Genomic DNA, 72,089 nt, shown 5'->3' on the forward strand with positions numbered 1-72,089 from the left:
AAGTAACATTTAATTGGTCTTTTCTTGTCTTAATCCTTCTTATGATTCACTTATTCCACTGCACGTGTAGTGTGCTCTCTCTCATCTTTGGACTATGGATCATTTCTCTTTTACCATGAGTAGCAAGTGACCTCCCTCAGCCTACGCTGTCTAACTCTGCCCTCCTCCTAGAAGCTTGACCCTTCTCCCAGCTGCTTCTGACCAAAAGGAATCTCTATTAAGATGGATAAAACTTCCAGTTTTTCCCAGTTCACCATAAGATCACACACAATAGTTTGCAGACTTTAGGGCTCAGACCAACAAATGATAGAGTTGTCCTTAAAAGTAGTTTACTTATATGTTCAAGGATAGGCTGTGAAGGGGCAAGAGCTCTATCAAGCCACAACCATTTTTTGTAGACCTTTCTCTCAGGGACCAAGAGGCTTTAGCACTCTGAAGTCTTAAGAGTAGCATCACATGGGGAGAAGTGAAAATCAAACCGTTCTGTTTCTTGTTTTCATACTTAGAACAGTTCTTCTGATTTAGGACTAAGTTAGGGATGATTGAAGAAGCTGCAAGTTGATGGGGAAGGCAGGACTATATCGTATTGATCTAGCAATTATTCACAGCAAGGAAAAGAAACAAAAAGCTGAAGATTACTCTCAAGAAATACAAACATCATTCTTTTTCCCTCTAAAAACAAGCAACAAAATCAAAGTTCTACATCTTAATTTCCCAGCATACATCTGTCCTGAAAGTATCTCTTGAGCCAAAATGATCCCTCCTAATACTCAGGAAAGCCTATCTATAGGCTACAGGATTTCTGGTTTATAAACAAACAGATTCTCCTAAAACAAGAGACTTTGGAGACAGCTTGCAGAGCTTGGAAGGTTTTTCTTTAATGTTTAAAATGAAAAGTGCCATTTACCGAAATGAGACACCTTCAAGGAGAGTGACAGGATTCTGATTTGATGCAGGGAAGGGGGAGGCTTGGGATTACCATTAGGATAAGACAAGAGTCTCCTCCATTGGGGGTTCTGTCACATGTCATCCTGGGAAGCAGGATCTGCAGAAAAAAAAAAAATTTAAGTTGTTAAAATGACCAAAATATATAGTAAAAAAAACAAAAACAAAACAAAGAAACAAACAAAAATAAATAAAACCCATTGTGAATATGAAGGCCCAAAGCTCTTTTGGGAAGCTGAGATGGGGAATCTCAGTTTTACCAAATCCCCAATATGAAGCTCAGTGCCTCATCTCTGGGCTCTGCTTTGTTTCCTGAGACACCAACAAAACATGGAAATGTGAGTAGGCAAATGGTCAGGGTAGAAAAAGAATGCCTCTGAGCCACATTGCAGCCTAGAAGCATGGTGTAGTATATAGATAGTCAGCCAGGAAGGTCTGCATTCACAACCCACTTCTGAAACCTACTGGCTGTGCGATTCTGGCCAATCACTTAACTGGTCAGTGACCCAAACCATACTCTCAGCCTAAAGTATGTGCAGATGGATGGAACTTCCTACTAATCCAGGCTTGAAGATGGAGATGACCTTTACCTGGAGGATCTCAGTGTCTTGGATTGGTCCCAGGAACCAAGGGAAGCCCTTTGGGTCAATCACAGGTCAACTATTGTATAAGAAGGAGGCTTGCAGGTTTGCATGTTGTACTTGTAGTCTGGAGATGTGGACTTGAATCTCAGTTCTAGACCTTCTGGCTAGATGGTTAGGGACAAGCTCCACAAACTCCTGAGTCTCAGTTTTCTCATATGTAAGATGGATATAATATTTTGCTTTTCAACTTCACAGGGTTGTTGGAAGAATGCCTTCTGAAAGTTTCAAGAGACTATGGGAAAGGTGTTTTTAATGTGCCCAAATGACTGTTTCCTCTATTCCTCTCTTTTCTTTTCTGACAGCCAACTTTGTTGGCTGGGTTCCTGTCATCCAACAAGATGTAGATGTGCAGGAACAAGTGAATGGTTTCATCATTGCTTGAGGGTAATAGGAGCAGCAAACTTCATACAGATAAGCTCTAAGGCAATGGCAGGTTTCTCTGCTTTGCACAGTTTGGAAACAATGTACTTCCTGGCCTAGGGTTTATTCCTCTGGATATCATTTTCCTTTGAGTTCTCTCTAAGGTCTCTTTGGGGTTTAAAGGGTTAAGTCAAGATCTCTTCTGCATTCAGACAGAACAAGATAAAAATCAGTGCCTTGACTGCCCCTGATTCACGTCACTAATTATTTTTATCCTAGTTTTCACTTCCACAATAAATCTGAATAAATACTTCTCTAAGGAAGCGATTCAAATTATTTTTTAGTAAAATTTAGAAAGACAAATTTTGCTGCGGAAGTTAGTTAAACACACAAAACAATCAAGAGCTTATTTAAAAAGTTGTGGTTATTTGTAAATACCCCTAAATGTTGAAATGGCCCATGTTTACTGTTGTTAGTGTAGTTTTTGAAACCTGCCTTAATCCTCTGTGAGGAAGTTACAGGATCCTTCATGCTTGAAGGTTGGGATTCTGGTTGTGGGTGGAAATCATGAAAAATACTGCAATTTTGCATAACCCAAACCTCAAGTCAAATACAACTCTGGTGGTCAGGGCTGAGTTTCTCTTCAAGTTGTCAGGTGCAAAGTGAAACTCAGAAGCATTCGCTTCAAATCCCACAGAAAGGAAACATGATTTTCATAAAGTCAGTTACTATATGCGGCTGCCTTAGAAATGTGAAAGAAGGAAAAATCTTCTATAGCCCCATCAGATTGGAAAGAGAAGTCCATGGAAAGAATCACAGTAAAGAGGGATGGGCTACCTCTGTGAATATGGGAAAGCCAAATCTTTGGGTCTCAATATTCTCATCTTTGAAATTGAGAAATAAGGTTTATACTATATAATATAGGTTTATACTATATACCCACTAATTTTATAGACCTAGTTAGTATAAATTTATACTACTATTGTCTGGATCAAAAAGAATAGTTCATGTAAAGTGCATTGTAAATTTAAATATACTTAAGTAATAATAAGGTCAAAAAAAAAAGGGGGGGGGGGCTGGGGAGACAACCAGGACTTATGAGCTTTGAAAACTGTGAGAATTGGTTGGCAAACCATATCCCATTAAAGGAGATTCCGAGTTCAAAGTACCTTATGTTAATTAATTATTGTGATTAAAAAAAGAGAAAAAGCATATTCTATAAATCTGTCTAGGAGCAAGATGAAAACATTCATTCCGAAGCATTTCTTTTAAATAACATAACTTTGAGGCTTTATTGGCAAAGTTATGATATGCTAATTTGGACTAGAAGTGACAATGACCAGATTTCCATATTTGTGTTGGCCTAAAAAAAGCCACTTGAATTTAGTGACTATTCAAAACTTTATCAACAATTTGAATTTATAGGGTTTGTGAAACTGGGTCAGAATTCTAATGAAAAATGGCTAAAAATGGCCTTAGAAACCATTTGGTCCAACTCATTTTCTAAATCAGCAAACTGTGGCCTGGGATGTTAATTCACTTTTCACTGTCATACTGGAAAGAAGCTTCAGAGATTTGAACCCCAGGCCTCTCACTCCAGGCTCTGTCTGTATTCAGCTTCTAATCAGGGCTGGATTCTGAAATGTCAATGGGCATGAGTTTAGCATTCAGCTCTCCAGATGCAGAAATAATAAGGGAACACACTAATAATTACCTTGGGCCACCTCCCTTTATATTGTTCCAAATTCAAAGAAACAGAACAGGGACAGTGAGTTCTAGGAAGTGACTTGGATTTCTGTAATGATTGGTCTTAATTCAAGGTTTTTTTTTGTTTTTTTTCTCCTAACCATTAAAAAATAAAAAAACTCAAACTAATCTCAAATCATCAACATAATGCACATCTTGTTTGTTTATCTCAGCATGTGATTTGATAATGATCTTGATTAAGTGGTAGAGAATCCTGTCTTGGGTGTGGTCAATGAGGCATTCTGTAAATCTAGATCTATACTTTGGAAGCAAAGTTCCCTTCAATAACAGTTTCCTTGGGAAGCTATCTCTGTATGTGTATGTGAATTTGGATTTGTGTGCATGGATAGATGTAGGAATGTATTTTTGAGTCTATATGTACGTATGACAGTATGAATATGTGTATATAATGGTATAAATAAGTATAATGGTGTAAATAATGGTATAAATGTATTGATTTATGTGTACATGACTCTCTATGTGTATATATATGTGGGGAATGGTAGGGCTTCTTTAAAGCTTCCTTAAAGCTCAGAAATTCTCTTGCTCTTGTGGTTGGGTATTTATTATGAATCAAGTCATAGGATCATTTCCTATCAGTTTATGTATGTTCACCATACAGAAATGCATGCAAATATTTACTGGTTAATTTTACATCAATTTTTAGATTTAGAAAATTAAATCTCAATATTTGGCATTATTTATTATTTTACTAGAATGAGCCTGAAATGAAAAAAACAACAACAGGCAAAAGTGCTGATCTCATCAGGCGTCCATTGGTGGTGATTGTGATAGAGAGAAGGACAGAAAGGAAGACCGATGGAGAACTTTACGCTCCCAAGAACACACCTCTTAGGAGTTGTTCAAGGTCTGAGCCCATGTAAAGGGAGAGCTATACTCTCTGGGCTAATGAGATCTTACCACCTTGGAGTAAGGAGATGTTGTATCTAGACTCCTGTTCCCCCGAGGAATATTGTCAGGGGTAAAAATCACTAAGAGAGGCAACCAAAATGACCAAGAACCCAAAAAGGTCTAGGGGCTGCAGTTCATTTTCCTTGAGGGAAACAAGGTGCAGGATGTCCAAAAAAATTACTGCCTGAGAAACGGGGAGGGATCCCTGCCTCTTAGGCTACCTGCATTAGACTTTCACATTATTTCTTTCTCAATAAATGTTTCTGATCTTTGGACAATTGAAAATACATTTGCGAAGTACCTGTCCCATGCATAACACTGCCCTAAATCATATGTTCCCAGTGCAAACCATACCAGAAAATGCAGACACTCAAGGAATCTTTATTGCATAATGCTGCCCCTGACTGAAACTGTGCTCTCTTGCCAGTAGAAATATTGGTGTGTCAAAGAGAAGGCTAGTTAGCTATAAAGAATCAAGCGGGTTAAAATGGTGGGAGAGTGGTTGAGGCCTGAGGTCAGGAAGAACTTTTGACCAAGCTGTCCCCCTGGAGAAATGAGCTGTCTCTACTTTCTCTAAAGCTAATGGGTTTTTCAAGATCATTTGGATGACCTTTTGTTGGATGTTATGTCAGAAGGTTTTTCAGAGGTGTGAGTTGGGCCAGATGCAACTGGGCTTCCTTAAAGCTCAGAAATTCTCTTACTCCTGTAGTTGGGTATTTATTATGAATCAAGTCATAGGATCATTTTCTATTAGTTTATGTATGTTCACCATACAGAAATGCATGCAAATATTTACTGGTTGATGTTACATCAATTTTTAGATTTAGAAAATTAAATCTCAATATTTGGCATTATTTATTATTTTACTAGAATGAGCCTGAAATGAAAAAACAACAACAACAATAATTACGTATGTCAGAAAAAATCAGTGTCCAATATTGAACACATTGAGTTCATCTGAATTGCTTCCAAGCACCATATGCATCATTCCTCAATGAAACTGTACTTACCTAGGGATCCTACTAGCCCCTGGTGTTTGCAAGACGGTTACTTCCAATACGATCGATGGGGACTCCAAATCGCCTTTTTGGAAGGTCCACTGTTTTTCTGGAAGATATAGGCATTAAAAAGGTGAGTTTAGAAGGGAAATGCAGAGAGCTACCCAGTGAAAGTGGAATCAAAAAATCCAAGATTGAATGCTGGAAGGACTCTCTCTGGGCCATCTTTCCTTGAGGGATTGGACTCACTGAGTGAGGTCCAAAGGGTTAAATTACTTGCCCTCGGGTATACAGGTAGAGTAGTTTTTGTCTTTGAGCCTCTTTGGACACCTTCATTTCCCCAATAACTAATAATTACAGCCTGCGGTCCTTCAGAAATCTGAATGGCTACTAGTCAGGTTGAAAGGGAGCTTGGGAAGACCAGCAGCATTTTGCTGGTTCATTTCAGTAGCTATTTAGTAACGCCAAATTCTCAAAAGTCAATCTAAATCAAAGTGATCCCATACTTTGCTTCCAGAAAGGGAAAGTTCCAATGTTCCCCAAAGGAGAACGTCCATGAGCACCCATAAGAAAGATAGAAAGGAAAGAGAGAGGAAAAGCCAAGGGAGGAGGGGAGCAGGCTTGGTTCTACTCTTCCTCAAGCTCTAGGTGGTTGAAATGTATTGCCCAGAACCAAAGAGCTGACCTAAGACTTAGAAGCAGTGTAAGTCAAGCATGCATCTGATGCAGAATTCCCCTTTATGATTCACCAAAGGTAGGTCATGCAACTTTTGCAAGAGCACTTTCAGTTCTAGAGAACTAATGACTCTTTAAGTTGCATAAACCATTTCCCACTCTTCCCTGGTTCTAGCATCTAGGAAAGTTAGAAGCTTCTTTGTCTTATTAAGTTTCTATGCATCTCACTAAAAGGTCTTCCAATCAATCTTTCTGTCATAGTACCATCTCCCAACATTTCAATATGGTTCCTAACGATTTCTTAAATCTAGTCTTCTCTCAGGTCTGTTTTTTATAAATGTTTCTTCTCTTCTTCTACATTTCCCTTCTTCTTTCCTCTCTTCTTTCTCCCAATATGAAACAACAAGGGGCCTGGTTGAATAAGACTTGGTTGGATTCTGATTGGTTGAGGATTTCAGTCTTTCAATCTACTTATGCCAATATTACTTAGACACAAGTCTAAGTATATGGGATAACATAAAGGGAATGGTGTTCAGCATAAGCTAACTGTCTGTAGCGACATGGGCAGACTTGACTTGTGGGCAGCTTTTGAGGTCTGATAATCAAACTCTCTCCTCTTTCTATTTTTGTGGATGTGTGACACTCTTATGGAATAGGTTGCCTTGACCATCTGTTCAACCTTTACTCCCGCTCTATGTTTTTGACCACCTGTATTAAGTTTTTGATGCATTTCTTATTTGTCTCTCACATAGAGACAGTATGGAAAATCAGAAAAGATGCTGTCTCTGGGGTCAAGTTATGTGGGTTCAAATTTTACCTCTGATGCTTACTACCAATGTGGCCTCCAACAAGTCACTTATATAACCATTCAGGTACTCAGCTTCTTCCTCTATAAAATAGGATGAGGGCTGGACTAGGTTGCCTCTGAAACTCCTTCTGGCTCTTGATATGTGATTCTAGTTGCACTTGCAGTTTTTAATTTTGTTATGATTTGAAGTATCATGTGAAATATGTGAGCCTTTGCCTCCAAAGGTTTTAACTAGTCATTAAATTTTCTTCTGTCCTGTCAAGTTCTTCCAAGAATATGGGGCTATTGGAAGGGAAAGGGATCATGTATGAAGACCCGATCGAAATATGTGAAAACCCTTTGAAACATAAACAGAAGGGACTAGATATCTATGACCTGGACGTGGTAGGCTGTGCTGAATGACTCTCACAGAACTAAACAAGCATGGCTTGGAGCACCATCCCAAATATATGCTGATAGACATACATGGAGACATATACATACACCACCTAACTTCCCTAGATATTGAAAAGTATATGGTAGTGCAGTGCCCTGAGAGTAGCATCAGAGTCAGGAAAACCTGGGGTGACAAACTGTCCCTAGGCACAAACTATTCTGTGAGGAAGGCTAGATTGCTGAACCTGGTTCCCGGCACTCTCTTAGACTTTAAGATACAGAGCTGGTCTGATTTGCCGGGGGAGGAATTTACCTCATTGGGAATTTCTTGTACCAACAAAATCATAGACCCAAACCCGAAATAAAATAAAAATAATTGAAAGATTGTAATGACAAATATAGATTACGAACAAGGGCTTTGAAAAGAGTCTCTAGAAAATGAGAGATGATGAGTTTTTAGTTTTTGCTGAAACAGTCGTGAAGGCATCTGGGAAAATGGGCTCTGGAGGCTTACTTGCTCTGGCTCTTACATGCTGTGACTGCTCAGAAGTCAAAGGGTTCTGCCTATTTTCATCTGGATATTTTCCTAGAATGAAATGTTTTTGGAAAGTTCCCTGTGACTTTGCTCTGTCCTTCTTCCTCTTTTCCTCTCCTCTCCCATCCTGCCTTCGCCTACACCATGGACCTTTTGAGAAAAAAAAAAAAAAAAAAAAACTAAAACAAAAACAAAAAACAGCAGCAATAACAATAGCAGCTCAGGCTTCAGTCTGAGACTTTATCCCAAGCTTAGGGAAGAGAAAAACTTCTCGCTGGCTGTTAGTCCCTCTTGTGACAAAGTAATGGTATGACAAGCCTTCCATGAAGTTGAAACACAACACTGAGGCTCAGCTTTCAAGTATTCCTCAAAAAGAGGATAGAGAGAAATCACCAGGAAAATCAAGAGTAAACATCTGACTTTGGCATCAACTCAGTTTTGACGACTTGAAATTTCTCTCCCAAATATGGCCTTGCCTGGCCCTCACCCAGGAGGCTGCCTTGACTTCTCTCTTAGCTGGAATATTTATTCAGCTGTTCAAGCTTCTAGGAATTCGATTGTCTAAACCCAGAATCTCATCGTAAGAAGGGACTTTGGAGGATGCCTAGCCCAGAAAGGAACCTTAAACAGAATTCCCTAGATAACAACAAAGGGGATCCAGACTTTTTGCAGACCTCCAGGGACAAAGCCTCCCCAAACAGCCTCACTTAATTCTAGCCAGCTAAGGGTTTATCCCAACAGGAGGTTGAAATTGACTTGGTTGCTGTTTCTCTTCCTCTTCTCCCCTCCTTTCACTTCCCCCATTGCTTCTGATTCTATTCCTGGGATCCAAGCAGGACAAGGCCAATTACTCTGTTACATAAAAGGCTTCAAGTATTAACACCTCATTTTATTGGAATTGGCAGATTTTTTTTCTTTCTCTTTCATTCATTCATTTTTTTTTCTTTTTTCTTCCTTCCTCCCTTTCTTCTTTCTTCCTTCTTTTTCTTTCTTTCTTTTCTTTCCTTTCTTTTCTCTTTTTCTTTCCTTTTTATCTTTGTTCTTTCTTTTCCTTTCCTTTCTATCTTTGTTCTTTCCTTTCTTTCCTTTTCTTTCTTCTTTCCCTCCTTCCTTTTTTCCTCTCTCCCTTCCTCTCTTATTTCCTTTCTTTTTTTTTTTTTTCAAATTGAAAATTTGTGGCATTCCTGTATTAGGCAAGTCTACTGGTGCCATTTTTTTCCCAATAGCACCTGTTCATTTTATGTCTCTGTGTCAAATTTTGGCAAATTCTCACAATATTTCAATTTTTTCATTGTTATATTTTTATGATGATCTGTGATCAGTGATCTTGAATATTATTATTTTAATTGGTTTTGGGTGCCACAAACTATACCCATATAAGATGCTGAAATCAATCTATCAATGCAGTGTATATTCTGACTTCTCTGCCAATGATCTTTCTCCCTTTTATCATGCTTCCTTATTCTGAGGCACAATGATATTAGAATAAGGTTAGTCAATAACCCTTAGAAGTGTTCAAGTGAAAGGCACAGTTAATCCATGTGAAAAACTCCATTATTGTCTTAGTATAAGAAATGACCACATTCACTCTGATCTTCAGGAACTGCCATTCTGTTCAGTCAGTAGCAATCAGCATGGAGGCAAGAACCACCACCAGCAAAAAGATTACAATTCGCTCAAGGCTCAGATGATATTTAACCTTTTTTTTTTTTTTTTTTAGCAATAAAATATTAAAAAAAATAAAGTATATACATTAATTCTTTTTAGACATAATACTATCCTCCTTTAGTAGATGACAATCTAGTATCAAATCATTTTTTAATGCCTTGGGAAAGCAAGAAATTTATGTGACTTGTTTTATTGTGACATTTACTTTATTGCGATATTTCATTGTGGGGATCTGGAACCAAACCTATAATATCTCCAATACTTAAATATCTGTCTATACTTAAAGATCCTTATCAATCCCTCACTTCTGCTCCAGCATTCTGTTTTCTAGGCTAAATGTGTCCAGCTAATTCAATCATACTTCCTATGTATAATATGGCATATACCTGAGACACCTCAATATGTTACTTTCTGGCTTATCCAAATCCTTCATAAACTTTTATCTAGATTAAAAGCCATATTATAGTTGGGCTCTGAATCGGACAGTGAACAGGAATGACATTTGTCTCTATGATTCCTCCCTTAGCACAATTTAGATTGTAGCTAATTTTTTTTTTCATCTTGTATCCAACTCATCTTATATTTGGGTAAAGGTCCACCAAAGACCTGACATCTTTTTTCAGTCAAATGGCTACCTTTCCAGGCCAACATTTGTTATTAATGACAACCTTTATAGGTTTTCATGTCTGCAAGAAATCCTAGACCATTTTCCAGAAGTCTGCTATTAGAATTTCTTTTGAAATTTATGATTTTGCAAATATGAGAAACTTAGACTTGAAGGAAGCTCTTGGAATTTCCCAAGTGAATGAAATCTTCCTCAAGACTGGAGGCAGGCCTTCCCCACAAGCTTTCTGTATCTATTCCCCTAATGCTCCTTTGGACCATGTCTATGCTAACTGGAGAAAAGACTCCTAATTCACCACCAGGAGTCACTCTATGATACAAAATGGCTTCAGGATTTAAACAGCAGACAGTTTAGTTGCAAGCTTTTTCCTGTATATGTGGCAAAGTTTATTATATCTTTGGCTCAGCCCAGATTATCAGCTACTCATTATAGCATAGACAACTGGAACTGGACTATGAATGCTCTTTGTATTTTGAAAATCATAACACTGCAATTGAGCATGGTGGATCACAAGAATATTTTCTTTAAGAGAACAGATGCAGACCTACAAGGGACCTTAGAGGCTTGCCAGCCCAAGTCCCCTCATTCTAACTGTGAGCTCAATGAGGCCCAGAGACATTAACTGCTTTGTCCAAGATCCCAGGGAAAGTAAACAGCTGAGTGAGATTTGAATCAAGGACCTTTGACTCCAGAGCCAGTGCTTTAAGATGACTATGAAAAAGCTATTACAATACTTGTTGTGTATCTAATTTATATTTTAATATATTTAACATCTACTGGTCATCCTGACATCCGGGGGAGGGGGTGGGGGGAAGGAGGGGGAAAACTGGAACAAGAGGTTTGGCAATTATCAACGTTGTAAAGTTACCCAAACATATAACCTATAAATAAAAGGCTATTAAAATAATAAAAGAAAATAAAAGAAAAAAAAAGGAAAAAGCTATTATAAGCCATAAACATCTTTTTTTGGAAACCCTTAAAATATCGTCATAACCTTATAAAATAACTGAAAAAAATCATGCTTCCTGAGGATTGGAATGGAATGGTATCTTTTTAGATCCTTAAATGCCTTTCTTCATCAAAGGACAACAGAGTGACTCTGGGTTCTAGGATGCAGCTTTGCCTCATGGTGGGGGAAAGTTTAGCTAAGGGAAAGACAAGGTAGAGATTGACGAGCCCATTTCTCCATGTGTCATGTCAGGAGGGTTTTTTTTTTCCCATGCCATTTAACATTGCTATAAGTGATCTCAAGGGGAACTGTTTCAAAACTTTCATGGGTCAAATGTATTTTGTGTTACTTCAGAAAACAGAACCTGGAACAAGAGGTGGATGTTATAGAAAAGCAGATTTAGTCCAAATGTCAGGAGAAATAACTGATTCCTAACAACTGGAGCTGTCCAAAGTGAAATGGACTCTCTTAGGAGATAGTGGGTTTCTCTATCTTGAAATTATTAAAACAGTTGTTGGTAGCTACCAGGCGGAGATGGTGTGGTGGAGATTCTGGTTCAGGGGTGTGTGTGTGAAGACTAGATGGCTTTGAGCACCTTTCTTTTTCTAATATTGGATGAATCTAGGATTCTGTGAATGTCCTGTTTGGTTTAATCACAAAAATTAAGCAAAACAGCAAAAACAACATAGGTAGAAGCTGTACAGATACATCTCCAATTCTATCATCATTGCTACTATACTTGGAACTCTAACACCAAATTTATCTGTGTCACTTATTACCTTTAAAAATTTAGATCTTTGAGCCTTGTTTACAAAATTAAGAGGGTAGACTACTGCGATCCAGCCTTCCTCTCAATTTTTGATTTATGAGCCTATGATCTCAAGAAAGGTGTCCTGGTTTGGACATGGAGAGCTACTTCAGTGATCCTAGTGTTAGAGATTTGGAGGCTATATATAGGACACTAGACTTTCATTCTAAGGATAACAATCAGGTGGGGGTAGAGGAACATAGATTAGACTCAAAGGAAGTTCTTGGAAATTCCCAAGTGAATGAAATCTTCCTCAAGACTGGAGGCAGGGAAGCTTTCTGTATCCCTTCCCCTAATGCTCCTTTGAACAATATCTTTGCTAACTGGAGAAAAGACTCCTGGTTCACCACCAGGAGTCACTCTATGATACAAAACCTTTGGAAAGCCTCTTCCCTCATCAGCTCTTAGTCTCTGTATCTATAAGATGAGGGAATTTGAATAGCTGACCTTTAAAGTCACTTCTCTTTCTAGGTCTAAGGTCCTAAGATCTAAAGCTATAAAATTCTGAATAATATGAACTCAATACAACTATACATCAAATAACAGCATTTCAGAGGGAAGATAAATCACCCTAAAAACTCTTCAATCCAATTAATATTATTAAGCACCCAGCACAGACTGGTACTGAGCTAAGGTGCTGAGGTTATACAGAAAAGCAAACAATGAATGAATGAAATATCTGTGAAAACAAGTTTTAAATAGGCAAAAATAAGTTGTACTTTTCAGAGACAGAAGTAACTATATGGAATTCATTTACCCTTAAAAGTAATGTGTAAATCATATTTTTCAGGATGACATATTGCTAGTAAATAGAAAGCCAGGATAATGAGAGTTGCCTCAATAACCTTAAAGCAGGCATTCTTTTTTTGGGCTCTATGGATCCCCAAGAAATCTGGCGATAGATTTCAGAAGTTTTGTGAATTTAAATGGAGGAAAATCTTCCTCCCTCTCTCTCCTTCTTTCCCTCTTGCTCTTGTGTCTCTCTTTCTTTTCCCTCCCTCCCTCTTTTTCCTCTTCTCTCTCTCTCTCTCTCTCTCTCTCTCTCTCTCTCTCTCTCTCTTTCTCTGTCTCTCTTTCTCTCTTTCTCTGTCTCTCTCTCTCTCTTTTTCTGCATACACATATATATATATACATACAAATACATATGCATATATAATCTTCAATAGTTTTCAGTTTCCTTTTTAATTATATTGATTTTATTTTATTCACTTAAAAATAAATGGGTTCACAAAATACTGGGGCATAGAGGGCACTCATGGGCTAAGAATTCCTTTAGTCAAGCTTGGCTTTGAGAGAGGGAGAATCTCTTCACTCTGTTTTCAACAGCAAGACATTGAGCTAGCTGGAACTTTGTTCTGATCTTTATCAATTCCATCTAAGGGATATTTAGTTATCTGTAAGATGTACAGGAAAACTGTATCCCCGTAATCTGTCGGACACTAGCAGATGAGTTTATTAATGGGAAGGGCTTAAGGGAGATAATGCTTTGGAAAAGGACAGGCTAACATGCAGTCACTCCTGAAGGCAGTTTTGTGAGAAAATGCTATTGAGTTTCTAAGTCTTTTGGATTTGAATTGTGTAATGATTTCCTGTCGGTAGATGTGTTCAAAGGGGAAAGAGGCAAAAGGTGAAGCAAGTTTTATGCACTTAAAAATAGCTTCAGAGCAAGGTTTGGTTTAAGGGTTCAAGCAGGGCATCCTTCCATGGGATACAGAGAAGAGAAGGTGACCTCATGCATTTAAGTCCAGAAGAAGAGACAACAGAGAGAAGCTAGAACATGGGAAAGATTTACTGTTTATGTGCATGTACATGGTTACTTGTGTGTGTATGTTTGTCTGCCTATTTGAGTCTGTGTACTTATGTGTGTATGTATGTTTATGCTGTCACATGTACGTGGATGTGCAAGCTTGCATCTGTGTGCTTATGTGTACATGTGTGTTTGTGTCTGCATGTGGGTTTTCCTTATGAGATCTCAGCTTGATATCCTTGACCCCCCCTTTTTTTTTTTTTACCCTGGCAAGGTTTCTTGTCCAGATGTCCATTCATTCTCCAATTTTGCATCTCTTTGGGACCTAAACCATCATCCTTCTAAGACTGTTTTGAAATAATATTGCTTGAATATTAAACAGATGTTAAAGGTTACCTAGAGACCATTGCAAAGATTTAAGAGATGAGTGTTGTCTGTAGGATTTAAATATAGAGAGATCTCAAATATTGACTTCTTCCCAATGAATATCAGGAAAGTGGAGGATGATATATATATATATATATATATATATTTATCGCATAGGATAAGATGAGGATGATCCATGATCAACAGTGATGGATGGAGAAGTCATATCAGAAAGATGTCGGCTTCTTTAATGGAGTGTTTTATACAGATATATTTATAAATAAGTGTGTGTGTGTGTGTGTGTGTGCGTGCGTGCCTGTGTGAATTCTAGGTAAACATAGAGAAATACAGCAAAATGAATAGATTAAAGATAGTAGACAGATGGAGGGGTGGATGGATCTTTATGTGGATAATTACATAAGTAGAAAGAATAGATAAGATAAATTACTGAGATTGGAGTCTGGAGAGCTTGGGTTCAAATCTTCTCTCTGATATATTGTAGCTGTGTGACCTCAGGCAAGTAAGTTACGGATCAATAAGTCACTGAATCTCCATGTGCTTCATGGGATTCCTTAAATTTTAGATCCTAAAACATGGTTGCAATCTGTATAGAGAAACAGAGTTCCCAAATTAAGAGTTTACTGTGGTTAAAACCGTTCATTTCCATATGTATTATTGTATTCTATGATTGTTACAACATAATAATTATTATGTTACAAGAACATTGTTAAATTATAGCAGTAGGAGAATGTCTGATGAATCTCTTCTGAAAAAGTTTGAGGAGGATATGGATGGAGTTGGACGGGCTGGATAGACATGGGTGAGCTGAGATGAAGAAGAGTAGAGAGCACTTGAACATAGGAATCCCTGGACCCAATTTCATACTTGCTTACTCTGTGATTCTTACCAAGTTATTAATCTTCTTGTGTCTCAGTGTCCTCATTTGTAAAATGACTCGTGGACTGGATGGCCCGTAAGGTCCTGCCATCTCTGAATCAATGATGTTCTGCTTTTCTGCAGTACTGGGAAGTGTAGACACATGGGTGAGTCCACAGTGCCAGTGGAATTCTAGCCTTGCATTTCCATATTAAAACCCTTGGTATTTTTAAGAACGGACAAATGGAGCCTTTGGCAAAGCTTCAAAAAGATTATATATGTAATGGAGAGTCCATTATTTTCTGATCATTTTTTACAAATATTACTATTTAATTGTTTGACTGTAAACATAATATGAAGGATGATTGGGGTGAAGAAGGGAGTGTAATGGAGAGTCCATTATTTCTTTTTATTCTAACAAACATTGCTATTTTAATTGTTTAACTGTAAACATAGTATAAAGCATGATTAGAGTGAAGAAGGGAGTGTAATGGAGAGTCCATTTTTTTATTACAAATATTGCTATTTTAATTGTTTAACTATAAACATACTATGGAGGATGTTGGAGTCGAAGGGGGATTCTTTGTGCTATAAATGAGCAACTGTGACTCTGGCTATTTAAATACCCAATCATTCCACTTATTTATGGAGCTTCATTCCCCCAGGAATAGAAAGGAACTTGAAAGTTTCTGAAATGTTATACTAAACTAATACATAAATAATATTTCGATCTGTTACAATTTTAGTTTGTCTTTTGTTGGGATAAAAGGATGCAGGAAATGTTTATTTTTTCCCCTTTAAGAAAGTTCTAGCCTTTAATACATGACTATGTGTAAATTTCCATGGAAAGAAATCTCAGAAATATAATATTTTCCATGAATAAACAGAATTGTTCCTTCCTTTCATTAAACTCAGAAACAGGTGGAAAAAATAATCTTGTTTGAGATACATCTTCCTCACCTCTGTCTTTGCTGTCCAGACCTTTGAACTTTGGCCACAATGAGAATATTTTACACTTGGAAAACAGTTTTTTTTTTCAGAAAGACCCCACAATGGATAAAAGAATGTGAATTCCAACTGTTATCAAATGAATTAAGTTGAAGTTGCCTTAACTGAAGGGAACTGGAATGACTGTGAACATGTCTGCTCACTCCAACTTCAACCAATTTTTTATCACATGAATTTTCCATGTTAACTCATTTCTCCTAAGTATTGGGGGACAAAAAGGGGCTCACGTTCTGTAATTGGTGAGCTATGTTGGAAATGCTGAGAAGTGAAATATGCTGGAGAAATTACAGGGATTTCCAATTCATTTCAACTCCACAATGACTGATCCAGCCTTAGCCAGTGCTAAGCTGTCAACACACATGAAAGATACCAAGACAAATCAGTCCCTGCTCTAAAGCAACGTCCTTCTTAATATATGCTGATTGGTTGATTCTAGGAAGGAGAATCAAGGAGTAAATAAATGAAAAATATGCATGCAAAAGAAATGCAAGCTACAATTACTTTTGGGGATGGGGCACTTGGGAACTATTGCACAGATTCTGAAAGTCCTCTTGGGGGGAGACTTGAGCTCAGCAATGATTTGGGGGAGAAAGGGAGAACTACATGGAACAATGCATAATGAAACAGAAGGGAGAAAGGTTGTGAATCCTAAGTCTGGATCTTAGTTCTGTAACTTGGGTTGAAGTTCTGGAGCTTTAATTTCCTTGTCTTGAAAATATAGATAATAAGGGCAGCTAGGTGGCACAGGGAATAGAGCACCAGCCCTGAAGTCAGGAGGATTTGAGTTCAAATCTAGCCTCAAACACTTAATACTTTCTAGCTGTGTGACCCTAGACAAGTCATTTAACCCCAATGACCTCAGCAAAAACAAACAAACAAACAAATAAATAAAATGTAGATGATAAGTTCAGCTTGGAGCAGCCAGAGGGTACCATAATGTACAGAGAGCTGGCTCAGAGACCAATTTATTAAGTTAGAATCCAACCTCAGACACTTCCTAGCTGAATGACTCTGGCCACGTCACCCAACCCTATTTGTCTAACTTTTCCTTATCTGTGCAATGAGCTGACAAAGGAAATGGCAAACACTGTAGTATCTTTGCCAAGAGAACCCCTAATAGGGCCATCATGTCAGACACAACTAAAAAGCAACTCAACGCCAATAACTATTCTAGTACTTAGACCAGAGGGTTGTTGTAAGGAGAAAAATGTTATACACTGAATACATGCTACTGGAGTCAGATTCCCGCATTTAACTTCTTCTTTTATCATTTAGAGCCTGTGTGACATTGGACAGTCATGTAATTATCCCTTGTCCTCAGTTTCCCCATCTGTAAAATGAGAGGTTGAGCAAATTGTTCCCTGTTGTCCCTTCTCACTCTGGATCTTACATTAAGCATCAGATTCTGTTACAGTGTCAGATTTAGGTCTCACATCACATATCACACACCAAGAAGCCGAGGCCGAGAGAGATCACAAAAAGATGACATCAGTAGTGAAGCAGCAGAGCTACAACCTAAGATTCTTTTCTACTTCACCATTTTTTTTTTTTTGGCTACTTGACTTGATACATGGAGAAAATCTAATGATGATCCCAATTTTCTTGTACATGAAATGGCAATTGAAAAACAAAGAAGACAAGGATCAGCTCTATAGATTGCTGTCAAGGAGGAAAAGAAGAATCTTATTCAATTGTGTGCAGATTATGGAAGCATATTTTTTCTAGTTTACATATAATTGCCACATGTAAAACTGACTGAAGACTTTTGAGACAGAAAATAAAATCAAGTCTCGGCCATGAAGGTGTTTCATCTATATCACCCTCCGTCCTACGTATACCTTGTACCTTTCCACACTGGTTCCCCTTGCCAAGAATGCACCCTATCATCATACTGATGAGGACATTGAGGCTCCGCTCAACCGGCACCAGCCAGGGAAGTCCTTCCTGATTCCCTTAGATGATGGTTTTTTTTCTCCCTACAAACATTAGTTGTATTTTTCTGTGAGAGACAGTGTAGCTTAATGAAATGAAAACACTTTGAAGGCAGGATCTAGCTTTGATTTGGTCTTTTATCCCCAGTGCCCACCCAGTGTCTGTACCGTGTTTGTTGAATTGAATGTCCAGGTGATGGGGGATGAGAGACAAGATTTCAGAGATGATGACAGCACTTTTGAAGCTCCAGGATTCCCACCAAAACCTTTACTCCTGGTGTTTTGTGTATGCATTTAAGGGGTCCAACAGAATTAGTTTCGGAATTAAATATAGGAATATGGAGTTAAGGACTGGTGGGTTTGGTATAACACCATGTGTCTAACAGGTATGTGGTCTATATGTTTCTAACATGTTTATGGTTCATATTCTCTGACAGATGTGTGCTCCATATGTCTCTAATGTGCATGGGATTCATATTCTTTACAGACCTATGATCCATATAGTATTGTAAAAGTTCTGATCATAAATAGAAAATAAGGGCACAAGGCTTGTTTTAAATCCTCAAGGGCACAGGGACAATTCTGAAAAGGACAATTCTGCCCACCCAAATTCTTTCTTCTGTGCCAGAAAATCTAGAAAGTATTTTGCCATTGCAGTAAAGATCCTGGCTTCTTGGGATCCCCAATTTTTTAATACTAATTTTTTTTAAGGATAATAGAAAATGATGTAATGCATTTTAGTAAGGGAACTTCACCATTTAATGGATCCCTAAGAAAAGCAGGACGCCTCCTACCATAGTCATTCATTCCTGATTACTGGCCGTGAACCTAACTTTCTTTTGGGCTCCTAGATCTAGAATGACTCCCCACTCCCTGGGTCTTCTGTTTTCAGCACAGTCCTATTTACGCCATGGATCACATGATTTGTGCATCATTTGTATTCAGTTGCTGACAGATTTCCATTCAAGAAGCTGCTGTGTCTGGGGGAGATGCTATTTCACATAACATTAGGCATCTCCCAGAGCAGAAAGTAGCTTATACCCTATATTTCAAGAGTAGCTTCACACAGGAGAGAGTTATTAATAGATGAAAGAATAATTGAGATTCCCTCTAGCTCTTTGCCTCCAGACCCTCAGTTCACCTTCCAATAAATAACCCGTGCATTAGGAATTATTTAAAGGGGGTCAGAGCTAAGATTTGAACTGAGATTTATCTTGATTAAAGGTTCATGATATTACTTCTAATACAACTTCACTTCTGTCAAATTCAGCTCTCTTTCTCCCTCTCTCCTTCCTTTTCTCCTTCCTTTCTTCCCTCTCTGCTTTCTTCCCTTTTTCTCTTTTTATGTCTATCTCTATCTGTCTGTGTCTATCTCTCTGTGTGTCTCTCTGTATTTTTCTGTTTCTGTGTCTCTATTTCTGTGTCTCTCTCCATATTTCTGTCTCTGTCTGTATGTCTCTCTCTCATTACTTTTTTTATTGAAGCTTCTGGTAAAACTCAACTAGATAATCAGAGGTAGATTTACCTGAGATTTAAGCCCTTTGTTGTTCTTACTCTTCCTATTACTAGAAATGGGTATTAGATATGCTTATATTAGGAAGTTATTAACAATCAAAAAAAGGCTAAACAAATTCCTTGAGGTTTGAATAGAGTCAACTTTTCAGAGGTTTAGATTCAGAAGCAGCTGTGTCCACCTTTTACTTCAGATCTCTTACTTTTTTGTGAAGAACTTTGGCTCAGAGAATTGCACAGGTAGGAAGTAGTAGACTGGTATCATCTGTATCCTTCCCACTACACCTCCATCTTTATTATATTTTTCTCTGGATCTTAGCACAGGGAACACCTTTTTAGAATGACCAAATCAAAGCCAAGAATAATGATCCTCAGTTGTCAAGAGTCGATGATTGTCACACTAGAGATGATGATTCAGGGGAAAAAAATGAGCTGACGACGTGGACAGTTTTAGAATGATGTTCAGTGGGGATTGAAGAAGGCAGGATGTTCTGAAAATGATCCTTCCTATAGTCAGTTAACTAAAGTTTCAGTGTGCTAAATTCTAGAGCTACTATAATCATGTGTATGTATGTGTGTATACATGCACATGTCTGTGTGCACATGTGTGTGCTTGTGTCTACATGTATGTGTGCATGCATGTGTCCCTGTGTGTACACATGAACAGGCCCGAAGTCATAGTTAACATTATGCTGAAACAAATAAACCATGGGATAAATAGTTGTCACCTCTTGTGCTTCCCTTCATTCCCCGCCAATGGGTTGATCCTTGGGACTCTCCAGCTGTGGTGGAGTCCCCAAGAGTTAATGAGACCTTCCCCAGGATTAGTGGGTTCCTACCTTCCTCCTCAGATTCCTGGAAGAGAGCTTGCTGTCACCCACATTGGGAGAACATGACTTGATGATAAGACTATCCCTTCTATTCCTTCCACAGAGCTTCTCACACTTCAGAACTTAGAGTTGAAGAAGAGACAGCTTCTCTTGACCTATGGTTGCGTTCACTTACCTCTGTTTGCCTTTGACGTTGAAGGATCCGGCTGAAAGTCTGTCCAGTGGAGCCCCAAAGACAGGGAAACTCCTTTTCTTCTTGGTCTCAATCACGTCATTTTCCAGGGAGACCAGCTCATCGAGGAACAGGAGTTTCTGAGTCAGTTCAGTGGCAGATTTCTCTTCAGTGTTTTCAATGTGGGATTGTGCGTTCTCAGCTATGGAGTTAATAGCCTGCTGGAGAAAGGAAGGACATTATCATTGTTACCGATGCTAACTGAAAAAGTCTGGAGATTTGGTGCCCTCCTCATGCTTCTGTTTTACTTGCACATTGAGGGTCATTTACAGATGTTTTATGATCCAAGAAGAAGACAGTTGTTTTGGAGATTAAAAGTGATTTCAAATAGGAATATAGGGGCTGTTCAAAGAATGCAGCTATGAACATGATCAGTTATGGAGTTAAAATTCTAAAAAACTCATTGAACTGGGTGACCTTGTTAGCAATCACCTTAGGGCCCACTGACTTTTCTGTGAAAAATCTTCAATCTTAAAGATCCTAAACTTCTAACAAATTTTAGTCATTCAGAAAACAAGTTATTCTCCATTCACTTACAAATTTCTGTCCCTAAAAGTAGATTGAAACTTAGGAAATCCTTAAATAAGGAAGGTCTGGCTATGAATCCTGACTCTCCCATTTGCTACCTATGTGATCTTGGTCAAATCTCATTTCTGTTCTTGGAGCCTTGGCTTTAACAACTCTTGATCAAAAGTGTTTTATTCCGTAAATTAAAATAAAACATAATAAAGTATTGGTCCAAATGCCCTTCAAGGATCCTTTCAGATTGAGATCACTAATGATGATACTAAGTAATAATAGACATGGGTAGATTTTTACTAATTTTAATATATTTAAATAAATTTACACATTCTATTTAAAGAAATATTTTTAGAAAAAAAATACTGAAGGGATTGTAGTTGATTATGGGATTGTCTTTGAAAGTATTAAAAAGGAAAGCCCTTAGTCTGAGTTTGCTGAATTGCCTGATTCTGCTAATAATAATGCCATTCTCCCAGCCATTCAGACATAGGGCTGTTTCTTTTCTCAGGTACTGAGTCCATCTTTCACCATTTAACCTGTCCAGGTGTTTCCAGTCCCTTTCATGTTCCTTTCTTGGGAAGGATCAAATAACAACACAAATGTGTTATCTTGGAGAGATAGTACGTGGAAAGGCAATCATCATAGCACTAATTGGTTTTGATCAGATTGGAAGAGTGGGAAGTCTAAAAGGAGTGGAAAACTAGAAGTGGGTTTTTATATTATTTTCTTCATTTCCATAAGAGGCAAAGCTTAGATGGATTGACAGCAAAGAGTCCCAGTTCCCTGCTTCCTTTATGTGATATCACCAAGACATGATAGAGTAGAAATACCCTACATCCTTTGTGAAAGTCACAAAATATTTATTCCTTGAAACTAAATAGAAGAAATGGAAAAGAATGTGATAATAACAATCAGAAGAAAGCTATTCTCTGGAAGTGGAGAAAAATCAGTCTCTTTTAATACCTGCCAGAAAGTAATCTAAGGGCTCAACATTGAGAGCAATGGAACATTGATCTTAAGAAGACACAGGGTACTGCTATGATCTTTTTGGTGACCCCATCTACTGTCAGATGACTCTTGCATGTGAACAAAGGGGCCAACAGACCTAGAAATCAAAGAAATACAATAATTGAAACTGATTTACATGGATGAGGTGATCCATGGCTTGAACTTTTTACTTTGTTCAAGGCAGCCACCAACCCAGACAGCCGTAGTTCTTCTACCATCACCCAAAAGGTCTTAGAAGAGGCTATATGTAGATTGGTTTTTCTTTAGTCAAATTCACTGCTTATTAAAAAGGATTTTTTTCTAGTGGTTTATGTCTCCTATTTAACTCACTTAAACATATATTTATTAAGTGCCTACTATATGCAAGACACTGGACTTTATTCTGAGGGAAAATGATGGAAACCCCAGAACTTCTCTAAGTGCTTCTCTCCTTTAGGTTTAACTCAGATGTGAGCACAAGGAGCTATAATCTGAGTTAGCATATGCACCTTTTATTGTTTTTCTCTCTATTTTGCCTCAATATTCAAATGACCAAATTGTAATGAGATTACAAACTGAAGTAGTGCCCATTTGAGCTTGTTATTTTCTGTTTCATAATAGGAAAACAAGAGGAAAATTAGCCAAAATAATGCAATATTTTGTTTGAACTTTTGTCACCAGGCATTCATTCTGCTGGTGAATTCAGCATAGAGTTCACATTTGGGCTGAAATTCCTTTTCAAGAAAAGCAAAGATAAAGCACTCCTAGATCATTTCCATTACCTCTGGTGCTGCCTCAACCCCGGGGCCTTTGCCAGTGCTCCATTGCATCAGGAAAATGGCCAGGATCAAGTGAGTGGCCACAAATCTCCAGTCCAGCATCTGGAAAATAGAATACAGGGCATCAATAGCCTAAATTTAAAACATGGCTAAATTACAATGGCAAAACCAAGACTAGTGGAAAACTTCTCAACAACTTCCATCCCATTCTATTCCATTCAATTTAAAAGTGTGATTCTCTGAATGCAGGGACAGACGGCAGCATCTCAATGATTTCATTGGTTTTCTAGAACTGCCATGGCCACCAATATCACCCTTTGCACAAAGGCATCCATTAGAGAATGAGTCATCGAAGACAGGAAAGGAATATTCCCATTGGCTTTTTTATCCCTTCTTAGGAGAAAAAGCCAATGGGAATATCCCATAGGGGCGTGACCTATACTGCAGAATTGTCCCAGTGCTACCATTTTTGTGATGTAACTCTGAAGCTTTGTGATCTTGGTAAGAATAGTCAGAGATGATACTTCTATAGTATAGAACTCAGCAATTCCAGGACATGTTTATTTCATGAGCATGCACGTGAGTAGGACCTTCATAAAGTAAAAACACTTATAAGAATGAGCAAACTCCAAACCAAAAATCCTTTGTCATGATCTAAAGAGAAAGTACTTCCTTTGGAGTTAGAGGATTCAGATCTCACATTATACTTGTCACTTAGTTGACTGTACTCCCTAGGCCTCATATAAAATAAGTTGGCCATTCTCAATCAGCTCTTTGCTCCAAGTCTATGATCTATGATCTGTTATTATAGCTCACAGAATAAACTTATCACTTTCCATTTCTATTAGGGAATACGATAAAAAAGAATGTTTCAGAACTTTGGTTGTGAAATTGCTTTCCTCCAGCTTCATATTAACAAAGAATTGACATTCTTTAGTATCACAGTAGTCAGTTGAGGTAGGTTGACACAGAGTTCCAATAGTTCCCCTGATTTTCCATAAGCTTGGGGAAAAAATAATCAATTATCTCTCCAAATGGAAAAAAAAAAAGAAAAGGGAATATTCTGTTATCTAATCAAAATGACAGCTAAAAACTGTGGAAAGTATTCATATCTAATCCATTCCTATCTTGTTCTTCTTCATTAATTTTCTTTGCTATAAAAAAGAAATATTACAATCATGATACATGTAACTTTTCTTATCTATGCCCACTTCTTTCATTTTCCATTCACCAGTATGTCAAATTGAAAGATCATCAAGCAGGAAAAATTATGTCAAATTGAAGAGAAGATTGGGGGTAAAGTCATACTTCAAATAGCACCTTGGCATATCCATTACAAGATATGTGACTGCAGGAAAATCTCTTGAACTATGAGACACTGTTTCTTTACCTGTAAAATGTGCAAGATGATACCCTTAGTACCACCTGATGTGTTTGGAGGCTCAGAAATAGTAGCAAGTGTTCACGAGCTCCATGTATATGTCATATATGGATCTTTTTGATATTAAAAAGTACCAAAGCTTGAATTTTTTCCAAAATCTTTTCCTAAATGGCTTATTTCTATGTCTTCCTTGTTCCTTAGCTCTCTTCCTGCCCATGAAACCCTGTGGGTTGCACTGGACCCTGAAGGCTTGTTGTCCTGATGTCCGCCTCCATCATATCGATGTTAATTCCTACATCCGTGTGCAGTGAAAAGTTACAGTGTCACACCTTGGCAATAACCACATCCTGATTACTTGGGGATGTGGGTATAAAAACAAATGGTCAATTTGAAAACATGTACTTCTGTGGTCTAATAACATGCTGGTCACCTTTAATCTAAAAGTCCCAAGTTCCTAAATTTAGTACTGGAAAGACTAATACAAATAAACACTCTGGCACCTGCCACACAAGACACATTTTGATGAACCTGTGAAACCTGAACCCTACAAAATTAGAAACACAGGAAATGACAGGGAGAGAGCGAGGAGGCTCTCCCAGTTTAGCCCTCCTCTAGTGGGCAAAAATAACTCATGACTTTGAAATCTACTTATGATCAAGCACAGTGCTTGTCACATAGTTCCTACATGGTAAATATTTGCTGATTGATGGTTTGATTGATTGCAAGATAGCACTGAATAGCCTTCTGAGTTAGTCAATAAAATTATTTTAAAAATATTTGGAGAAGCGAAATCTCTGGCTAAAAAGAATCTTTGAGTTGGAAGGGAAGTCACGATGTGTTTAGTACAACCCATACTTTGCTAAGGATAACTTCCTTAATATAAAAAAGTATAATAAGCAAATCATTCAACAAATAGGTCATCAGAATTTGTTTTGAGATCTCCAGGGAAAGGGAATCCATCATCCCATAGGAGGTACCATTCCACTTTGGGATAACTCAAAATGTTAGGAATATTTATAAATATAATCAGAGATTTGCTTTGTGACTTTCACTTACTATTGCTTTCCTCCCTTCTCTTTATTTGGAAGATGAATCCTATACTATGTGTAATCAATTAGTAGTGATTTCAATTAGTAGTGCCCTGTATAGAGAAAATCCTGTAACAATTGAATGGCATGGCATTTAAATGACTTACAATGCTGAAAAATGAATTATTTTATATAATGGGTAACTAATTTGAAGAGGAAAATTAAAGCTATCTCAACCAAAACATACTATTTATAAGGTAGATATGGATATGCTCCAGCTGAACCTCCTTTTCTTCTATTTACTGCTGTTAAAAGCATACATTGACTGATTGATTCAACACTGCACAGGAGGACACCTACATTTTAGCTTTTTTCTTTCACTTCCAATATAACCAGTCAAGTCACAAAATCCATGGAAATTTAAAAATGGAACTTCATATGCCAGCCTCCCTCACAGGATGGTGAGAAGATGAATGAAATTGTTTCTGTGGGAGTAAGAGCATTTAATTGACATGACTATTTTAAGCAATGTTTGTAATATGTTTTAAGGCTCTCTGGGAGTAAAATGCCATAAAATTTAAAAATATATAGGATTTGCCCAAATATAGGCCACTTTCAAATATTGACCACACCCTTAAATGTGATACCTCTGAAAGGAGATATATATATGGATATATACACTAAAAAATAACCCTAATTATAAGCCACATTCAGAGTTTATACAAACCAGATCTGGGGGAGAAAATAGAGCCTTTCTTCAACTAATATAATATTTTCCTTTTCCATTACAGAGTTTGGACCACTCTACAGAATGGAATATTTCCGATTTCACTATTGGGAGCAGATTGCTCTCGATCCCTTCCGTTTCATCTCATTCTTGTACTACAGTAGTAGATTTCCTACTTGACCTCTGATTGTAATTTCTGTTTTTCCAAGGCATGTGCCACATAGCTACTAAAGTCATCTTCTGAAGTCACAGGGGTGAAAATGTCAGTCTTTCCTCTAAAACCTTCAATGACTCTCCCATCTCTAAGAGGACATGCACATTCTAAACTTGACATTTAAAGCTCTAACCAATATATGGCTTACCCACATTTGGGAGTAATTTTTTTCTCGTATTATCTGCCCATGTCAAAATGATCTCCAAGCTATTACTTGCATATAACATTTCAACCTCATCTTTGTGCCTTTGCTGAAATGATCCTTTATGCTCTAATGCCTTTTTTCTCCTTACTTTGACCTCCTTAACTTCCTAGTTTCCTTTATACCACAATTGAGGTATCATAACTTATTTAAGTCATTTCTGATTCTTCATACCAGTGGTTAACAACTTTTCTCTTGCATTAATTTGTATTTAGTTTGTATTTTCTGAAAAAAAAAGATATAGTTTTCCTGATAGTAGGAAGTGGAATCCTTGAGAATACATCTTCTTCCATTTTAGTTTCTCTTCCCTTAGGACTACATTCTTGGGCTAGAGGAATAGACTTCCTACTTGACGTCCCTGATTGCAATTTCCATAATGGTCATAAATAAAGGTTTTATGAATCGATATCTATCTCTATTTAGATTACATTCACACACACACACACACACACACACACACACACACATACCTGTGTATGTGTACCTTCCTTTATTTTATCAAGTCTAAATTTTACACAAAAGTTTAGTTGTCAGAGGAATTTGAAATATAGGAGATTTTTCTAGATAAAGTAGAAAAATATATCTGACTAAAACTACCTTGCTCCAGTTAATACTAGTATTATTACCAATGCTATGACAACTACCATCACAGCCTCTGGTCTGGTCACACACTGTACATAATGTTGGTGGGATTAAAACTCAGGTCTTTTGCCTTCAACCTCTGAGCTCCTTATGCAATTTCTCCTCCATTCAAAGGTAATGGCACAAACTCCTTTTCACTGCTTATTTAAAACCTCTGAAGGGAAAGGAGACTCATCAAAAGGTCAAGTAAGGATTATTTTCCCCAATCTCTGACTTTATTGAAAATGTCATCTAGTACTTGATGGTCTATAATGAGGCAATCTCAAGCTAAGGGAATGTGATGAGATATTAATTAAACAGGTTGTTGGAAACTTAGCTCCAACTAAGATGGTGCTTTCAAATATAGAAAAATCTGATGCAGATACCAATAAGTTCTTTATTATATCTGTTGCAATGAATTTGGAGGTAGTACTGCAAATATGAGGTCAGTCCATGCCAGTAGCTTAAAGGAAACTTGGGAAATAGGGCAAGTCTAACTGTAGCATCTCTCTTGTCTCTCTCTTTCTTTTCCTTTTTTTTTTGGGGGGGATACTTTGCAATGCCACCAATCTATTCAGATAACCAATTATTCTCAGTATATCAAATCATACATGAGTAACAATATATTATTCCTCCCCTTTTTCAAGGTAACTAGTCAGCAAATCTGGGAAATTATTCAAAAAAATTTACTGATATTTTAGTGGAATCTTTGATAAAATATGTACACTATTCTAGTAGTGAAAGAGAAGAAATAGTATATCTTAAAATATTTAGAACTGGTTAAATAGCAGAAATCAAAGAACAGTGGTCAATGTTTAATGCCAACATGGTTGTAAGTCTCAAGGGAAGTGCCCCAGGGATCTTTATTTATAATTTTTATTTATATTTTTATAATTTTTAAATAATATTTATTAACATTTCTATGCTGTTTAATAATTTTATTAATGACTCATATGAAGAGATATATGGTATGCATATCAAATATGCAGATGACCCAAAACCGGGAGAAATGGTAGGATTCCAAGCTTAAGCTTAAGAATTGGGATAGAATTACTGAGATGAATTCTAAAAGCATTAATTGTAAATATATAATATGGGCTCAAAAATCAATATTAACAAGAACTGGTTAAATAGCAGAAATCAAAGAACAGTGGTCAATGTTTAATGCCAACATGGTTGTAAGTCTCAAGGGAAGTGCCCCAGGGATCTTTATTTATAATTTTTATTTATATTTTTATAATTTTTAAATAATATTTATTAACATTTCTATGCTGTTTAATAATTTTATTAATGACTCATATGAAGAGATATATGGTATGCATATCAAATATGCAGATGACCCAAAACCGGGAGAAATGGTAGGATTCCAAGCTTAAGCTTAAGAATTGGGATAGAATTACTGAGATGAATTCTAAAAGCATTAATTGTAAATATATAATATGGGCTCAAAAATCAATATTAACAAGAAGCAATAGTTTGAAAAACAAAGGGATAGGAATGAGAGGTAGAGTGAAAGGAATGCAAATTTAGTGTGAATAATGAATGTGAGCTAGAAGCCAAAAAAGCTACTGTGGTCTTGAGCTCGATGAAGATCAGATGCATTTCCAATAACAAGCAAGTGAGAATCAATCTATAATATGCCTTAGTTCTGATATGACTATAATTTTTTTTTCAACTGTGGATGCTAGTCTTCCTCTAGGAAGAATTAACATAATACATGATTTGTGATGATGTGTCAAATGGGATGAAGCTTCCAAGTGGACCATATTCACTTTCCCATAATAGTTCTATTAAAGGGTCCATCATCCTCTCCCCTTCCTTGGGGTTTTTGAAACTCATGTTCCATCCTGAATAGTTCAGAGAAAATTCCTCAGTTAAGATTCAGTACATTTCTACTCCAGCTCAAAATGTGTCAGGGCTGAAATGAATCTGTCATCCACGACCTTTGATTGTAAGCCACTCAAAAGAAAGATTTTTTTAAAAATAATATTTTTCACATTAACCCTTAGAGGAAAAATCCAGAGCCATATATTTTGCCTGGAAAGTCCACAGACCAGAGAGCTGATTCCTAACATAAGACCATAACAAAACTATATTTTGGACACAAATATCATTCTTGTATGTCTAGGAATGGAAAATCACTGGACATGGAATATTGTATGCCTACTTAGTCTCAACAACGTTATTTAATGAATGAATTGATATATAAAACCAAAATCATTTCATTCAAGAAGTAGATAGAAGATGTCTTCAAATGCCTGAAGAATTTCCTGTTTATTTTGTCTGTTGATGAAGCACCCAGATTATGAATGATATATTTTCTCAACCTCAAGCCATCACAGTTTTGTATTTTGGGGAAGAAGATAGTCCCATACAAATAAACCAACTAAATCATTACAATCCTTGTTTGTTTGAGAGCAAGTAAGTTGAGGACAGCTATCCCATTATGGGCTGTTTTAAACTCTTTGGCTCCTTCCTTTCCTTCCTCCCAGCTGGTGTGCTAATGCCCAGTGTCTTCCTTATAGCTCTAATGAAATAGCAATGATGGGGTAGGATGTATAACAAAGAGCAAGGTGAGTCCTAAAAGGCACATGGGTTTGCCATCTCATCTTTCAGAACATGGATGTATTTGTGATTTGATCCAGGTGGGTGGAAATTCCCTCCCTCATTTCAGAATGCAATCCATCTCTGCCTGTCTGTTATATAGAAACCTTGCCCATGTTCTCTGTTTCTAAGACAGGAGGATCACCCAAAGTGCTTGGGGTTCTTCCTTATGCACTCTTGGCATCAAAAGGATAACAATGGGGGATAATTCATTGTATAAATTGGGAAAGTTTGTGTCAATGGATACTGGTAAAATGAAGAAGTCTGAGAGCCTGGATTCTGATGCTTTTTGCTGGTGTGATCTTGGAAACTTTCTCAATTTCCATATCTTTAAATTTGGGGATTGGGATTAATAATTTATGAGATCATTTCCATATTGTCTATGGTGATTTGTAAAATAAGAAAATTCAGCCATCTTCTGGTAGCTCCACTCTTCTGACCCCTTGGGTTCCAAGACCGTTGGGGATTTCTCAGTGAAACATATAAAGGTATTCTAAAGGGACCCTAGGAGGGTAGAAATCTAAAGTTTCTGGCACTGGAGCATCAGGGCTGAAGGAGACAATGGTATATGCTTCCAGTGAGTAAAAGGGAAAGTGTTGGGTTCACATTCTAAAGTCAATGTCTATAGGGACTCCTAAGGTTAAAATACTCAAGCCATTTCTTCATTATAAGACATAAAAATCTCTTTGGGAATCTGAATGTCTTCATTGATTAAATTAAAACTCCTAGGCCATATATCTGCTTGTGTCTCATGTTTTCAGGCTAAACAGCTCCAAGGCCTTTCTTCATTGAAAATGACTCTATTTGAAGCCATATGTCCTCTCTGCATGGGGATAGCCATTAGCAATGTTAGTGTTTCCTCATTTTGGACTTTCTTATCTTGCTCTTTTAAAGATAGGATTTATCAATACATTAAAAACAGTTCTCTTCCTGTACCAAACTAAAATCATTGTGAATACTTAATTTCTGTATTTGTTATATAATTTATTCTGATTGTAGCATATATATGTGTATATATATATATATATATATATATATATATATATATTTCCTTTTCAGAACCATATTATGTAGACAACTTGGGAAATCATTAGTCTGAGCATGTATTCATTTTGATTTCTGGACGTTTTCCTGTTTATCATTGTCAACTAGTATCTGGGACAAGGGAGCTGGTAGTAACCAACCTTTGCAATAAAAAGCAAATGAAGGTAATATCCAATAGGAAAGAATAAGAAACAGTGCAGTCACCTGTGTAGCCCAGAATTTTTCTTATTATGGCCTGCTCTTGACATCCAAAATACTTAGTGGTTACCAGAAGTGCCAGGGGATCCTCATTTGAGGTCCATTATAACTATAATGACATCTCATGGCATAGAGCCTCCTGCTGGTGACATGGCCTGGCTTAACATGGTTTGAAGAAAATTCTTTTTTTTTTTTTTTTTGGTTTGTTTGTTTTGTTTTTGTTGTTTTGTTTTGTTTTGTTTTTGAATATCATGCCCAGTAGGGAAACAAAAAGAAACTTGAATGCTCAGGGCAGTGGAGTTAATTTTTACAGAGGCTTCTTCTTCCATTGAGCTGGGTATATACTGACACAAGGGCAAATGTGGTGGAGACTATTTATAGAAAAAAATTCCTGTAGAGAAAGCAAGATTCCTACTCAGTCCAATGTATAGAACCCTCAAATAATGTACTATGGTATTAAAAAGGGGCCATACATCTTCTCTACTTTGTCTCGTTGATAAGAGGAAGGCATTTGATTATATATGGATAAGATTAAGCCAGCATATATGGTTTGTACCATATATATCTCTGAAAAAAATACATGGAGAAGAGTAAAGAAAAAGCACAGCACACTAGTGATATCACAATACAATACCAAACATGTCTTAGATAGCCAAAAGTACATTTAACTAATGTCATGACAATTGATCATGAATACCAAGTCCTTGCTATGGACTTTAGCAACTTGGGGACTTAGGTTGGAATTGGGAAGAAGTGGCTTGGAGTCTGGTCTCTGATGTGGACCAGCTGTTCAATTACTGGCAAGATAGGCAACTTCTGGTAAGTAAGTGACCTACAAATTAGTGGTTGATCTGAATCAGTGGAGACAGTTCACATATAAGTTCACTAATGATATAGGTTCTGTCCTTGTGTGCACAGAGATACCCATATGTGTAGAGACATGTAAACACTTACCCATGCACACACATACACATACAGCCCTTAACTTTTCATAGTTTAAAATTGTACAATGGCATTTGGAAAAGCCTGAATGATGCATTTAAATCACTTTCATATTCAATATCTTGTTTGCTCTTTAAACATCCCTTTGAGACAGGAAAAGCAGAACAAATATTATTCCCATTTTCCTGATGAGGAAAGAGAGACACTGAATGACCAAATGCTTCATCTGGGTAATTTGAGGGAAGAGGCAAACCTAGATCTCTGTTCTCTGACTTGGGTTTGCCTACCTCTGATCTCTTCTCATTTCATATTTAAAGTAGGGAGCAATGGAAGGTTGGGAGGCATAAGGGAGTGTGGATTTTAGAGTATTTCAAGGTCAAGTAAAAGTTTAACTATTTGGGATATTTGTTTTTTTTAATTCATATTTCAATCCAGGTATGTCTGAAGATGAACAAATGCCAAAACGAATAATTGCAATTCTGGGAAATCCTGTTTGACACCTTCTGGGAAGTATTCTTGTGCTCCATTTTTCTCTGCTCCCTACTTTGTGATCAGGATGAGCAATATCGTTTCTCAGATTCAGGCAGCCTCCCTGTACAGGGTTGCCTCATCTCCTTAAACGTTCTTGTTCGGGTTATACTTTCCTGGGGTGGGAGAGAGGAAGGAAAATTCATAGTTTTGCTTAAAAAGCATTTTCTTGTGGCTGAAGGGGAGGGGGGCAAATTGCTTGAGTTACTGAATGAGGTTGCCACAGAATGTAGCCTGCCCTTCTAGGTTCTGCTAGGCTGACTGGCATATTCAGAATGAGTCAACTGAGAAAGTGTGAAAGTAAGCCCACACTGAATGGAGAGAAGAAATGATCCAGTTGCCACTGGATCATCTCCACCCAGCAAAATGGCTCGGCCAATCATGAAGAGTTAATTGTATATGGAGCAGAAGAGGGCAGAAAAAATGATGGGGCTAAAATCAGCCTGGTATGCATTGTGGAAAGCAAACATTTGATTACATTACCATCCATTGCCAGCAAACTCTCGGCTTTTCAATCACTTCTGCATTGGCCATCTCATTGTGCCAACTGTTCCAAAAATCTCTAATTACTTCAATGTGTTTTTCTTTTCAGATTTTAAAACAAAAGTTGCATTTTCTTCTCTTGGGAAGTGTGAATCCCCAATGCTCCTTGGGGCCTGGCCCCAGCTTTGGAGCAATGACAGAGGGACAGGAGACAATACCAGGCACGAAAAGTTGGTCTTAAAAGGGTTTGAATTAAGATTTGGGATGGTGATGGTGTGATGTTCTGAATTTGGAAGGCTGTTCTCATCAAGTGTAGTCACAATCCTGGAGGCAGTGAAAAGTTTAATCCTCCTGGAGACTTTAGCCTGAATATTCCTGGGAGATTGCCAACCTTTCAGAAATTTAGAAAACAACTTAAAATACATGGGAAATGAAAAAAAAGAATATGATGCTAATTTAAATATGAAAGCAAAATGGGCATTATTCTAGAGCATATTATGTTATTGGTCTTGTGCATATTCTTATTAGACCCATTCATGTATTTGGCTGGACTCAAACTTCATTGGTGCAAAGTATTTACAAAGTACAAAGTAATGCATGGTGAATAATTGCAATTAGACTTAGAAAGTTGGGGGGGGGGTGTTATGGGCTCATCCAGGATCTATAGCAATTATATTTCACAAGGAGTACTTGAACCCAGGTCCTCCAGACTTCAAAGCTAGCATCTGCTCTGTTGTTCTGTCTCTTTCATTATATTATAGCAATTATTTCCCATCACACAATTTCCAAGTTGAACAGACCATAAAAGACCTCCATTGACCATCCCCAAACCAATATATATATATATATATATATATATATATATATATACACACACACATATGTGTATATACACATTACACATATACATACTATATGTATGTGTGCTCACTTTATAAATATAAATACAAACACATACACACACAATTGTGCATGTCTGTACACAAAATGAAGAATGATTGGTCATTTGCCCAAAGTCACACAATAATCCATTGGCAGAGTAAGGACCAGGAGTACAACAGCTCCCCTGACTCAGCCCCATATCTCAAATGAACAATATTAACAACATTTCATCAAACAATCCTTCAAAACCCAGTGGATCACCTGATGAATCTGGGACCCAGACATCATCATTTATTAATGTAATTTGCTTCTTTACCAGAACTTGGATATAGAAAATGAGAAAAATCTACAATGATGCTAATGCAAATGTGGATGGATTTAAATGGATTTGTCCAGATATGTGCTGAGACACACATTTGTATTTGTGCATGTAAATAGTGTACATGAACATAAATGTGTATATGTATATTTTATATGTATATATGTATACATACACACTTATGAATACCCATAAAGGGGAAATAAAAACTAATGAATGAGCTAAGACATGATATTATCTTTACAAAAATGTTAGAAATATCCATGGTATTTGAAAATGGTCATTGGAAGACCCAGAATAGCAAATCTAATGTGATAAGGCTGCTCAAAGAGGGAGCCCAAGTGGCCATCAGTATCAATGAAGGTTACTTGGATGATCATCTGGCCATAGAAGTCTTTTGCTAGGAAGCCTGGCAGGTTCCTGAAGAATAGCTCTGAAAAGAAGATAATTGTGTTTTATTGACTCTTGGGTACTGTCCCATCAACTTCAAAGACATGAAGAAAAACTCATCACTTGGGAGACAGCTGAGTTTGTTTTGGATTTTTTTTAGGGGGGAGTTTGGACTAGGTGAATTTATAATTCCAGTTAGTATAAATGCCACTAAACCTGAGATCAGAGTCATTTTGTGTCCCAACAATAGTTTCTAATGTTAGCAGTGACTTTAAGTGATAATGTATTGAAATAAGCATAAACACATATGTGTGTATCTTTATGTATATCAATATATGTATACCTATCTATAAACACATATAAACTGTGTTTAAATTTTTATACTTATTTCAAAGGAAACTAAAATGCCAATTTATAGTGCTAGTAAAAGCAATCCCTTACTGGAATCAAAGAACAAAACCACAAAGCCTAAAGTTTAGATTATATATATATATATATATATATATATATGGATATATAGTTTCAGATTTCATAGTGCATTTCTAAAGTTTAAGATGGCAGAATTCATTTTAAAAAACTCATTAATATTTCATTTATTTAATTAGGTCACATTTCTTATCTCTGGTTTAGGAGAACAAAACATAAAGGGAAAACCATTTTGCAACAAATTTTTCAAGTTAAAAAAATAGGCATTTTTTATTTTTAATAAAATAAATAACACACTAAACATATTTTAAAAACTAGCAACAAGCAGCTTGAATCAGCAACTTAACAATTTTTAATCATTCTTTTGAAAATGGGGGAAACATTGAGCTTTTTGTGAAATCTATGAAAAGCCAAAATGCATCCAATTAGGCTGTGCCCTAGATATATACTAAAAAACAGTTTTTTTTAAATCCCACATCAGCACATATATAAATATATAGTGGAAATAGAGCTTTCATGGTCTGCTAGCAATAGGGTTATTTTAAATTGAGTAAACCTGACAAATAAATGAAACACCAAAGGATCTGTGAAAACAGAAGCTTAGGGTTTTTCTTAAAGGATTTTTCCTCATCCTTAGTTTGCTTACCTTGTTCAAAATTCAAGAGATCCAAATCTGAAAGAGACGTTGCTATGCTCTTTCTCCCTAACTTTGCCCTGATGCTGAGCTTTTTTTCAGAGTTTTTATAGTTTCAGCCTTACACTCCTTACTCCAATCCCTGCCTTTGCTTTCTCTTACATCATTTCTACAGATTTTCCACTGATCCTTTAACTAAGCCTGCCTCTCTCTCTCTCTCTCTCTCTCTCTCTCTCTCTCTCTCTCTCTCTCTCTCTCTCTCTCCTCTTTAACCCTCTCTCTTTCTTCAACTCTGTCTCTCCTTACCCTGGCCCCAAATTATTAAATCTCTTGCTTTGATCAAGGTGATTGGGTATGATTAAAGCTTTGGCTAGTGGTGAAGGAAGGAGTATGACAGGAAAGGGACCGAGCATCATGTTTAGCCTCAGACTCATCACCTCTTCTTGGGGTTTTAACCAAGCTCTGATTATTACAAATCACACTAGAGAAACTTAATACCTCATGACATGTTTAAACCATAAATCACTGGGGTTTTTGGAATTACGATTTGGGGATAAAACATGTGCTTTAAGGCTCATAATCAACCCACCCACCCCAATGGCTTTATTATTATTTTTCTAGCTGCTCTAAATTAAAATGATCATCTCTGGAAATGGCAAGTGTTTTTGCCATCTGTTGTGGCCACTTTGCTGTGTCAGTGAAGTCTGTAGCTCCCAGACATCCCATCGCTAAAATGGGAAGACTGACATTATCAAATCTATAAATACGGAACTGTAAAATCCAGGCTATAAATGCAGGGGGCCTAAATGCTCCCTTATGGCTTTTATTTAGGGGGTCATGGGATCATGGATTTAGAGCTGGAAGAAAACACAGAAACCATCTATTTAAATTTTTTCATTTTATACATGGAAAAAACATGAGGCTCAGGTTAAATGTTTTACCCTAAGTTACCAAGGAATTAAACTCAGAATCAGGATTTGAACTATAGCTTCTGGCTCCATTTTTCATGTCCTTGCCATTATCCAGTGACTTTATCAGGTGACTTTTTAATTTCATATTAAAAAAAAAAACTACCAGAGAATTTCCACAGTGGAGGGAACTCTCAATGTAGAAATGACCTTTGCTGAGGCAGTCTAACAAATGTTCAATAACTTTCAGTCTTGGATAATTGAATGGGGACATCAAAGGATGAAGAGCTTTTCCTGTGATCATACACAAAGTATGTGTCAGAAGCAGGACTTCAACCCAGGTCTTACTTCCTCCCAGGCTAGCCATCTCATCACATAGAAAACAAAATATATGTACCTATAATATTTTTTTGCACATAAGTAAATGTGTCTAAGGTAGATATGCAAATGCTAAATCATATATGTATATATGAATACTACAAATGTGAACACACATATATTAAGTATAAATACATATACATGTATATATGTATATATATATATATATATATATATATATATATATATATATAAAACATAACCTGTCTGGGCCCTTCCTTTCCCAAATTCTTTAACACTATAAATTACAGATCAATTTCCAGACTATGTTGTTGAAGAGAATTTCTGTCTGGAGTGGTTAAATATGGATTATATACATATATAAAATCCATCTATGTGAATTAAGTACAAACTCACAGTGTATCTGACACTTTATTTTGTGTAAATAGATACAGCTTCAATCAGGGCTAGACTTCAAATCTAAGATCTTCTTCTTCCTGTATGGCCTTAGGAAATTACTTAGTTCCCATAAGCTTTGTTTCCCTCATTCATAAAATGATTTCATAAGACTAAATAACTTGTAAGATTTCTTCCACCTTTAATTCTAGGGTCCTTTGATGTCATAGAAAACCTCAAAAAATGCCATCAATTTTAAAGGACCATATCAATAGATGTCTCACAAATGTATTTTGCTGAAGAGAAAACAAAACCAAATCACATATTTCCATGGCAGAGCGGAACCGTGCTGCTTGATTTTCTGGAAAAATAACATTCAAAATCAAACTCACAAATATGGGAACTATACTTTTCTCCCTAATCCGGAGAAGGAGAACAAATCAAGAGCAAATGGGATTAGGCTCTGGCCAAATGCTTCATTTTCATGAAGAGCTTCCAGGGATAATATGTGCCTCAACGAGTCTGAAATTTGAGTCATTGGCAGGAGTTGTGAAGTCAAGATAAAAATATAGCCTAATTGTGGACCCTCATTTAGACTTCAGTGACACAAAACTATGCTAGCTTGAGCTCACATGATGGAAAATTCTGAATATAGATTTAACTGACTTTTCATAACTCTTTCAACATCTAAAAGCTCTCAACTTCCCTCCTGTCTGTCATGGAAACTCAGCCTGCTGGATACTGAAAAAGCTATCTGGAGCTAGGCTGTTATAGCACTATCACTTGGGAAGTCTAAGATGCTATCTTAATTGCAGATTTTGTTGATCTATTCAAAATTTGATATTACTGCTATGCAGTCATGAAAATTAAAAGCCATGTTATATTCACATAGAGTAGAGCCCTAGAAATGGAAAACTCCATGAACTTCATCTAGTCTGACTTTCCCATTTCACACACAATCTCACAGAGGATGACTTGTGCAAGGACTCATGGGTAATAAGTAGTAGAGTTAGGATTCAATCCCAGATTACCCAAATCTAGACCTATCCTACTTTTCGGCCCTTCTTTGCCATTCATATATAGTCTATATAAATGGTGATTTATTCTGTCATCTATTCATGCATTTAAACTTGCTGAAATATGTTTGGTCCAATAATAAAGTCAATGGGAAATAAAAGTGAAACTTCTTATGTTAATGAAGATGCAATTTGAAAGGACCAAGTAGTCTAAATATTTCCCACAGTATATATGTGAATCTCTAATTAATTAAATGTGAGTTCCTTATCATCAGGACCAACTTTTTCTTGGTCTTTGTATCACCAGTGCCCAGCATAATACCTGACATATGATAGATACTTATTAAGTTGCATGCTGATGGATTAGGAGATATTAATGTTGTAACTGTTTTTATACCATGAAACTTGGACTAGATAAAGTATAGTGACAGAGGTCTTCCTTCCAACAAAAGCACAAAATAACTGACCTAAGAGAAATAACAGCATTATTGACTACTCCTGCTTGTATTTTATTGAAAGCATTTCTGTAAGCATCCTGTCTTTTCTTGTTTTCTATCATCACTATGCGATAGTAGTGGAAACCATGATTTTCAATAGAGTGGAGACAGAGAATCCTTTTCCAGACTGTATGGCAAGATTTCTAGTCAAAGATGATGGAATAAAGGCCCGTTCTTTCCTGAGCTCTCCCTCAGAGTCCTCTGAAGATCTTTAAATAATGATTCTAAACATTTCTAGAGTGATAGAATCTACAAAAATATGAAATGAAACAATTGTCTAGTTCAAGAGTACCTAGAAAGTTGGTAGGAGAAACAGAATTAGAGAAGAGTTCAGGATGTTCAAGCATAGGCCTGGACCCAGCAAACCAGAAGGAAACCAAAGGGTGATGGAATCAGTGACAACAATGAGAGTTTCCAGACTTCTCAGCCCAAAGGCACTAAAGACAATTTAGAGGTCAGCAGCAAAGTTCCCTCACACCTGCATGAGAGTAAAGGCCACACCAGCACAGCTTAAGCTTCAGCAAAACAGGAACAGGCATTAGTAGCTGTTTTGAATCAGTAGCAACTACTTATGAAGCTCTTGGCCCATAAAAAATAAGAGAGATCAAATAAATGGCCATAATGACTTTTATGTGGTCTTTTTTTTTTTTTTGCTAGAATTGAGACAGAACTCTGTTGCTTTACCATGCTTAGATCTAGGTTATAGTACTGCTATGTATATAATACTGCTATACTACACCCAGGAGGGAGGCAATACCAGGGTGAGGAAGAGCACTACCAGTTGGGGCTGCTTGAAAGAACTAAAAACTTACAGGTCTCTAGAAGAATCTTTAAAGGGAGCTGCAAAAAACACCTTAAGCTTGGAACGGGTGCACCCTCCACCCTGGAAGCAAAGCCCTACTTTAACAAAGTTAAAAGTCAAGCAATAGAGTGGGAGAATGATCAAAAACAGAAAAAAAAATCTGACCCAGAAAATTATTATGGCAACAAGAAAGATGAAAACACCACCTGGGAGAAGATAATAAAGTCAAATCTACATTCAAAGACTCCAAAAAATATGAATTGACCTCAAACCATGGAAGAGCTCAAAAATGATTTTTAAAGTCAAGTAAGAGAAATAGAAGAATAATTGAGAAGAGAAATGAGAACTATGCAAGAAAACCATGAAAAAAAATCAACAGTTTAATAAAGGAGACATAAAAATAGTGAAAAAATAACACCTTAAAAACAAATTAAGCCAAATGGTAAAAGAGGTACAAAAAAGTAAATGAGCAGAAGAAGCCTTAAAAAGCAGAATTGAGCAAATGGAAAGAGACACAAAAATTCGTTGAAGGAAAAAAACCCTCTTTAAAAAGTAAAATTGGCCAAATGGAAAAGGAGGTATAAAAGCTTGCTGAAGAAAATAATTCCTTAAAAATTGGATTTGAGCAAATAGAGGCTAATGACTTTATGAGAAATAAATAAACAATAAAATGAAACCAAAAGGATAGAAAAAGTAGAAGACAATGAGAAATATTTTATTGGAAAAAAAATTGACCTGGAAATATATCCAGGAGAGGTAATTTAAGAATTATTGATTTACCTGAAAGCCATAATAAAAAAAGGAGCCTAGACATCATCTTTCAAAAAATTATACAGAAAAAAAACTGCTGTTATTCTAGAACCAGAGGTTAAAATGGAAATGGAAAGAATCTCTAAGTCACCTCCTGAAAGAGATTCCAAAATAAAAACTTCTAGGAATATTATAGCCAAATTCCAGAGCTCTCAGGTCAAAGAGAAAATATTGAAAAACAAACAAACAAACAAACAGAAACATAATTCAAGTATGATGAGGTCACAGTCAGGATAACACAGATTTAACCATTTCTACATTAAAAGATCAGAGGGCTTGGAGTATGATTATCCAGCTTCCCTCAAATGAGAATAGAGTTAGAGGGAGCATGGATTTCCTAGGGAAGTATTGAGTCTTTTGTTCTCAGGAGTGTTCTAGTAATGCTTTGATGAGCATTTGTCATGCATGTACACTGCAGAAGTGAGTTTTGTATATGTAGATTGGGTAATTCAGGGATGCACTAGAATCAGGTTTAAGGTATTCCCAAGAACCAAGTAATAAATTGGCAGTGGGAGTATTATACCTCTGAAATTGCCAAATATTATAAATCAAATTGTTTGATTTATAATCAACTGATTGATTAGGGATTCGTCTATTATTTTATTCGTTTCTAAACTTTACAAAATGATGGAGAAAATGTTAATAATTTGGGTTAAACTTAAAAGTGTATTCTGTGTGAATTCTTTTTTTTTTCTTTCTTTCTTTTCTTTTCTTTTTTTTTTTTTTGGAGAATTACTTTTATATATTTACCGGAACACCCTTGACCAAATGCCTTTGAAATCCCTACAGTTCCAAAATCCTAGGTTTCCTTTCGCAACTACCTCACAAGATTATGGATATTTTGTTTTTGTAAAGCATAAAATACTTTATAAATGTGATTTGTTGTTGTTGTCATTGTTGTTGTGGCTGTAGTAGTTGTGGCTGTGGTTGTGGTTGTGGTTATCATTCTCTGGAATAGTGTATCCCACAAATCATCAGCATTTCATTTCCTTAAGGACTGAAGAACTTTTCTGAATTGGACATTGGATTCAACGTCCATTCATCCTAGCATTTATTCCGACAACATTGAGTAGTTACTATGTGGATATTTGCCAAGGGACATAATGGAAATCAGTTAAAGATGTCTGAGGATTGTCCAGCTTTAACCTGAGAGTGTATTTTGATTTAAATATTATATAGATTAAATAAGAGGCATTGTTATAGTGGGAGATTCAGGAAGACCCAGAGTCAAGTTGTCCTGTTGGTACTTCCCTGCTGTGGGAAATGTGCCAATTGTTATTCTTGTTTGTGCTTCATTTTTTTTAAGAGAACCAATGATATCAGAGGTAATATCTTGACTCATGTTTATTGGATTAAAGTAAGGAAGAGATGTGCAAAGCTTTAGTACTCTGTCTTCCAGGGTTATCTAAGTCCAGTGCAAGACAAAACTTAGTATGACTGGTGATGGCCCAGGATGGAGTAGGTGACGTTAGGCTCTTCCAAGTCTGACCAATTTCTAAAGTCTCCAAAGTACCTGCTTCATCTGCTTTCATGGATCTGGGAAGAAATTTTCGGCTAGCCATTCCACTAAGGGAAATCTTCACATGCTTCAGGGGATTGGGGCATGGCAATTATTACTGATCTCTGGGATTCAGGAAGATTTTCTAGAGAGACTTCCAAACCAAGCCATGAAAAGTTGCACTCTACTTTACTGTGAAATTTCCAACACAGAAAACTCATTACATTGAAAACATAATATTAATTACCCTGGCATGGGTTCTGTCAATAAAAAGTTATTATAATAAATAAATAAAAAATACCATAGTGAAAAAAAAAAGAAAAAAAAGAAAAGAAAACGTAATGTTGATTTTTTGTCTTTGCATAAAATGTAGAAAAGTAAAACTTCAACTTAAACTTTGAAAGTTACATATTATCTTTTTATATTATATAAAATTTTATATTATTCTTAAGGCCTTTTGTTAAAAAGCGAAGAAATTATGCTTATTACCTTTATAAAATATGTGTTTTCTTTGAATTTTATTACACTTGCTTATTTATTCTGGGTACTTAATCAACATATATTAAATTGTCTGATTTCTGAAAATAGTAAGTGCATTTGTTAAACATAGTTATAGATATTTAAGTATGTTTTTCAGAATAGGAGAGGGGAGAATTATCTTCTAAACATTCACTAAGTATTTATGATAGAGACAAGCTACATTTTAAGAACAAAAAATGATATAAGTATACAGAAAGTTGGTTGAGAAATTTGGGAAATATTATGAACTTGGTAAAGAACCTTTTTATAGAAGTTGTAGAGGACTTTCATTATTCACATACCTTGGTGTGTGTGTGTGTGTGTGTGTGTGTGTGTGTGTGTGTATTAGTTTGTCTGTCTGTCTCTGTCTTTCCCTTGGCAACAGGTAGTATCATGGACAGATTGCTAGACTAAGTTTACATCTGATCTGACGCTCTTGCAAGCTCTATGGTGTTGGTCAGGGTATTTCACCTCTTTATGTTTTTTTTTTTCCTTCAACACTAAAGTAGTAGAAATGGCAGTATTTTTTTTTTAGGATTCTCTGGGCATCAATGAGATCATGTTTACAAAGCACATAGACCACCTGGAACACAGTAGATGTTATATAAATGTTTATTCTCTTTCCCACTTCAGTAGGAAAATGCCTAATAATTTCTTGATTGATTACAACCAAAAAGGGACAGTTCTACATATTTCATTAATAAGATATGGTTGATAGATTCGGGGATCTTCGAGAAACTGACAATCATTTGTTATTAATGTTTGTGATGCAGAAGGAACACAGATGCAATGAGTACCATATATATATATTTGTGGAGCAGCTAGCTTTCAAATCTTATGAAAGATAAATAAGAATGTAAGGATGGAAATTTCTCAGCACATTCTAGGAAGGACAGAGAAACTTTCTGCCATACAATTCTGAAGGCCCAAATAGAAATACGTTTTATAAAGAGGGCAAATGGGAGGTGTCTGGAAGGGAGCTTTGTGAATACATACAAACTAGTATAGCCACATGAGACTTGTAAAAAGATATGAAAGATAGAAAAGTGCAGATGATAGACAAAAGTACACAAAACATGGTATCTACCATATTAATATTACTATAGAAAGAATTCCCACAATATTTTGAGGTCTGTGAAGCACTTTACAAATATTATTTCATTTGATCTTGACAAGAACTCTGGAAGGCAGGTGCTATTCTTAACCCCATTTTAAAAATGTGGTCATTGAAGTGGACAGTGCTTTAGTGACTTACCCAAAGTCAAAAAAAACAGCATGTGTCTGAAGCAGAAGTTAAACTCAGGTCACCCTGCCAGTTCCAACTCTAATAATCTATGTACTTTGCCATTAATTATTGTGATAAAACTCAGGGCTTCATTAGTGAGGAAAGCCAAGGCAAATACTGTGTGCATGTGTGTGCGTATTTTTCTGTATTGGCTAAAAAAAAAAGGTTACTCCAATGTGTAATAGACCTGCCACTCTGGGTTTTGGGATAATGAAGTAGAAGTTGTTCATTCTTCTGCTGTTTCTCTTGTTAAAGAAAAATGATAATTTGATGGGAAAGGAACAAAGTCGAATGTGTAACAGGAAGCTGATATGAAATATATATAGGGAGGTAATGAAAGAGGAGTTACATGGTTTTAATAAATTCAAATCCCATGGACCAGATGAATTACATATATATCTTTGATACATATATATATATATATATATGTGATTACTGGGATACTATTGGTGATATTCAAAAGACAGTAAAGAAAAAGAGAGATACCATAAGACAGGAGAAGGACAAATGCTCAGATTTTCCAAAAAGGGAAGGGAATGGAAATCATAAACTATAGGTCAGTGAGATTCCAAAGAAAAATACAGAATGCATTATTAAAGAGATAGTTACCAACTATCTAACTAAAGAAATAATTATAAATCAAAAAGTCTAAATATATGTTCATCAAGAATAGCTTATTTACCATATACCAGGTAAAATAAAAATGAACATATGATTTAAACATAAAGGTGATATAATAAGTAAATTAGGGCAGCATGGAAAAAAATATCTGTTTGATCCATAAATGAAGGAAGAGTTTATAACCAAATAAAAATATAGAGGCTCACAGATGGTAAAATGGATAATTACATTCAGAAAATTAAAAAAAAAAGCTTTTCCATAAACAAAACTAAGTGTAGCCAAAATTAGAAAGGAAGCAAGAAACTGGAAATTTTTTTATAGCAAGTTTCTGTGATAAGGCCTCATTTCTCAAATATATAAGATATTACACCAAATTAAAAATAGGAGTCATTTCCCAATTGACAAATGGTCAAAGGATTTGAAAGGTAGCTAGATGATTCAATAAAATCTGTCCTAGATATTTGCTAGCTTTGTGACTCCGGGCAAGTCATTTAGCCTCTGTTTCTTTTAACCCACTGGAAAAGTAAAGAGACAACTGGTATCTTTGCCAAGAAAACTCCATGGGAAGTATTGTCTAAAAGGTCCTGAAGAGTCAGACATGACTGAACAACAACAGTAAAAAATATTTTAAAAAAAAGAAACCAAAGCTCCCCACAGTTACATAAAAATAATGCTCCAAATTTCTAATAATTTGAGAAATTCAAATCAAAATAATTCTGAGATGCCACCTCATATCTATCTATCTATCTGATTGACTAACATGACAGAAAAAGAAAATGACAAATCTTAGAGGTGCATGGAGAAATAAGTACATTAATGCACACTTGGTGAAATTGTAAAGCAGTACAAACATTTTTGAGCACAATTGGGAACTGTGCCCAAAAGACTATAAATGGGGCAAATCCTTTGTCTAAGCAACATCACTATTAGGGCAGTAAATAAAAGAGATAAGAAAAAGTAGAAGAAACTACACATACAAAAATAATGATAGCAACTATTTTTGTAGTGCCCAAAATATTGGAAATGGAGGGAAGGTCCATCATTTGGATAATGGGTGAACTAACTGTGGTCTGGGATTGTGATGTTATACTATTGTGCTATAAGAAATAATGAGGAGCATGATTAATAAAAAATTCTCAGAAATTTATGTAAACTGATGCAAAGTGAAAAGAGGAGATACAGGACAACATCGTGAATAGTAACAGCAACATTATAACTGCTACATTGAGCAACGCTGTGATTAAGGATAATTCCAAAGAACACATGATAATAAATTCAATGCATTTCCAAAAGGGGAACTGATGTAGTATGAAGCACATTTTTTATTTTATTTTTCTTCCTCGTTATTTTTGTAACACGATTAATATAGAACAATGTTTTGCACATCTTCACATTATAATGGATATCATATTGCTTTCCTTCCATTGGGGCAGGAGCTGGAGGGTGGAAAAGAATTTTCAACTCAAAATAAATGTTGAAATTAAAATAAACAAGTCATTCCAGGAAATCTTATTCCTTTTATTTTTGGTCAAGGTTTCTAACCTGATAGAACAAAGGAATAGTATGTCATATTGAGCCTAGAGTAAAGCAATTCTTAAAGAATCATGTGTTAATCTTCCAGAAAATGTGGGTTACATGAAAGTATAGTTAGATAGATTTAGATGGCTTAATGACCATACTCAAGGAAAAAAGTAGTCATTCTTGGCTCTTTGCCAGTTGGGAGGAATCTCCAATGGAATGCCTAAAGGATTTGTGCTTGAATCTGGGATGATAAATAATGCTTTCAATGAGTGGGATAAAGCCACATATGTCATCTTTGTTGAATTTGAAAGGGACACAAACCTTCTAATGATAGCTTACATATCGTATGATCACTGGATCTAAAAGATATCAACTAGAGAGTTAGGTTGACTCAAATATAACTTTATTTCATAAGGATGGATTTAAAATCTCATATGATTCTTCATGAAGTTGAATGCAGAAAATAAGGGAGGAAAAGTAAGGCTGTCTGTATATCTGGAGTTTTGAGGTGAAGATTATACTTCTCTAGATATTAGTTGTTGGCAAGGGTGAAAGAAAACATAGAAAGGTAGAGAATTAGGTTTGCCATAAAGACAGAACTTGAAAATAGAATCTTTTCTTGTATTTCTATGTGAATGTGATCATTGAAGTATGGAATATAATAGCAATTCTTAATAATTTAAAAAAAAATCAGGATATATTGTAAAGAGGCATATTTAGATCTAATGGGGGGAATTCTTGTTTTTTAATTGAAAAAATTCTTAATAATTTAAATGATACCAAAGTGGAAAGAATGACCTTGTAAAATAGAAAATCCCTCCTCTCTGGAGATCTTTGAATAAATATTCAACTTGATCATGTTGTAGTAGGGATTCTCGTAACGATATTAATTGGAATATAAGTCTACTGTTTGCCTCCAATTTTGATATACTTTGATATGATTCTGATTCTGTTTTTTAATTCAGAGAATATAACAGAAAATTAAATGAACAAATACCATATCCATGTCTTCACATAACTAAACAGAACATAAATTATGGGCAAGAAACAGTGAAGAAGAGAGATCAATGTAAAGAGAGAAATTTGTTGTCATATGTAATCAATGAGACTTGTAAGAGGTGATTAATTAATATTCCATATTAAGAAGATATTCTCAGATGAAGAATATATGAACTAGAGTGGGCAAGGATGAAAAAAAAAGTTTGTGGGAAAAATCAATAGAATAAGAAATGGAAATGATATTGTAAAAACATGTTACAGATCATTTAGGTTTAAGGAAGAGATGGATAATCATGTTCAAAAATCAGAATTTGACTCTAGGCCATGATGATGGTTATGGAATACTTTCGCTATGAAAAATACTGTGGGAGTTCCTTCTCTAATCTGAAACTAGAGCAGCTAATAAATTCTCAATTCATCATAATGATAATTTTCTTTGTTAAGTGATGAAGGCAGTGGCTGCTATGTTAACACTGATTCAGAATAGAAATGATAAACTGATGTTTGAATTATAAACAATGTGAACCTTGAGAGTGAATACTCCATCTTAGAATTTATAATTATAAATGATTAAACATTTATTAAACACCTAGTATGTGCCAGACTCTATGCTAAGTTCTGTAAGACTGTAGTCTAAGATTTGTCATAGAGTTGCTTATTCATTGGAGTTTGTGAAGAAAATAGTATAGATAAGCAACTCTCGGAAGGTAGCTGAATGGCTCAGTGGATGAGGCAGGCTTAGTGTGACCTGAAGAAGTGATGTAACTTCTGTTTGCCTTAATTCACTGGAGAAGAAAATGGCAAACAACTTCATTATCTTTGCAATAAAAAATTCAGGGCCAATATTGGTGTGATATATAGACAGTAAGCTCACAAAGAATCGAACATGATTGAAATGACTAAACAAATTGCTAAAAATTTTACAGAGGAAATTGGATAAGAACAGAAACTTTTTAATGGATTAATTTAAAGATGAAAACCCAATTTATTTAAGTGATGAAGAAAAGTGATAGCTGATCAAAGAGCCAAAGAATCTTATATAAATGTAAAGGGAACTAATCTGCCATCTTGGCTCTTGTTCATTTTTGCTTTTATCTCTTTTTTAATATAGAATATGGGACATGAGGCATAGTAACTGATTGTTAATGCACGAGTCACATTATCTCAGAAGAATAGGATCAAGAATCCTAAATTAGAGAATTAAATAAAGATATAAATAATAGCTGGGGATTTAAAAAAGGGCATCTTAAGCTATGTTGAAAGCAATAAAAAGATCAAGTAAGGGTCATATCTTCTGCATTCATCAGGTTATTAGATGCCAGAGACTATGCAGAACTAGTCGACTAATTTTGATTGTGTATTTTCTACCAAGAAAAATGATATGTTGTTGGAAAGAGAATAAAAATGGACATAAAGGTATTAAGAACTAAGGGAGTAGACAATAAAAGATTACCCAGTTCTGTTCAGTGAGTTCAAGCCACGGGACTTGGCTGTTACAATAAAAATTAATCAACGTTGAGACGGAAGTTATTTTTGAGTTCTTGTCAATGGATTGGGAGAATAAAGTTTTGGTAATGACCATATACTGTTTTATTCTTTCATTCATCTATTTAATCTACTTACTTATTTTTTGTTGTGTTTGTTATTTATTCTATAACTTGATTCTTGAGTGTTTTTATCCATTTAAGGGATACTTTTTAGTTTTCTGAAAGGGAAATAAATGTTTATCACTAAGAAATAGCTTAGTTTTTTTTTTTAATGTCACTCTAACCTCACTTTCTCAGTTTCTCATAGAATAACCAGATCAGATAAATATCTTGGAAATAGCATAATGTAAGGTATTGGAGAGAACATATTCTGTGACACCTTGAGTATAAGATGGCAAGATGTAGGGGACAATTCAATTATGTGATTAATGGAATACCCCTTGATCCTCACACTTAGAATATTTCAGTGACCTAATCATTGGTCTCTCTTGTTTCTATTTTTTTCCTTTACATTTCAATTCTTCATATAGCTATCAGATTGTTTTTTCATTGAAATTTGACCATGCTATTCTCCAATTCAAATCAAATCCAAATAGCTCTCTTTGCTTCACAATCAAATCTGAGATTCCTGTCCCTAGCCTTTGAAGACCTTTATAACATGGCTTCAGTTCATGTTTCCAGCCTCATCATACATTGCTCTTCACATATTCTGCAGTACTGCAGGTCTGCAAACTGTCATTCTCTTTATTCCTTTCTTGCAATTAACAGAACATCTCCCATGTCCATACCTTTGGACTGGTCATCCACCATGCTTAGAATACCCTATGTCCTTATGTCTATCTTACAGAATCTTCCTCTTTCTTCAACATGTAGCTCAAGTACCTTCTTTTATAAGTAACCAGTCTCACCTTCAGCTGCCTATTATTTATTGTTGATATGTTTAATCTGTGTATAACTACAAGGTGTCTTCTTTGATAGAATATAAGTTCCTTAAGGGAAAGGGTTTTCTTTGTGTTTCTTTGTGTCTCTAGTGTTTATCTCAGTGTCTATGACATGCTGGAAGTCTTTTAAATGATTGTTAATAGAATGAACTGTCAATTGTTAATCAATTGAGTGCCAATAGGATCCTGGTGATTATTTCCCACTCTGAATTTGCCATGTGTTCTCAGTTTATCTTGTATTTTTCTGCTGTTGCTGTGTGGGCTCTGTCTCAATATTTTGATATCTATAATTACATTTTCAAAATTTCTCTCATATATTTGCCTTTTTACTACTCATATGTTGACCATTATAATTCAGGATCTGAACATCTTGCATTGAGACTATTGCAATGAACTTCTAGCAGAGCAGGTAATTAGGAATATTTGGGTGAGGCCATAAAGTCTGGTGACAATCACTGATCCTCATGGTTTACCTGCTTTAAAAAAAATGCTGTTGTTGTTTTCCCCCTGGATTCATTGCTTTGTGCTTGCCCATTTCCTTTGTAGGGAAACCAAGCACCTAGTGTTTCAATTCTAAGTCCATATTAGATTTGGGAGAGATAATCCTATTTTTTTCCTTCCCAGTCTAAAATACCTTTCCAATTAGGAAAAAGGGAGAAATTTTTAAAAAGGTAGCCAAAATAAAAACACATATCAGGTTTGGTTTAGTCAGTTTTGTTTCCACACATAAAAGGAATGATAAGCAATGAAATACTAGAATAATTGAGATCTGTTAAAAAGTAAATATAAAAATCATTTTGGAACCTTTTCAGCAGACATGAGTGCTGATCTACTAGACCATTCCTTTCTGCTTATATTGGAATCCATGCTGAGTGGACTCTTGGTTTTCCTGTGGTTTCTCTCTCAGTGGGCAACGCTGTTTCTTTTGGTCAATCGCTGTAGTTGCTGTTACCGAGTTACTTGTTCTAGTAGCCAAAATTACAAAATTTTCTGTGCCTGGGATGGGGAAGATGGAAATATTTTATTGAGATCTTACAAGACTCTTTACCAAAGAAGGCTAAAACAAGAAGAAGCCTCATTCCAAATTTCTTTACACCTTTATCTTCCAACTTTATATCTTAAGAAAAAAGAGGCCAGAGGAGTGGAAATTGTCTCTTTCATGTGTCCATTAAGTTTTGGTTAAACTCTCAATTTAAAGTCTTTATAGCTGATAGGAAAATAACCAATGGACATCTCCACCTGTTCTGAAGTCACGAGAGGAAGGGCCCCTCCAACACCCCAAAGTGGTACTACAAACCTCTGATTGGTCTCCCTGCTTTAAGAGTTGTCCTAATCTTATCTACTCTCTAGACAGCTTTAAACATATTTTAAAGAAAAGTCTAATCATGTCATTCTCCTAGTCATCAAACTTCAGTGGCTCTCTGTTGTATTTACAATCAAATGACAACATTTTTTGTTTGGCTTTTGAAGTCCTTTACAAATCTTGTTAGGGACCATGCACATTCCACCATTTTTCTGTGGTCTGGCCAATTGAACCTACTTGTTGTTTCTTATGTATAACATGAAATCTTCTTCCATTGGGCCTTTGTATGATCTCTAGTTGCATTGCATTCCATCTTCAGCTCTTCCTTTTTATCCCTTATTTCCTTTGAAATTCATCTCTATTATTACATTCTATTTAAAGCATCTCCTGCTCTTTCCAGTTACTAGTACCCTCCTCCCCAAGCTGTCTTCTATTCATTTTGCATGTTTTGTGCTACTTTTATTGTTTTATTGTTTCTCTCTATTAGTTTGTAAAGTATTTTTTGATGAATCACTAGAGCCTAGTGCAGTGCCTAATATATAGTATTAATGGGCTTAGTGATTCATAATTGATGACTTAAAATGTTTTCTTTGTCTCTTTGTGACTATGATATCATTTGACTATAGAGTGTGATTGGCATAGACTCTTTGTTTGGGGGTTTTCTAAGTAACAAGCTTTTTGCTTCATAGTTTATTTTTCCAGTTTTTAATGCATTTTGTTTTTCAAACCACAATCAGAAATTTTTAGTGCCTCCTTTCCTCCCATTAATTCTTGATTGTAATACATCTGGCATATGAATAAATTCTATGAGAAAAAATCCAGACTTTAATTACAAGGTGTTGAGAATTAGGACAAGAGAAATTAATATTAATATGGGAAAGCATTCAAATAGACACTGGAAGATTATCAGTGGGAATGCTAAATCAGCTGATCCAAAAGATTCTGTCCAACTCAAACCTTCAAGGAATCATCAATATTAAACTTATGAATTATCATGTTATTTACTTTTTCATTTTGAAAATGATAATTTGTTTAATATAGGAATATATTAAGGGAAGGGAGAATTTATGAGCAAAAAAGAATCAGAGAACATTATGAAAGGCAAAATGGACAACTTTGATTTAATTAAATTGAAAAGATTTTGCACGAACAAAACCAACAGAAACAAGATTAAAAGTGAAGTTCAAAAATGGGAAAAAAATCTTTAAGGTCAGTGTTTCTGATAAAAGTCTTATTTCTAAAATATATAAAGAACTCTGTGAAATTTCTGAGAATACAAGTCATTCCCAGTTGATAAATGGTCAAATGATATGAACAGACAATTTTCAGCTGATGAAATTAAAGCCATCTATAGTCATATGAAAAAATGCTCTAAATCACTATTGATGAGAGAACTACAAATTAAAACAACTCTGTGGTACAACCTCATACCTCTCAGATTGGCTAAAATGCCATGAAAACATAATAATAAATATTGGGAAAAAATGATAAATGTTGGAGGGGGTGTGGGAAAACTAGGACACTAACGCATTATTGGTGGAATTGTGAAATAATTCAACCATTCTGGAGAACAAATAACTATGCCCAAAGGGTTATAAAACTGTACATATCCTTTGATCCAGCAGTTCCATTACTGGGTTTATATCCCAAGGAAATCTTAAAGGAGGGAAAATAACTCACATGTGCAAAAATGTTTGTAGCAGCTCTTTTTGTGGTAGCAAAGAATTGGAAAATGAGTAGATGCCCATCAGTTGGTGAATGGATGAATAATGTGTTGAATATGAAGATACTAGAATATTATTGTTCTATAAAAAATAAAGAACAAGCTGGTTTTTAGAAAGGCCTGAAAAAATTTACATGAACTGATGTTGAGTGAAATAAGCAGAACCAAGAATACATTGTACACGGTAAAAGCAAGAATATGTGATGATCAACTGTGTGTCAGACTTGGTTCTTCTCAGTGGTTCGGTGATCCCAAGCAGTTCCAATAGAATTTGGACAAAAAAAAATGAGATCTCCATCCAGAAAAAGAATGAAGGAAATTGAATGTAAATCAACACATGCTATGTTCACTTTTTTCTGTGTTTTTTTTTTTTTTTAAGTCTCTCCCATGGTTTTTCCCTTTTGATTGGATTTTTCTCTCCCATTATGATTCATGAAGTAATGTGTTTTTAAAATAAATACATTTACTAGAAAAAGAATAAATAAAAGTTCCTTGAGTCTAAATTCCTGGTAAGAAATAAATGCCTTTTGAAAACCAAACCTATGTGTGAGGACTAAATATTTTGGTGTCTTGCTAATCTACCATTTCCTGGCATTATTTCCTAATCTGTACGCTAAACAAACACCCAATTTAAAATATTTTGGAAATAGGTATCTAAATACAAAATTGCCTCGTTGCTCTTTCCAGATCCAGATATTAACTAGCATTTGTAACTTACTATATTTTTTCAAATCCTTTAAGTTTTCTCCTTTAATATTTTAAATCTAAACTGCAAAACACTGGTGGGAACTTCTGGGCCCATTAGAACCATTTTCAGTGCTACCATCATTGACTCCATTCATATTTCAGCCTATCATCCCCTCTCCAAAACTCTTATGTTCTCTGAACATGTTTCCTTTGCTTAGAAATTCCCTAAAAGCTAGCTGGCAGGATGAATTGGAGTCAGCAAGATTTGAATTCAAATTCTTTCTCACCAATTTGCTGGTTATCTGATGCTGGGCAAACAACTTCAGCCCCAAACTTTTATTTCCTCTTTTGTGAAAGGAGTGGGGGATAAAATCATGCTCAACTCTTGATGCCTCCATTTGGGATTTTATTAGCAAAGATACTGGGGTAGTCTGCTATTTTTTTCTCCAGTTCATTTTAAGTTGAAGAACTGAGGCAAATAAGGGTTAAACGACTTCCCTAGGGTCACACAATAAGTGTCTGAGGCCTTATGTAAACTCAGGCAGAGTTTTCCTGATTTCAACCCAAGGTTCTATCCACTGAGCAACCTAACTCCCCATTTTATTTTACAAGCAGGTTAAACAACATACTAGTGGTCACACAGCTAATAACTAAATGTCTGAGGTCAGATTTGAACTTAGTTCCTCCTGGCTCCAGAGTCAATGCTCTATCCAGTGGATTCATCTTAATAAAAAGAAAGAAATTCCTTGCTGTTTAGAATAAAAGACTGGTTTATTTGGATTTTTCTGTTTACCTGAGGAACAACAAACACAAGGTACAAAAAATAGTATTTGTTGGTAAGGGAAGGTAGCATCTACATTTGAGAATCCTGTATTTTTCAAATCTAAGAGTTGGAACTGAATCTGGGGTTGGCAACCCAGCATCTTGCCTAGAACTTAGAAGAAAATAAACATAGTATAAATGCAGGAAAGATAGAAAGGATAGATTCTTTTGATTGTAGTAATTATTCTGTCAAAGTAAAATAAATAAGATAAAATTAAAATCTATAGAGTTAAGGTTTATTTTGGTTTTAATCACCAAATATAAATGTGAATATATCTTTTAAAACGGTCCCCCTTTTCTATTGCTCTCTGAAAACCCCATCTATGAAGATGAAAATATGTAGTAAACATTGACTCTGTATTAAGCACCAGCACCATGCCAAACACTGATGCTACAAATAGAACAAAAGGAGATAATCTCTACTCTTAAGGAAATCATATTAACTGGGGAAAACAACATATGTGAAAGAAATTCAATTTTAACTGGACGAAAACATCCATGAATTGAAACTTTCAGTGGCAGGGCAGATGGTAAAGCTTGAAGGTCCTTAAGATGATTCTATAGGTCAATGGTAGTGCCAACACTGTGGAGGATATAGAGGTAGAGGAGATGATAAGTTCTAGAGGAAGTTGGTAGGCAATACTGCAAGACAGATGGTGAGGCTTGGTATTTTATTATCTTCCCAGAAAGTTGTTGGTATTCATGAAATCCAATCATGAAATCAGTCATAAATCTAGGTAGGTTCTGTGTGTCCTCGTATGTGTGTGTATTTGTGTGTGTGTGTGTGTGTGTGTGTGTGCAAAAAAGAGCAAAACAAAAGAAAAGAAAGGTGTCTATAACTGTCTTCTTGACTACTGATTAATTATCCACTCCTGTCCATACAGATTTCTTTTGTTCATATCAGCCTATAAATCAGCCATTAGATGTCAATCCAATATTCTTGGTCCTTCTAGCTGTGGCTGGCAAAAAACTTGAAACTGATAATAGTCTCTGACTGCATATGAAACATCAAAATAAACAAAATCGCATCAAAACAGCCAGATTGTTTCAGAAGAAGCTAAAGGGCACAGTTGCCCAATGATTTCCCACCTTGAACCATATTCCTGTGCCTTCCAAGTCTTGTAAGCAGCCTCTAGCCTTAGCCTAACTTTGAACCACAGAATCAAGCTGACTTGTTCCCAAGGTCAGTCTTCTCCTCTATTCATATTTTTTCCTCCAATGGAATGTGAACTCTTTGAGGACAGGGATATTTCCTTCTGTATTTTGGATCTTTCATGCAGAGAACAGCACCTACATTTAATTGGTATTCATAAATTCTTGTTGTTTGACTGAGTGGAAAGTCCTGTCTGGGCTCTTAAATCATAGCCATGACCTCAGTCAGGATTCTCTATTGAGCTCTTTCTGCCATGAGAAAGCATTTTGTCCTCCAGAATCCAGCACCCGAAGGTTTCAAGGCTCTAGGAACTCAAGGCAGGCACATAATTATCCTGGAATGGCTACCACTCTTCACTGCCAGTTTTCTGCCAAGTCATTGCCAAAGGTTGGGTGAATGGCCCTCAGACATTCCTTCAACTGCCAAGGTGGTAGAATAGTGGCTGTCCCAAAAGTGCTCAGAGAAGAATCAAGTATGTGCACAACTGTTTGGGACTAATGATATATGTTTTATCCACAGGAAAATGTCGGGAATGACCATTAAGGTCTGCCCTATTAAATTCACAAGTGTCAAAAAGAAATTGCCTTTTTTCCTTCCAAGATCCACACCCTCCTTTTGCCACTATAAAGTTGAAACAGCAATAAATCAGCCCTGCAAATCAGACAGAATCAATTAAAAGCAATTTTTAAAACAATGGTTATTTTATAGTTTTTTTTTACAACTTAAGAGTTATGGATGGCTTAAAATTCTCATCAAACATTAAAAGCTAAAATGCTTACAATTAGGTGCCCGTGAACTGCCCAAGGAATAAAGTTTGCATGAGGAAGACCAGTGTCCAACTCCACACTGAGTCTTTTTTTTTTTTTTTTGAATGTTAACATCTAGGCAGCTCTTGCTCATTACCTGAAATAAACTCTCATATAATGCCTAGCTAAATGATACTGCCATTGGAAAACCTGCCAAAGTCAGACCGATCTTTATGCCTTTCAGTAAGATCCACACATTAGGGTCAACACCAGTGATAAATAGAGATACATTAGCCAAGTTTGGATGCAAAGTAGAGTATAACCTAGCAAAGCTAGAGTAGAATAACCAGTGTTATTGAAGTGTTCATAAAAAGCTATTCTCTTCCCATTCTGACCCACAGCATTTTACTGTTTCATCCAAACCCCTCAAAACAGCATTAAAAACTATCAACTCCTTGAAACCAAATCATTTTGTGCCTAGTTAGAGGCTGTACACTTAGAAAGACACAAGAAAGTAATTCAATTCTCACAATCTTATCGAATCTAAGTTATTCTAATCCAACAAAATTTATTTAGTGTCTACCATTTGAAGTAGAATACTCTGAGAAAGGTAGTATGGTCTAGTGAACAGAAAGGTCACTGAGCCAGGAAGTTCTGGATTCAAGTCCTTATGTGGTTATACAATAGCTGGGCAACAAAGGAGGAACCCTTTAACCACTGTATGTCACAAACAAAGTACTGAGACTAAGTAACAGATGAATGACCAATCTCCCCTTGTCTCTTTGAATGACCAATCTCCCCTTGTCTCTTTAGTCTCTGTACTATTTTCCATAGTGATCTGATCAATTTTCCTGATTAAAGTGTGACCCTTTACTCCTCAGTCTTAGTCCCTCCCCATACTGAATCGATTGTCCGATCTTGTTAAGGACCATGTCTAGGTAAAGGAACAGGTCAATTCTCCGAGAGCCTCCACAGTTGTGAATCATAACACTTGAAGGAGTTGCAAAGCAGCCTTCGCTGATGTTCCTTGTGGATTGGGAATGAAATAAATTGGAGGCAAGAGGGAAGAGGAGAAAGGTCAGAGAATGCAACTCTCTCAGTCTCCTTGAATCATCACCATCCTCTCACATGAAGAGATTCATTCTACAGGTCTGAGTATGACTGCCAGTAACTACTGGCAAGTATCTCCCATATCATAACACAATCTTATTCCGACTCCTGTATATGACCCCTTTTTTTCATTCACACAGTTCTCACTCTAATTCAGTTCTTTCACCTTCCACCTTTGCACAAGACTTCTTGCTGTCTCACTGATTACAGGCTCTTCTCATGCCAGTTCGTGATCCACATACTTGCCAATTTGATTGCACTAAAGCATAGATTTTCTTATGTCCCCTCACAGCTCAATGAGCACCAGGATTGCCTCAAGCATCAAATAGAAAGTCCTTTCTTTGTCATGTAAATTCATTTCTAGCCTGGCACCTTCATAATTTTCTTATCTTCTTATCTTTTACTTCTCTTGATATCCTGTCCAGTCAAGCTTTGCTGGCTTCTTGATGTACCTCTCACACAGCACTCCATCTGTAGACTTTGAATATTTTAGTGGCCTTTCCTCATGTCTGGAAGGTTTCCTTTTCTTCTTGCACATTGTAGTTTGAGTTCCTTTAAGAATCAGTTTCACTCCCATCTTCTCTTAGAGGTTGTTAGAAACTTTCCCTTGGAAATTTCATTTTTTTTTCCTGCAAGCATTTTGGAACATCCCTATCAGTATACATGTAAGTTCCACCAGTAACATGTTATTCCTTGAAGGCAGGAGTTACTGTAGCCTATTTTGTATTTCTGACATAGAATAAGCATTCAATATATGTTGATTGAGTGATCATATTGGTGGAGTTGCATATATTGATATCACAACTCTAGACTTCGTAGAGTGTTTCAGGCTCAAATTACAATGTGCAAGAAGAAAAGGAAACCTTCCAGACATGAGGAAAGTACAAAGACAATGGGAAAAAGAAACCCAACTTAAAAGAAGCCAAGAATTTACCAGGAATTATTTTTAAAAATCAGTTTCTGGCTGCAAGCAATACAATTTCATAGTGTCCCCAATCCTGTGTAATCAAAACTGATACTTCACTTCAGGGGCCCCTTTCTCTGTAGACCAAAAGTGCTCTTCTTTCCTCTTGAAATGTGATTTAGAAGTGGATATAATCAATGGCCTTGCCAAACAGCCTCTTTTCCTGCATCTAGTGGATGAATGCTTCCTCTATGCTGCTATCTTGACTGCACTCCCCGGAAATTAATTATTTTTCAATTAACAGGAAAAAAAATTGTTTTCTGTCTCTCTTATTTTCCCTTCCCAAATGAAAATTGAAAAAAGGAAAAAAAAAGTCTTGAAACTAATGTGTTTCATGTCTAACATATATTGGATTATTTATCTAGGGGAGGGAGTAAAAGTAAGGGAGGGAGAAAAAAAATCTGCAACACAAGGTTTTGTGATAATGAATGTTGAAAACTATGCATATGTTTTGAACATTAAGAGCTTTATAAAAAAAGAAACCAATATGCTTGAAACTACTAATAAATAATAATACTAGAAGGAAACTAATAGTAAATACTATTAGTAAGCTAACAGTGTGATATTTTGTATCTGTATCATAGTCAAACAAAACTAATGTCCACATTGACCATATTCAAGAGTTAGATAGTATTTTTCACTGTGATTATCTTGAATTTTGGCTATATTTGGCTATATTACATTACATTGATCACTGCTCTTAAAATTTTCAAAATTCTTTCTCTTTAGAATGTTGAAGAAGGCAGGTGGCTGAGTGAATGTGACAGTCAGTCCTAGTCTAAAGCCAGCATCTGTTAAGGACCATGCCTAGGTGAAGGAGAGTCTCCATAGCTGCGAATCATAACACTTGAAGTACTTGCAAAGCAGCCTTTACTAATGCAGATCTTCCTTGTGGATTGAGAATGAAATAAATTGGAGGCAAGGGAGAAGAGGAGAGAGGTCAGACAATGTAACTGCCTCTCAGTCTCTTAAATCATCATCATCCTCTCACACAAAGAGATACATTCTTCAGGTCTGAGTTAGACCTCCAGCAGCCACTGGGAGCAGGCTCCCATATCACCTAAAAGCATCTAACACTTTGTGTGGGCAAATCACTTATCCTCTATCTGTCTCAGTATCCTTGGTTATATAAAGTTGATAATAAAAAAGATCTCCTTGGGTTGTTGTGAGTCAGATGAGATATTTGTAAAGCATTTAACATAGTGTTTGCCAAGTTATTCAGTCATTTCAGTCAGATCTGATCTTTTGCGACCCCATGTACATATTGCCCATGAATTTTCTTGGAATGATTCATGATTTCCTTCTCCAGTGAATTAAAGCAATCAGAGGTTAAGTGTCTTGCCCAGGTTCACTTAGCTGAGGAGTGGCTAAACCTGGATTTAAAGTTAGGTCTTTTTGACTGTAGTCCCAACACTCTCTCCACTGAGATGCCTAATTCTTTAGCATATAGCATCTATGTATCCATGACACCCTCCCTTCCCCAAGGATATTAGAGTTCTGAGGGGACTCTGGGATAATCTAAGAAGGGAAGTAATTCAGTACTGTTTATTCTCTTCTATTTCCATTCTCATATTTATATTTTTGATGTTTCTCTTGTGTTGTATTTGCCTTTGAAAATATCTTCCAACTTCTGATCTGTTAATCAAGAATGCTTAAAAGTTCTTTGTTTGAAAGGACCCTTTATTCATTTTTTTTCTGGGTAAAATATTCTTTGTTGTAATCCTATATAGTTTGCCTTTTATAATATCATATTCCAAGTTCTCCAGTACTTCAGATGGTTGTTATTAAATATTGTGTTATTTTGATTATGGCACTTTCGTGGTAGAATTCTTTTTAGAATTTGTTGTTGTTGTTATTTGACATTTTCTTTTTGCTTGGAAGCTTTGGATTTCAATGTAACATTCCTATAAGTTTTCATTTTGATATTTTTTTCAGGGAATTCTATTTTCAATTGCCCTCTAGTTGTAAGACATTAGAGCAGTCATCTTTTATGGTTTCTTGATATATAATTTTCAGGCTCTTATCACAAACACATGCATATATAAACACACATACATGACTTTTAGATAGTACAATGATTCTAAAATGATTTCTCTTCTTTTTTTATGAAATACTTCTTCTATTTTATCTTTTAGTCCTTTGTTTTAATACAATTTTTGTTTGTATTACAACATCATCAGTTTCTCTTTGGGCCATGTTATTTTTCATTGATTTTTTTTTTGGTCTGAACAAGTTCTTGTATCTATTTTAAGTTGTTAACCTTTTCAACTTTCTATTCTTTAGCTCTAATTTTTAAAAATCCTATCCTCTATTTGCTCATCATTTATAATTTAAATTTAACTTTTTGATGGAATACTACTGTGCTGTAAGAAATGATTCACAGTTTGTTTTAGGGGGCAAACATGAGATAATTTACAAAAAATAATGCAGAATGAAATGAATCAACAGAACCAAGAAAATACTACATACAATAAGAACAATATTGTTCAAAGGGTAACTGTAAATGATTATTCTCAGTTACATAATTATTCAAATCAACTAACGAAGACTTATGAAAGAATATGCTGTCTGCCTCCAGAGAGAAAAAAAACCCACTAATATATATATGTGTGTGTGTGTGTGTTTGTGTGTTGGGGTGTATGTGTGTGAAGACGATCTGAGTCTAAAGTGTGTTAGCTTTCTCTAATGCAAGGTTGGGATAGCAATAATTTAAACCTCATAATGTAACAAAAATGAACAAATAATTTAGATATTTTCTTTAACCTTTATTTTCAAAGTCTTACTTGAACCCTCTTCCTAGGAATCTAATTCAATTAATGGCCAAACTGTTTTTTTAGTTATTCAATTTTCTTTAAAAAATATTTGGGCTCTAGTTGCATGACCCTGGGCAAGTCTACCTGTGGGACCCTGGGGAAGTCATTTAACCCCAGTTGCCTCAGCAAATATATATATATATATATATAGGCATATTCTCTTTTTCTGTGTTTGTGTCTTGGACAGTGTCACTGTAATAACGCCTTACGATAGTAAGATTTTTTTATTTGTTCTTTACTCATTCTTTCTGACGCAATCTCTTAATTTAGACTTTGTTTTAAGGCTAGATTCTGCATACTGTTGGAGGCAATGTCTTCCTTAGGAAGTTCATGCTACAGGCCTGCAAGATTTCAGTGTTCTTAAATCTGCCAGTGGCTGAATGTAGACTGATCACTGAAATTTGTAACATATTGAGCAGCATTTGGATCTGTGAAATCCTATATTATTTATGTTTCTTGTTAGAGTACCAGTAGATTGCTGTTGACTTGAGACTTCAATAGAACTCTGTGTTTCTCTGTGGTCTGAACTTTTTTTGTGTTGTTATTCTACCATAGACTGGGCTAGGGGCTGGATATGAGTCTTTGATTCACTCCAGATACCAGAAACATATGACTACTTCCTAATTCTGTCAGTTCACAACATCAGGCCACTGATTGCTTTCTACTTTGGACATTTCTCTAGGCACAGATGGTCTGAACCACATGGGATCTGAGAGCTAACCTTAAACTAGGGATAGAATATAAAGTGCTTTCCTTTGGTTCTTAGCAAACACTCTATACTCAGATCTTCTTCCCAGACCACAAGAGATTTGAGAGTTAGATCAAGGACATGAGTAACAGAACTGCACTTGGTCTTCTATTCCTGCTTGCTACAGAGTGCTAAGCCCTTGTACCTTGAATCCTGGACTTCTTTCCCTTGTACAAAACTCTCAATCATAGTTCAGTCCCAGTGTAAGGCCTTAATGCCTTTTGTTGTCTATGCCAACCTGAGTTAGGAAAAACCAAAATGAAACAAAATGTTGTTGTTGTTTTTGTTTTGTTTTCTTTATTTTAAAATCAGGATTCAATTTGGTACATTATTTAGGTCTTTGTGGTATAGTTATCTGAGGAACCCACTACATACTGCTTTTTCCTAGTCTATCACTTTTAGTGATCTCTTCTTTTAAGCTCTCTTTCATGGTTCCATCTAATGTTCTGGAGTCCAGCATTTCTTAATGTTAGCACTACGATGAGAACTGTGGCTTGTCTACCTTCTGCCCCCTGTTTTTTTTTTATTTTAGATTTTTAAAATTTTAATAAAGAAGGATCCTTCCATACCCATGCTTTCCAAAGTTCTTAGCATAATCCAGTTTTACATTTTGTTTAACACTTTATATAGAGTTATTGACATAATTATGCCATTTCCAGATTAGTCATAATTGATTTACATATCTATATCTATATAGATATTTGTGTGTAATAAGTTAGATATATCTTTATGTGTCACTGAGTCACTTTTCTAAGATTATTAGTATTAATGAGAAGTATATGGTCCATGTGAATAATTTGTAACATATTATATACAAGGGTTACACAGGAATGGTGATACAAATGAGGTATAAATATAAAGTGTCTTTGAAAACACAATTGAATTGATCACAAGTTGAGAGAAAAGAAAACTAATAGGCCACTAATGTCCTCCATTAGTATCATCATCATGTCAAGGGAATCTGAGGAAGGGCCATTGCATTTTGGATACTGACCCTCATTCTTACCATAAATTAACTCTTAGTTTTCAACCAGGCTTTTCTCTAATGATAACCTTACACTATGTTCTCCCCCCCCCCCAAATCCGTGTGTATGCATGTGTGCGTGCACGCACATGTGTGCATCTATCTAGGCTTGCTTATCTCTAATGTAGACCTCTTCATTGTTCCTTGAGTGATAAAAAAATGCTTTTATTTCAATGTCAAAAGTAAAATTTTTGAAATAAAGAAATTGTCTTTTGTTCAGAGAGAAGGATGGGGCTATTGAAAGACTTTCATGTCTTCTCCATAGGCAATTTAGAATTTTTCCCACCTAATTCTGGATCCAATTTATTTCCCACTTTTAGTGTTTATTTAAAGCATTTACTGAAGAAGGAACTCTACAAGTTAGCATATCTAACTGCATGTTATATTCTGTTCAATAGATACTATTTTTTTTTACTTTTATTTTTTTCCCTCGGTGTTTTATTTTTCAAAATATATGTAAAGATAGTTTTCACCATTCAGTGCTGTAAGATTCTCTGTTTCAAATACTTTCTCCCTCCTTTTTTTTTTTACTCCACTCCAAAAACAGCAAGGAATCAGACATGTTATACCTTAAAATATTTCCATATTTGTCATGTTGAACAAGAAAAGTCAGTCCAAAAATGAAAAAAAAATGAGGAAGAAAAAAGCTAACAAACAAACAAATAAAAAGGTGCTTCAATCCACATTCATTCTCCATAGACTTCTCTCTGAAAGTGGATGGCATTTTCTATCCCAAGTCTATTTGAATTGTCGTGGATCACCACATTGCTAAGAAGAACTAAGTCAATCATAATTTATCATCATGCAATCTTACTATTAGTGTCTACAATTTTCTCTTGGTTCTGTTTACTTCACTCAGTTCATGTGAGTCTTTCCAGGCTTTTCTGAAATCAGCCTGTTCATCATTTCTTATAGAACAAAAATATTCTGCTACATTCATATACCATAACTTATTTAGCTATTTCCCAATTAATGATCATTTAATCAATTTCACATTCATTTAGGCATTATCTTTTTTTTTAAAACAAATAAGGTTATCTTTTTTGGGGTCAACTTCAAACCATAATTTGTCCACCTCTACACCCTTCTCCATAAAGGAAGTATATTTTCTTTATGCTCAGCACCTGAATTTAAACTGTTTAAGATTTTTTTGTTGTTGTTGTTTTTACTTCATTTTTTAAGCTTTTTATTTTCAAAACATATCTACAGATAATTTGACAAGCCTGACCCTTGTGTTTCAGGTTTTCTCCTCCTTTCCTCCATGCCCTCCCCTAGATGAAAAACAATCCAATATATGTTAACACGTTAAAATATATGTTAAATCCAATATGTATAAATATATTTATACAATTCTCTTGCTGCACAAGAAAAATCAGATCAAAAAAAGAAAAAGAAAGTAAATGAGTAAGAAAAAAAATGCAAGTGAACAACAACAATAAAAAAGTGAAAATGTTATGTTGTGATTCACATTCAGTTCCTACAGTCCTCTCTCTGGGTGTAGATGGCCCTCTTCATGACAAGATAATTGGAACTGGTATCAGTCATCTCATTGTTGGAAGGAGCCATGTTCATCAGAATGGATCGTCATATAATATTACTTTTGCTTTGTACAATGATCTCTTGGTTCTGCTCATTTCACTTCTATTTAAGATTTCTGTCTAAATTCTATTCATTTTGGTATTTGAATGTTTATAAATATTTCTTCTATCTATATCACTAGATATAGATATTTCTTCACTTCTTTTAAATTCTCATTTTTTCTGGAAGACAATGAACATGCCAAACCACTTTGTTTTTTTCCTGGGTGAATAGTTATTTCAAACTCTTTTTGGTGGTTATAAAGTATATCTAGGAAACTTTGTAAAATTCTGGGGATTGAGAATACAAGAAGAACAGGGGAACAATGTGTGCTGAAGATACAAAGACATGATGTTTTTTAAATGGAAAATGGCATATTTAGCTCATTCATTCCTTGGTGGATGTTATACAAGAACCAGCATGGTGAAATGCAGTGAGGGCCTGGGGTTAAACTATAGTTCTTTCATTTACTATCTGTGTGGTCTTGGATAAATCCCATCTACTCTTCTTTGGTCTGAACAGCTTTATCTGAAAAAAAAATGAGGGGTTTCCCTAGATGATAACCTAAATTTCATTGTAGTAAAATATATGCTCTCAGAAGTATTTTCCAATGCTCTGATTTCAATAAATCCCTATATATGAACAAATTTAGTTACTCTATGCATGTTGTATTAAATGTAACATGTAAAATTTTGGTTTATTTACATTTGGCTCATTGTAATAATATCTAGTTAAAGATTTCAGACATCTTGATGAGATGATGAGATCATCAACAACACAAGACTCTCTTCATTGATAGACCAAGACTCATGACCATACTACCAACAAGATGGAAGAGTAGACATTTTCTGTAATCCTCAGGACCTTTCACATCTCTCCAAAATAATAATTATGCAAAAGAATTATAAATTAATTGCCACTGTCACACAGGCTAATCTCAAGAATCTCAATGGGTAAAAACTTGGTGAAATGACTGTGAATGTATTGATTAATACCTTATTCTGAAGGTACTCACTTGATATCATTCCACCAACTAGATTTCATGTTTTGGCAAGTTGTTAAAATGGGAACCACAGGCTTTTGCTTTCATATTCACTCATCAATTACATTATTCTACTATAGTCTTCCACATTCTATCCCTACCCTTATCCAACAATTCTGTGGCAACAAGCAAGATAACTTGTTCCTCTCACTCTATATGAAGGCAGTGGAAGTATATAAAAATTGAAGCTTTCTATCCCTTCAGAGGTAACATGCTGCAGTGAATTAATGCTCAGAGAAATAAGGAACAGAGGAAATTCACACAGGATATCGTGTGTGTGTGTGTGTGTGTGTGTGTGTGTGTGTGTGTGTATGGGGGAGTGTTCTACCAGGCCTGAAGGAAAAGATGTTGACATCCATCTGAAGACTGTTCCCTCAACTTCAGGAATCACTTGTGGTTGAGATTGATATTGGAGAAAAGTGAATTCCCTGGCATTGGAGAAGGTTAAGATGACTGAGTTTTAGCCTTTAAGAGATCTAATATCAAAAGATAAGGAGTTCATACATGAGCAAGAGGAATTCTAAGGAAAAAGTACCAAAATTATTAATGGTCTCAGAAAGAATAAACTCAATTACAAATTTTTAGCACAAACGTATTAATGCACTGAAATGTTAAAAACGGAGGGAAATGTGACTTTCAGAACCTCTAAAAAAGCTTAACATCTGGCATGGGAAAATACCATATAGATTTCCAAGAGAACATGAGACCATAGCAGGATGTTCCCACAAGATTAAAGAGAGAAACAGGAGTCATAAAAGCAGAATTTATGACCTGTACAGTAGAAATAATTGGCAGAATTAAAAAAAAAACTTGAATCCATGATGGCAAGTATCACTAAAGAAGCAATAGCAGTAAAAACTTGGTTGGACTTAAAAATACACAAAAACGAAGAATAATCTAGAGGGGGAAAATAATAATGTTGAAAAAAAAAACATCATCTAAATATAAAGGAAACATACTGATCTCAAAGACAGGGTGTGGAGAGAAAGTTTCAGGGTTATGTCTCCCAGAAGAACCCAGCAAGTTCAAAAGCTTTTAACACTATAGTTCAAGAAATAATCTAACAGCCCAGAACTGTTAGGAAGATAAGAAATGTTCTATTTAACATATATTGGATTACTTGCCATCTAGGAGAGGGGATGGGAGGAATGGAGGGGGAAAAATTGGAATACAAGGTTTTAGAAGGGTGATTGCTGATAATTATCTATGAATATGTTTTGAAAGTAAAAAAAAAACTTAATTAAAAAAAATAAAATGATAGTTAAATGAATCCACAGATCACTTTCAGTGGGAGATCCTAAACTGAAAATTCCAAGAAAAATATTCATAATTTTAAAAAATTTCAGTGGCAAAAAATAAATTTTTCAAATGACAGAAAAACTTTCACATGTAGAAAAGAAATTTGTATAAGATGAGACTGAAGTGCATTCACCAGGAATTACAAAAAAGAGAAAATAATATGTCTACAAAATAAATTATTTCAAGATGTCATTGAAAAGGACATACACTGAAACTTAAGGCTAATTATCAATGAAATAAAATGGATGCTCAATAAAAGAGATATTCAAAATAAGCAAAGAAACAAAATTAAGACATTAAGTTATCACTTAGTAATCATTGCACTTAAAATATAGAGATGTATTAAAATATAGTAATCAATAAAAACTCAAATAATTAAATAAATGACATTTATCTTGCTTTTTTTTTTCTTTTTTTCCTTTGAAGTAATGATGGTGAAAGACCAGTTATGAAGGAGTAACCGTAAAAGTAAATTTTTGTAGTTGCTCCAGAAGATGAAAGTGTGCAATAGGTTTGGTGAGTAAGCTAAGATAGGGATACATATGGAATGAAATTTATTTGGCGTTGAAACAGGTCCCACTGAAGAAAACTCCTCTGGGAAGAGAGAGATTCGATGGGGACTTTACATTGGGTGTTTTTAACTTCCAGGACTTCAGTATTTACTGAGATGAAATATAGGGGATCATTGTACTTCTAGGGATCATATCCAGCCTCAGAACAAGGCAAGATCAAAAGGAGAAACTGACATCTAGAAGAATAAAGAGCTCCATTCAGAGCATAATGAGTCAGAAACATCTTCCCACATTGAGATAGGAAAATGGTCATGGGAAGGACAGTGAATTGTAATGAATTGTACAAAGACACAAAAGAGCACATACATACATATTCCATCATGGCAGCAATGTTTTTATTCTCTTTTCCTCTACAAGAATAGATTCGATGGAAAAAAGAGAGGGGGAGTCAAGATCTATCATGAAATATCAGAGTGAGAAAAGGGAAAATATGATACCTTTGAAGCTTTCATTCCACAAGGAATGCAGAATTGAAAGAAGGAGCAAAGAAGTATAAGTAGCATGAATCAAAGAAAAAAAAAGGCTTGGATAGAAAGGACAAAATAATTAGAGAAAAATTGTTTTAAGAAAACATTGCTAGATAAAATTTGAAGTAACAAACTATATTGAATGAGAGAAGTTGGATTTTATTTTACTGTCTGAGAGGGGGAAAGAGAGTAATGATTAGGTAACCAAATAAAAGGAAGAAAAAGGAAATGAATGACTAAGTTAGTTAAATCTTGAGAACCAGGGAAATGCATGGAAATATGAGGAGGAATTTAAAGAGAATGGAAGAGGGTCTTTGAAAATAATTACTATAAATTAGATTAAACAAAAATAACTGAAGTAGTAAAGTTCATTACTGTTGTTACAAAGAAAAGAGAATAATAACAAAAGATAGAAATTCAGAAAAAAAGGTGATAGGAGAGAAAATAGAAGAAAACATAATTCTACCTCACATCACTTTAAATTTGAATGAATTAAACTATCCTATAAAAGAGAGTGAAAGATTGGATAAGAAAATAGAATGGACTTCTGTAGCCTGAAGCCAGCTTTGCCACATCTCAGCTCTCCTACTAAATTCCCCTGAACTCTTAGGAGACTTGGGGAATGTTGATTCTAACATTGACTCAATCCCCAATTGATGGAGTTACCCTAATTTTAGGATTATTTTATGTCACTTTAGAGTTCCCAACACTCTAATTCCACTTAATCATTTAATAGCCAGATTAACTTTTCAAAGAAAACTTCTATAATTTCTAAATTACAACAAGAAAAATACAGAAATATTTCCATCATATTTATACGATTCTCCCTAAAATCCTCCAATCTATCTCCAGTGAGGTGAGGGGGATTTGGTTCAGTTCATTTCATTTTCTAAATAGCATTAGTCCTACCAATTCTAAATCTAAAATCCCGTTGGGCATGCTGCCTTGAATTTTTCAGACCTTCCCTTCTGAACTGGCTGCAACATTTATCCTAAAATTTAGTTTCCAAGTTGTCCATGACTGAAGGTTCTACCGAATGTCCTATATCTAATAATTATCCCACTGCACCTAAAACTGAAAAGGATAAGTAAAATGCACCAAAGCCCAAGTCCAGCTTTGTTTGTTTGTTTATTTGTTTTAGAGCACAGGGTCTAAGAAGAGGAGTAGAATGCTTTTTCCCTAACATAGTGAATGGTGCTTGTGCTTTTGGTCTGAATACCTCTGAACATCAGTAAAAATAGAACAAGTAAGACTATGCAAGTCTGTTAGTGTTTTTATGGTTGGTTAGTTTTGTTATATTTTAAGATGCAGAATCCTCTCCAATGTAGATGCTGTAGACAAAGGCTATTCTCTCCACATGGTATCATACTATTTTCTTTCAGAAGCAAGTCCTTGGTATCTCTCTATGTGTTCCTTCCTCTCAGATGATCTGGGCATTGATTACAGTGCCCAATTACAAAAATTAAAATGCCCCAATCTTTTTTTTTTTTTTAAAGAAAAAGTACTTGTAACGCAAAATCACACATGGGAGAAAAATGGACTGGAACAAAATTTACCATGTATCAGATGATGCTGAAAAAGATAAAAATTTCAGGCATCCTAATGGGGTGCAGCTTCTAGGGGAAATGTCGTTATAACTCTGGGATCCCCTGGCTTTAGGAATACAGTAGTAATATTTCTTCCCCTAGCTTTTAGGGAAGATATAACAATAATCCTGAGACCCCCTGATCTTTCAAGTGCTATTGTTCTAACAATGTTTGTCAGTAATCCTGAAGTCTCCTGACCTTAGAAAAATTATAGTATAGTCCTACAGACATTGCTAACTGTTAGATAAATAATCTGTTGATCAGGGATAAGAAAGTTATTGAGACAATAGTGAACAGATGACTCCTCAAACTTATCTGCAAGCCATAAAACTAGTAAATTAAGTAAGATGAAGCTTCTGGTTTCTCTTTTTCCTATAAAATTATCTTCTTGCTCCAGTTGCTTTGCAAAATTCTTTTGAAACTTAGCCTATTTCCAATGATGCTACAATGATAATAAACTTTGCCCCTTGACTTGGAGATGGGTTCAAGCCTGCAAATTTTTTTGAGACGACTCACAATACTAGTCTGAAACCCCAAACTTTTGGGGTCGCCTTTGTACCTCAACAATCCTATCACACAAAATAAAGAAAAAAATGACAACATAGAGATAAACAAGAAAATTGCATTATGCTGAAAGTAATCATAGATAAGAAATCAACAATCATATTCATATTAATTAAATAAATAAGATATACAGCTTCCATATGTTACAAATGGCTTATCATATAAATTTATAAATAAAAATTAATTACAAACATAGACAGAATACAGTAATAGTAGGTGGGTTTTTTTTTTTACCATATTCAATTCTTGACAACACTAACAAAAAGATAAACAAAAAGGAAATTTAAAATTGCATAAATTGCTGGAGAAACTATACCTGAGAGAATTATGGTATCTTCTCCCTTGGACTACTAATTATATGTATACACACAGAGAGGGATTACACACACACAATTTTCAGCACCACTTAGGACTATTAAAAGTTCAATGATGTATTAAAGCATAAAGGTCCTACAAATTAATGTAAAAAGGAAGAAGTAGTCCTTTATAAACCATAATGACATAAAAAGGGCCATAAATTCAAGGAATACACACAAAAGATATAGATCCAATGGATACTTAACAACGAAGTTCTAGATAATTAATGGATTAAAGAATATATATATCTATAGCTATCATATCTATCTGACTATATACACACAAACCCACATGACTTGTGTGTATGTGTGTGTGTGTGTGGGGGGGTACTGACATTGAGAGAGAGACAGAACACCTGGTAGGGATGGGCCATGTGACACCTCATTGAAGGGAATATTTAATGGCACCATAGATCTTCTGGCAGATAGGAATGTTCCTAGTGTCAAGCCTAGCTAATTGAACACAGCAGATGCTTAATTAAATTCTGTTGATTTGAAATGGCAGAGGAATGGATGTTATTTGATATATAGAAAACCTCTATAATTTTCTATTTCAAAGTACGCTAGACCTCGTCAGTCTGAGGACTGAAGGATGGCTTTCTCAGGTTGCTGGAGTGGGATGTCCTATGCAGTTGCATCACAAGACCTTTAAGGTTTCTTCCCATTCTGAGATTGTGACAGTAACAGGTTTTCCTTTGGGCCTAGTGTCATAAACTGATCCATTTTAATGAATGCTAATGAAATAAACTTTTAATCTCAAGTTAGCAGTGTAAATGGAGAATAACAATAAACAAATGCTTGCCATTTTCTCAGACTAGGAGCATTTCAGATAGAGTCATGATTGAATATGTCAAGAATCCAGGAGAAATGTCAGTCCTAACAGGTAGAACAGATGGGAGGAAAAGAACTGGCAGCCTAGGACCATGCTTGAGTACCTGAACATCCAATGATCAGCAAGCATTATATTCATCACTTAGTATGTTCCAGACACTGAATCTGATGCTAAGGATAGAATTAAATATTCTTTACTATTAAAAAGATATATATTAGTGAAGGAGATAGCAAATATATATAAATTATGTGATGTATAAATACATAAATAAATAAAGTATTGGGTAGGCAAACTGGCCAGTTTCTATTATATCACTTCCCTTTTTGAATCCTGAGAAGTTATTCCTCCATATTTGACATTTCAGCATCCTGCTCATCAAATCCTCATTATCAACCTTTCTAGGCATTATATCTGCATCTCAAAGAAACTATCTACTCCACGATTTAGCTATATTTATAACTTTTTAATACTAGTTCTTGATTCATAATTTTATCAGTCCTTGGTTCTGCCCTGTCCTGGTAACCCTTCCCCCTTCCCATTTCTCTTACAGATAAGTACTCCAGTAAACTGTTACCATTTTGAAAATGTTGATTTGTTCTGACTCTTCCCATAGTAATCAGCCTATTTCCAAGCAAGCCAGGCTTATTCAATCTTTATGTTATGTGTCTCTCACTGGTTGCTATCCCTAGTGAAGGACAAGTCCATGTGGATGACAATGGTTCATTCTCTGAGAAAGTGATACAAAGAAATCCAGAATTTTGATACTAATAGCTGCCAATCTCTTGTCTCTGCTGAATATATTCCAGGAAGAATGAGAGTGGCTGAGGTGGACATTGGAACACACTTCTCTGTCCTAGGCTGACTGGTTTTGGTTGCCAGAAAAAAAAGTTGTGGCTTTTTTTTTTTTGGCAAAACTTAAGAGCTGGCTGATTTCTTGTCCCATAATTATTTGTGGCAATACTCCACCCATGGGAATTTACCAAGTTATTAAGTGGTCATATCCCAAGTACCAGAGAGAACTCCCAAGTGAAGTTTGCCATCATTAGTTGGAGAGAACAGTTTGATGGCAAATATAGATCAGTTCTGGAGAGATATTTGGATATCCTGTCCAGGGCAAGCTGCGAGAAAAAAAAGATATTAACCACTCCCAGATCCAATGGATCTTTTACCATGAGTCAAATTTCAACTGCATGAAAAATCTGTCAGTCCTTATTATCCATTTGTCTTATTCCTCCTCAAACCTTTCCACGTTATATCTTTTGATTTCATATTTCAAATGAAAATAACTTTGATGGTCTCTTCTTGGACCTCATTCTTCTTCAGTTATATATTGAACTTGATACTGTTGACTACAGTCTCCTCCTATCTATTTTATCCTCTTTGCATTTTCATGACTTCTCCTTTCTTCTTGATTCTTCTCCTAACTGCTCTTTCTTTATATCCCATTCATATCCTATCTACCCATACTTACCACACCCAGATTTAAATGTATTCACAAAGTTCTATCCTGAATTCCTTTTTGCTTCTCATTCTCTATATGATCTCTCAATACCTCTAATAGTCCCCATAGTATCATCTCTAGGTAGATTCTTAAGGGATTTTATATTCAATCCATCTCTTT

The 72,089-nt window shown here is 35.6% G+C and overlaps 1 protein-coding gene across 1 annotated transcript; it reads right to left on the reverse strand.

Annotated features, from left to right (window-relative positions):
- Nucleotides 1-853: 853 nt before the first annotated feature.
- OSTN (osteocrin) lies at nucleotides 854-35,631 on the reverse strand. The gene is made up of 5 exons (XM_012546684.2): nucleotides 35,474-35,631; nucleotides 22,842-22,940; nucleotides 20,494-20,711; nucleotides 5,618-5,714; nucleotides 854-1,045 (listed from the first exon to the last, which is right to left on the reverse strand). The coding sequence occupies exons 2-4, from the start codon at nucleotides 22,938-22,940 to the stop codon at nucleotides 5,630-5,632; spliced, it is 402 nt and encodes a 133-aa protein (XP_012402138.1). The 5' UTR covers nucleotides 35,474-35,631; the 3' UTR covers nucleotides 854-1,045; nucleotides 5,618-5,629.
- Nucleotides 35,632-72,089: the final 36,458 nt, after the last annotated feature.

The sequence above is a fragment of the Sarcophilus harrisii genome, chromosome 3, assembly GCF_902635505.1.
Source record: "Sarcophilus harrisii chromosome 3, mSarHar1.11, whole genome shotgun sequence".
Lineage (NCBI taxonomy): Eukaryota > Metazoa > Chordata > Mammalia > Dasyuromorphia > Dasyuridae > Sarcophilus > Sarcophilus harrisii.

Coding starts and splice junctions, on each gene's coding strand:
- OSTN (XM_012546684.2), bottom strand. CDS start 22,940: ATGCTGGACTGGAGATTTGTGGCCACTCACTTGATCCTGGCCATTTTC. Junction 20,712..22,841: donor GGGTTGAGGCAGCACCAGAG/GTAATGGAAATG, acceptor TCCTTTCTCCAG/CAGGCTATTAACTCCATAGC. Junction 5,715..20,493: donor AACGTCAAAGGCAAACAGAG/GTAAGTGAACGC, acceptor TATATCTTCCAG/AAAAACAGTGGACCTTCCAA.